Genomic DNA, 65,920 nt, shown 5'->3' on the forward strand with positions numbered 1-65,920 from the left:
TCCCAGCTTTGTTGCCCTTCTCCAGACACACTCGAGGACTTCAATGTCTTTCCTGCAGTGAGGGGCCTAGAACTGAATGCAGCACTTGAGGTACAGCCTCAGCAGTGCTGGAGGGAAGGGAACAACCACCTCCCTGGTCCTGCTGATAGCACTATTTCTGGTACAAGCCAGGATGTTGCTGGCCTTCTTGGCCATAAGGTTATTTTGCTTAGATATTTCTACTGCCTTTGATTAAAAAAGGTCTTTGAAATTCTTGTTGCCTTCCCATGAATCAGCCTACCATTCCAACAACCATATAATCAAAACTTTATGTAGTTAGCACTTTTATCTGCAGTCACACATCCTGCAGACCCACAGCTACTGTGTTCTTGTGATAAAACACATCTTCTGTGAGAATATCATATCTACTGTGAGAATTTGCCAACACGAGTTCATTGCTCTACCTAGCCATTCTACCTACATCACCCCCAGCTACCCAGATGTTTCTCATCTACTTGTTTCTACGGGTTGCCACATGATGATGTGTCTGAAATACAGTTCCTGCCTTCTAGCCTTCTGGCACAGGACACTATGTTTTTTCTATATTAATAAGAACAGGACAATCTTTTTCATGCCCACACTAGAACCCTACTTGTGCTGTTCAACACAAGGACAACAGGGAAAGCACCATGGAACAAGTTTATTCCTGAAGCATACATAGCAATAGCTTCAGAGATCTCTAGTGAACTCAGGGCAGAGGCATGCCAAGAATCCTCGTAGCCATACGACAGTCAAGTTATAATATCTGTGCCCATTGGCCGTGCTTTTTTCAAGTATTTGGACAGACTTACTAGTAATCTTGTAGTCCAAAATTATTTCTTCAGAGTGAAAAGTTGCCTCCTTGCTCTCAAGAGTCTCAAGAATTATAAGCTTTCATGAAGAGCAATGCGTATTAGGAAATATTTATTCACACAAGACGTAACTCAACAACATATTAATCATGGGAATCAGAGTCGGCAGGTATTGGTTTTCTTCACATGAAATCTGAGGGTCACTTTATTCAGAATCATATCCTTGGACCAGGGCCCAGAAACAACATTTTTTAGAAATTTTCTGGAAGACAGCATGACACTAAATTCCAAAATTCTAAAGGAGTTCTAGAAGTAAATAATTTTAATCACCTGTTCCTCAGACCAGGGTGAAGTTATCATTTCTGTGCTTAAAAAAGTATTTAAAAAATACTATGTTACAAGCACAAGAGATGCTGAATTAAATGAAATTAACAGTCTTTGTGGCTCAATAAGCAGAGGACAGAACAGAACAACGTAAAAAATAAATAAGAAAGGAAGCACTTTGTCTTTTCAAATAGCGTAACCTTCTGGGCTATGCTTCAAAACACATCTTCCAGATCACTTTAATCTTTGGTTCACTGAATGCTCTCATTACTCATTTTCATGTCCAGTCTGTGTCTGAATCAAACACAATTATGGTTTTGTTAATACTAAATAAAGATAATTACGGGTTGTCAAAATCACTCCCAGTGAAAAATACGTTTCCATAGAAACATTTTTTAAATTAAAAATCTTCAGTTATTTGAAAACATCGTTTTTTAAACAAAACTGAATGCTTCCTTTTATTTTGGGAAGTAATATTTAATCCTGTCTGGGAAGCCGTGTGATTTCTACTTTTTCCTTTCTCATTTAATCCCTTTGAGGCAAAAAACGTTAAAAAATTTTGATGGAGATTTTGAAAAAAAAAAATAAAATAAAATAAGTTATCTCTATTTGATAAATGGAATGGAAATTTTTCAATTCCTATCTCTTAATGCCTTCCTTTATCATTAGATTTCTTTACCATTATTTGAGATCACTTGCTGTGAAAAATTCTTAGAGACGATGTAGAGTCTTAGTACATCGTGATGTTTTTAATGGGAATAGATTATTATTTAGGAATATTTGAGAAGGCAGGGAGCCTTCACAGAAGAAATATTAATCAGAACTTAGATTTCAGTAGAGTTCTAAGATGAAAGTCACACTTCAACCAATTTTTAACAGGAACACAAGAGTGGAAGGGATCACCTGCATTAATTCTGCAATGAGACACCAGATGAAAGATCCACTGACTTCCCTTTTCCTCACAGTGTCATGAGTTCCTCCCCCACAAACTTAAAGAACTTCATGACCTGTAGAACGAAACTGAAGGGTACCACTGTAGTGTGCCTCTGAAGGGAATCTGAAGGGACTGACAGTATCACCAATGTCTTATTACTTCTGTTAGAAACTACTGTAAAAACTACTATCTGCCAATGCGAGCTCAAGATTCATGTCATCATGTCTTGAATAAGTGATGGCTACAGAAAGAAACAGGTGAAGCTGTATCTGCTCTTGTACAGGGGACAGGGGAATGCAACGCTCCTCGTACAGTCTCCAAGTCACCTTGGGCTCATCAGGGAAAAAACCACCCTTCCTCCCCCAAGTAACAACAAGCTCAGAAAGAGATCATTAATATGCAGTGTGATCAAATAAGCTGATCTTATTCAAAAGACATCAACTGTCCGAGGATTTGTATCACCAACCTACTTTGCAGTCTCCTTAAATTTTCTACTGTTTGGATCGGCAGTTCCTTTCATTAGTTTACCATGCACCATCCTAAGACAATGTTGGCTTCTTCTTCTGCACTTTGCTACGTGAAGACCATTACAGTAATTCACCCTTTTTTTTATTCCTTTTTTTTTCCTTTGTTCCTAAACTTTGATCTTCTACACATCTTACCTTTCAACTTTAAAACTTTTTTCCTGTTTGAAGTTTATTCTTCAACATTACTTGCAGAAAGTTTTCTTGTCCTTTTTGATACTCAGCTGGTTAGGTTAAACAGCAAAATCTTTTAATCTGCCAATAGGGGTTAGCTGGTGCTTACTGCAATGGAAAACACCTGAAGCCAGGTAAAGCACTTCTCAGCTATCTTCCACCTAAAGAATTGGTTGGACTAGATGACCTTAGTGGTCTTTCCAACCCTAATGATTCTATGATTTTCTACCTTCCAACTTAGATATCCTCTATTTATAGCAGAGGCTTTTATTAATAGTTTCTGAGTGTCCAGTCATCTGAACCTCTATACTTTCATTTTCTTTCTCTGATCCCTTGAGGATATGAGGAGTAGCTCTCTCCATGCTAGTATCCCCCTCTGCATATCCTCCCTTTCCAACAGCTCCTTAACCCACCATACACTATCTATTAATTGCCATCATCCCACCTACAGTACAAACTTTCTCTACAATGTTGTAGGAAGCACTTTTTCCAAAATCTAAGTAGATAAGGCCACTGCATTACCAGGTATAGGAAAAAAAAATTAAAAGAAAAACATAATAGGCTAATTTGACAAAAATTACCTTTGATAAAACTCTGCAGTAATTTATCCAATTTTCCATTTGTCTTTATTTTTAATTATCTTTTCCTTCAAACTCCAGTTCTATCTGATAACAGGGCTTTAGGTACAGAGTGGAGACTCAGATTCCAAGCAGAGTGCTGTTTTGATGCCTTCTGTGTCTTATCTCTGCTTCCCTGACTGCACTGGGAGCAGGAGGCAAGAGGAGACCCTCATCCTGCCATGAGGGAAAGAATGAGAAAGTGTATTTGGGAGAGAAGGAAGAGTGGAAGATTGTGTCCTGTGTTGATGTGGAAGAAGGAGAAAACGAGCCAGAAGAAGGGCACGCTGTGGAAATAAACCTTATCTTGGAGCAGGGTGAAGGAAGGAATACACAAAGGGGTGGAGATGCAGGAATTTTGTATGAATGGAATATATGGAAAAAAAAGGGGAGACATTGGGGATCTTAAAAGCCTGGGAGCTCTAATCCTGACTTGTCACAGACCCAGCAAGGTAGGATCCTGACGTACTCTGCCCAAAGTCCATGCTGAGCCTGCACCAGCATCCTTTCTGTGGGATGGAGCCTTTCTCTAGGATCAATCAGAGATTTGATGGCAGGGTAGTGAAAGAGGAAAAGCACCCCAAAACCATGGCCTTCAAAATCTCACTTACCTTTTCACTTTTATCTCCAGAGAAAAGTTCCCATTTTACCACAACTTTAAAAAACTCATCCAGCCCTTTATTACCTGTTCTATTTTCCCCAAACACTCCTTTGCACCATCACAGCTGAAATGTGTCCACAATGAGAACAAAACAAACATCCCCAATCCTCAGCCAAGCAGTGGCAAAATTCAGGTTTGCTCACAGTTAGGAAGCCCTGAAATGGTCCTGGAGAGAAATAAGAGAACAATAAATTGTGGAGGATGGGGAAGAGTTACTTTTAAAAGACTGTTAACAGTGTTTGATATTCTCTAATCATAGCATTCTGCAGCACCAAAAATGTGAAAGTTTGTTAAAATTCTCACTGCCGGACTTATTTCAGGTGTATTTCCTACACCAGTTCCATCAATAGTCTAAAATGAAGATTATTTGGATTTTGTCATGCTAAGCTTTACTTCTTCTGCTTTGCTTAGAAATACTGCATGCAGTGCAGTTACAATGACTGATTTATAATTGTATGTCAGAGATAGGGTACAATATACCAAAAAAATAAAATAAAATAAAATAAAATAAAATAAAATAAAATAAAATAAAATAAAATAAAATAAAATAAAATAAAAGGGTTAACATGCTAATCTTCTTGCATTCAAATAGAAACACCCCAGTGCCCCAGTGGAGCCAGTCACTGAGATAATGAAATTATAGCTCAACAGGAAGATCCTGAGAAAGCAGTGTAATGGTTCTAATAAACAAGGATTGCTGATGTTGGGGAGGAAGCCCTTCTAGAGGCTTAATTAATCAAAACAGCTAGGGAACACCTATGTAACTGCTATAAATATTCAAAGTAATTGTTCTTTATGGAAGTACTTTACTGAGGCAGGATATAACTTCCTAATTTAGGCATAGCATAGAGCCATCAGACTGTATACAGTGTCCATATATTCTTAACACCATAGGTATGTTTTAAACTGTTTAATAAAGCTATTACTTTATTGGTTGGCTAGAAAATGTTGTTAGGAAAGTAGATTCCATCATCTAAAATGAGATGTTATTTGTATCATTTCCCTCTAAGTGAATTTACAATAACAAAAGATATCTGGAGGTTGCATGCCAAGGCACTTGTAATAGCTTGGGCAGCATCTTGGACTGCATCCTCTCTTTCAAGTTTAATAATAAGTGATTGTTATATCCTATAGGAGGAAGGAGTCATTCAGATGACTACCTGATTCAGGGCAGTATTTGTTCTACATCCCCATGCATCTACATCACTTTCCAAGAGAAATGTATCATTCTAACAACACTTTTTATGACATCTAGGCATCAGTGGAACCAGCTGTTGAAGCTGATGGAAGTACACACTCTTCCTGATGAATTCTGGAACAATCCAAAGGAGAAGATGATGACAATTACCTTTGAGACACCTGCCTCTAAAATGGCACATGCTCATTTTAAACTGCCTGTAATCTCACCTTGAGTGCCTGCCAGGCTTCATTTGGATCGTTCATGTTTAATATATTATTTAGATCTCATGGTTTTAGGCCTGAAAGAAAGCAATTCAGATTGAAATGATCAATAGAGTGTGGAATTATACTGACAGGCAATGGAATTTTAGATATTTCAAAAATATCATTCTCTATATGTGTCTCTATGGCAATAAAAACGCTTAGAGAACATTAAGAAATTACAATTAAATTCTCAGAAATAAAAATTCTTGAGATGTCATACTCTGGCTTTGCTCCTTTCCTCGTTTTTTAGGCGCACTGGAATACCTCACACCTCTGATTTTTGCCCCTAACAAACCGGGAGAAACAGCCAAGGAAGAGGAGTCACGAGACGTAAGGAAGCATCGTCTCACCTCTAGATACACCTCTAGAAGGTGGCTTGCTTAATCTAGTAAAACAAGAAGTTAATTAAAAGCACATCTGGGATGATACAACAGGATAGGAAAATCTAGTTACAGTTAAAGAATAATGTTGGCAAGAGAACAAAATAGTATAAATCCACTGTGAACAACTTGAGGCTACAGACTGGAAGAAATGTCCTAACTCAAAATAGCCTTTTCATGCCAGACATAACAGCAAAAACCTGCCTGAATGTTAACTCTCACTGCAGCAGTCTTAACTGTAACACTGTAAAACAATGGCCCGCTTCTCTTTTTAGATTGTGAGGAATATGTCCTTTACATTTTGATTCCGGAAGAGTTTTGACGATGATCATTTCACATTTTCCTGCTGACAAATTGGTCTGGAAAATTTCAGCCAAGCTGCTGAAAGTTTCTCATAGTAGAAGATAATATCAGGAGCCTCTGACATCCAGAAATATATCCGTTAATGGTGTTCACTATACATGGAATTGCCATTCATCTTAAGCTGCAGGCAGTTATTCAAGGAAACTACAATTTGCAGACACTGACAAGCTCTTATGCATGAGTTCCAGCTTCATTTCTTTTGCTTGCTTAGGACAACTTACCAAAAGCAGACCCTGTTATATCGGTTGCATTAGTACAATCTTGAGGTGACAAAGGCGCATAGTGAGATTTCTTTAGAGAAGCAAGGAAACCTGCTGGTCAAGATGGTCTAGTTGCTTCTCTTAGACCAGCAAAACTATGACTTTTTTTTATAAAAATGCAGCCAAATGACATTTATCATTTAAACAGCCCTGCATTCTTTTTAGAATAGTGCTCACACTACAACCTATGCACTAACCTTAGTTGTACCTCCCATCTGCACTTTACACTGTATATTTAAGTTCTACAGAGAGCAAAGAAAAATGTTCACTTACAAACGTCTTCTAATTTAACAGTTTTCTTAACGTACAGTAGCAACGTTCTACAGCTTTTTTATTTTAGACAATGAGTCTTTTCAATCCAGCCAGCCTTCAGTGACAGTGTGTATTTTTAGGAAGCTGCACAGCCATCTGGAAAGGCTATTTTTTTTTTTTTTTTTTGTTATGTTTATCCTTTGCACTTTTCAGATTTCTGTCAATGTCCATGGTAACAGCTGCTATAATACTACCCATCCTTGTGTGGTTTGAGAGCTGCACAATCCAATGCAGGCTGCAGTCTAGACTTCAAGCAATCTCCAATTTGTAAGATCAACAGTTATTTATTTTTTTTCATCTTTGGAAGCTATTATACAGGTATCTGTGGCCTTTGTGCTTTATTTCAAGGTTGGTTGACCAGAAGACGTTATGCAGTGGCTTTTCATGCAAATGTCAGCATATGTGCTTTTATATATATATATACACACATATATATATACACATATATATGTATGCATATATATATATAATATATATGTATTCATGTATATAGGTGTAGATATATATATCTATACACACACACAAATTCTGAAAATCTTGAGTTTTTTTGTTCTTTTTTTTGTCTTTCTACTTCTACCATTCACCTCATAAATGAAGTCATTTTGTTTGGAGAGCTGAAACTCTGAAGTGTGTTATAATTCATGTACAGCTGTATTTAGCATTTCATAAACTGTGATAGGAATAGCATGAATTACCCCACAGTAATTTAAAAAAAAAAAAAAATAGTGATGTCACCTTTAGGTACAGGCATGTTAACTACATTTTACATTTATTCATTTATTTATTTTTCTAAAGCAGCTGCATATGAAGGAAACATTACAGTGAAGTCTCTTAATCCAAGGTGAAATTTGGGAATGCCCTGACTATTAAAAGTGCAAGAGGTCACCAAATGGTTACAGAATTTTGAAACAAGGTTCCTAAGTATTTCACATCATTACTGGAAAAAAAACATGCCAATAATTTGCTAGCTTGGGATTCAGGAGCCTAATGGCATGTGGTCTACATTCAGAGCTGATCTGACTTGCCTACCTTTTAGGGACCTTTGTCCCTAGGAGCATCAATAGCTCAGAGCAGGGCATCCAAGTATTCACAGCTGAGCAAGCAACCACCTGAGAACCAACAACAAATAACAAGGTGGGATGTGTGCCTGCAATTGTGTCTCCTGAGGGCTTATGTGCTTAGACCTAGATTTATCTCATGCATCCTTTAAGGTATGCAAGGTAGATGCTCAGTCTAACCTGGAAGCTGATGTTCCCTTTGTCATCATTGGAGAATATGCAGAGAGTGATTCATCCCACCTGAAGGCCTGAACAAGCATTTAGAGAAATTTCACCGGCAAAAATCTGTACACCTGGAGAGTTACACTGAGATTTTAACAACTGTATATTTGGAAATCAAGTGTTTAATTTCAACCTGATAAAATCTAACTTTTGCAAGTACATCTGTGAACTGAGACTCCAAATCGCAGAGCTCTGTCCGCCCAGCAAGGATACCAAAGTTTCCTTCTACAACAAAGTTCAAGTGGAGAAGCAGATTTCTGTGCGTTACTTAGATGTTACAGCAATATGCTGAACAAGTAACTAGGAGAGATACTTTACATCAAAGGAAAAAGAGATTCTTCTTTGTAACTTGCCTTCCAGCTAGCCGCCTCTTCAATTCACCTGTGAGGATGTTACTCCTCTCCACATGTTAAACTGAAAAGCCAAACTGCGCCCACTAAATCTCTATCACGTTACTCTATTCCTGTATCACAATACTGTGACAGTGGCTCTTAAAAATATTAGCATGGGTGTATTAGGCTAAAATTTCCTTAAAACATTTCACTTTCTGCAAATTTCGACCAGCTTTAAGGAAAAAAAAAAAAAAAAAAAAGGAGAATTAAGACCTAAGAATTGGTACCCAGTACAGCATGTTGAACTATAGGCCCAGCATCGTCAGCGTATCAAGGAAAATAGCTCTAGGGAGCTCTAAACATCACGCAGCAGAGAGAAATTTTGTATAGTGTGTATATATTTGACTGCCTGTCTTTCTATATTGTTACTGCTAAGCTCTTTGCTGTTTAACCTGTGTGGTACAGTACCTGTCAGTCTCTGTTGTACCTGAAAGTTTCTGCAAACAAACAGCATTATGATAAATCTCTTGAGTGTCCCCGAGGCATTTTTTCTGCTGCAGGAAACCTGAGGTCACTGTGCAGTCAGTCCTGCAAATATCCCCCGACTATCAACCAAGAGGGCACAAGTCTGGATGCTGTGACACTGGAATGCTTTAATAAAAACTCACAGTACAGAGCTTTGGGAATCAGCATCTTTAGCAAGTTTGTGAAGTCTTTTCATTTCTTCTAAGTATCAGGAAAAGAACTGTGTGTGTCAAGCTGTCAATGTGCAGAAGAAATTGTCCCTGAGCATACGCTGTTGGGAAACAGAGAAGTAGCAGTTAGAGTCCTGTTTCTTTATTGTGATCCATCGGCAGCCCTCATGAAAGTACTTGCCCCCTCCAAGGCTGAAGCTAAAGGAAAATGAATGATCCATATGGATTAAACAGACAAATAAAATTAAACACTGTTTTTTTTTTCACTGATTGAGACTAGAGGTCTCAATCTAAGGCATGGTAGCACCTAAAAATAAGATGCTGAGAGGGAAAAGACAATTATTTTCCACGTGCCATCAGCAAGCAATTTTTAGCCACGTTTTGGAAAGCAGGTCCTCAATCTATCTAGCTGTTGTTCAGGAGGACAAATGTTTTCATAACATGAATACCCTCCTCCTCCCCTTCCTCTGTTTCAGTGCCAAGCAGCCATCAGATGGTATAGAGTATCTCTTTGGCCAGTTGAAATCAGCTGTCCTGGTAATGCCTCCCTCCACACTTCTTTGCCCACCTTTTTTGGAATGGCTTTGAGGGAGGGAGTTTGCAAATGACAACTCTGCTGTTGTGTCTGATGCTCAGCCACAGCCAAAATATCAGACATTGAGATTAAAAAAAACAAACACCAGCTATAGAGCACAGCACTGCATGGATTGCTGAGAGCTAACTGTGTCCCAGACAGACCCAGTGCAACACCTTAATGGCTCTGCTGTGAACTCCCTGCTTCCCCTCCATTCCACCCAAATCAAGATGGATGCTGGAAATCAGAACACTGCCTTGCAGATTAGTTTTCAAATTAATCTGGCATCACAGAGTTACCTTTTGTATTTCACAATTTGGTTACAATAGGTAACGCTATGTCCTATAGCATGTCACGTAAGAGAACATGTTCTATTTACAGAACTTAATGATGAGACATAAAAACACCATGATCCCAGGTTTTATTTCTGAGACATGCGATAGAGAAAACCTTAATCCATATAAACTATTTAGACAGATGTGCTGAAAAAATGTTGTCAGACTTGCAGAAAACACGTAAAAGGTTCAACAGACCTAAAGAAAGTCTTGCTATTAGTTACATCAGATCACGTAGAAACAGGAAGAGAAGACATTACTGTTTGTAATGTCAGCAGGACATCAACAGAATCTGTATAAAAACATTTCCACTATTCTGGATGATTTGAAGCAGCCAGAAGACAAAGGTGATGACCAATAAAGGCTCACTCAGTCCATGTTCTCCAGCTTGCTTCATGTGAAATGTGTGATCCGTTTTGAAACTTTGAAATCTTCCTGAGTCAATCTGGAAAGATTTGCAACCCATTTCTCTGTGTGTCCTTACCCCCTCAGTTAGTCCTCTCCAGGCAACAACCTGAGAAGCAATATAAGCCTATAGAAAATTCCAGTATAAAGCCAACATTTTTATTACCTCTGCTGACAAAAACTCGAGTAGAAGAATCCCTTAGATAGGACCTCCCATTTTCCCATTTCCCAACAATCATTTCCCATAACTGCTCACCACACTGGATGCATTTACATCAAACAAGGTGGCCTGCTATCACATGCTGTAGAAAATCTAGAAATCCCTGAAATCTATTCAAAAAATTCCCATACAGTCCTTACAAACAGTATATATTCACAGTCCCTCAGGAAACTCAAACAGGCAATTGAAAATCTGGGTGCTTGCAACAACCCCCAGCCATCCTTGCTGCTACAAGATGGCACAACCAAAAGAAGCTCTGTACTACACTGCAACTCTCTGTGATACAGATCTATGAACAGTACAAACATCTCCAATTCTCCCTCTCTATGCCACTGCATTACTCAAAGGTGTATGTACGTGCCTATTGCCATGGGCAGTTCTCGTGGACCAAAGTCTGCCCTCTCAGTCAAGCGCAACGCAGCCCCTCACGCCAGCCAGCCTCTTTGGTTCCAGAAATGCCTTGCGCCTTGCATCCATTCAGCAAGAACAAACTCATTTACAAAGCACTCTTCCTGGTGTTGTTCACAACATCTCATGCCTAACAACAAGATTTATCTTGCTCTTTAGGATAAAAATATATATATATATATTCATGCACACAAATGAAGCATATGTGTGTGCCTTTATAACCACAGATGTGAGCATACCTCATGCGTGAGTCGTTTTGTTGTTTCATATAGGAAATAAGAGCCTTCAACTGAAAATGGTGTCATGCAGATTTCTGATACTTATTATCCCAAGTGAGATGATGAAGTTACTTTTCCACATGAAAGTGGGTGCAGTGAAAATTGTGTGCGACTTGCCAGCACATTTGTGTTTTGAAGGGTTATTGATGTGAATAGCAGGTGAAGTGTAAAGAAAAGGCTCCAGCTGTTTCTTGTTTTGAATTCTTCCTTGGTGTAAGCACTGAGAGTAAATACTGGAATAGGAAAAGTTAAACTCCTAAGTGTCCCACTTACACTCGAAGAGAACAGAATTAAAACTCCTTTTTTTGTTGGTGTGCTATGCGGTTCTGCAACATTGATTTTATTCACACATAGTGCACAGCTGTTTATTGAGTCTGACCCTTGAGGGGATGCCAAAGAAACACTGGAAATGAAACCACTCAGAAAAAGACAGTTTTCCTTTCCTATTTACTTGATAGATGTTTCATATTAAAAAAAGATCAAAAAAAAAAAAAAAAAGTATTTCTTATATAACAATGACTTGTAAATCACTGTTTAAAATATAGCATAATTATATCAATATTTCTGATGTTTTCCTCATCTTTTTCTCCTGAAGAGTTGCTTTCACTAAAAATGAACATCGTGGAGAAGCTACCTTTGTTATTTGTTCAGGAGACTGTAAAGTAAAACTAAGAAACACTGTCCTTTATTAGAATGATGCTGTAACCACACCAGTTCACTTTTTTCACTGCCTTAAACATTACTATAACCAAACTTAAATATGCCATTGCTATTCTGCTTAATAGTTTTGTCAGAATAAGAAATATATAATACATAATGGACTCAAATAGAGACTGAAATGCAGTGAGCATATTCAAATCCCTGCAGATTCAATTTCGCAGGCAGGGAAGATGACTGGGATGTTGTTCAGTACTTTTTGCTACAGACTTCTGCAGATCCCCTCCTTAAACTCTTCTTCAGTCAAATACTCCCATAACTGGGATATAAAAACAAAGAAGTGAGCCAGCACTTAGCAACTGAAACTTTTACTTTAATAATAGTGAAGAAAATAAATGTACTTAACAAATGATGCCTTTATACCCTTTCCACTTGCCACCAGACACCAATGCCAGGGGCTGCCAGGTAAAAGTGATTTCCATAGCCACCAATTCTGTCATGCAGTTCATTAAAACAAAAGAAACTCTATCAATTTTAAGTGATAGACCTCTATACTTCAAGACTCTCTGGATAAATCAGTTTTAAGGATTCCTTTTCCATTATTTTATATTACCACCGACTCAGCTCTAGTATATGTGTTAAAATATTAAATTTCAAGTCTTTGAATAAGGAGAGAGGAGGAGTCTAGTGAATAGAGAAATGTTTTTCTCCTAAAGGTTAGCGGGATAAAATCATAAACTACTGCAAGGAAGCTACAGCAAATACAGTGTTTGAACCTCCAGGAGGTTTAAAGAGCCAGGTCAAGGGGACTTGCTAGAACACAGAAACTGAGTTACAGCTGTCAAGAGCTGTCATGATAGTTCAAACTCAAAGTTACTTGAAGAAAGAGCCAGTGGAAGGTCTGAATGATGAAACGACTAAGAAAAGCAATTTGCAGATCTCTGAATTAAGAAACCTGAAAAAGATGGAATATTATTATTTTCCAACTGGACAGTCAGATGACCATTACACCAGTGCTAAAAGAAATGCAGATTTTAATTAAAGGAATAATTGCCTATGCAGTTCAGAGTTAGTGAGAAATGTTTCTCAATGTGTTAACTTTCAGATTACTGCTCCAAGACAAACGGGTACAGGTTTTCTCTTCTTTTTTTTAAGTCATCTAAGCTGGAGGTCAAATGTTTGGATAAAAGTAAGTCTATGCAAATTCGCCTTTTGTTGTATGTAGACTATCTTTTCCTATTCTATTATTTCTGAGTTTTATTTTAAATTTATAATGCTCTTAATCTTCTTCTCTGTGATATCTACAGGAACAAGGACAATGGTGGAAACCTTCAGCCTGAATAGTTCAGCAGCTTAGGCCAGCACACGCATTCATCAAATGCAAATAATGTCCATGACAGTCTGTGTTATTCTGATTTATTTCAACAAATCTCAAAAGCTATATTTAAAAAAAAATAATCTCAGTAAGTGGTTTAATATTTTGCTGCAATTAATGCTCTTCTTTGGCTTAAGCATACTGTCCAATCATTAAATAAGCTTACCAATCTCATTGCCCTTTACAGAATCTATTGAAAGTCTTTTTCCTCTCAAATACACAGAAGAAAATAGGGCAAATTTAAAAACAAAGGAAAGAATAAGCCACTCACAATCACAAAATGGCAGGGGTTGGAAGGGACCTCAGAAGATCATCATGTCCAACTCCCCTGCCAAAGCAGGTACCCTACAACAGGCCACACTGGTAGGTATACAGATGGGTCTTGAGTATCTCCATAGAAGGAGACTCCACAACTCCTCTGTGCAGCCTGTTTCAGTGCTCCATCACCCTTACTGTAAAGTTCTTTCACACATCTGTACAGAACTTCCTACTCCCAAGTTTTAGTCCCTTTGCTGTGCACCAGTAAGTAGAGCCTGGCCTCCCTCATTATTTCCTCCTGCCTCCCTTTAAGTACTTATAAGTGTTAATAAGATTCCCCTCTCCCCCCCAGTCTTCTTTTCCCCAGGCTGAACAGACCCAGGTCACTCAGCCTTTCCTCATACAGGAGATGCTCCAGGCCGATTATCATCTTTGCGGCTCTCCGCTGGATTCCTTCTAGGCGATCTCTGTCCTTTTTGAACTGGACCCAGCACTGGACCCAGTGTGGCCTCACCAGGGCAGAGGGTGCAGACCACCTCCCTTGACATGCTGGCCACATTCTTTTTAATGCATTCCAGGATCCCATTAACTTTCTTGGCCACAAGGGCACACTGCTGCCTCATGGCCAACCTCTTGTCCACCAGAACCCCTTTTCCACAGAGCTCATCTCCAACAGGTCATTCCCTAACCTGCACTGATATATGCAGTTATTCTTCCCCAGGTGCAAGACACTACACCTTCCCTTGTTAAACATTATCAGGTTCCTCCCTACCCAAATATCCAGTCTGCCCAGGTCTTGCTGAATGGCAGCACAGCCTTCAGGCGTCAATCACTTCTCCTCGTTTTGTATCATCAGTCAACTTTCTGAGGGTGGACTCTATCCCTTCATTCAAGTCACTGATGAATGTTAAACAAGACTTGACCCAGCACCAATCCCTGGGGGACACCACTAGTTACAGGTCTCCAGCTAGATTCTGCGCCACTGATGACTACCCTCTGAGCTCTGCCAGTTTTCAATCCACCTCACCATTCACTCATCTATCCCACACTTTCTAAGATTCATAACCAGAACGTTGTGGTAGATGGTGTCAAATACCTTGCTGAAGTCAATATACACAAACATCCACTGCTCTCCTCCATCTACCCAGCCAGTATGACACCATAGAGGGCTACCAGGCTGGTCAAGTATGACTTCCTCTTGGTGAACCCATGTTGACTACTCCTGGTAACATCCTTGCCTTCCATCTGCTTGGATGGAACAACTTGTACCATCACCTTTCCAGGGACAGAAGTGAGGCTGGCTGGCCTGTAGTCTCTCTTGCCCTTCTTGAAGACTGCAGTGACATTCACTATCCTCCTCTTATAAGGCACTCATTTAAACATATGTTGAAAGGGACTCAGAAGGATCACCAGGTCCAACTCCAACATTTTTGGACCACTCAAAATTCAAACCTTATGCTTGAACTCCAGCAGTTTGGGGCCATGCCCACTGCTCTGGGGAGTCTGTTCCAGTGCTCAACCATTCTTTCTGTAAAGAAATTTATCTTCATATCCAAAACTGAATTTCCCAACAGAAAAACTTAACCCTATAGAATTATGGACTGCACAACCACAGGAGATCTCTGAAAGCTAATACAGATAACAGGATGAACCCTACAGGTGTGAGCACAACTACATTCTCCTTATTCTCACCATGCTGAATAACATCTCATTGAGCAAGTGGCCCACTCTGCACACAGTGCCCTGGTTACAATCTGCCAAACCATTCAGAGAAGCTGACTGAGATTCACTTCTTTTCATGGTGTGACAGGTGTGTACAGAAATTCAAAACATAGATAGTATTTTGCTTTCACCACTGCTGAAACATATCACCCACTGCCTCACTGTGCTCACATCTGCTGTTTGGTCTCTATAAATGTTCAGCAACTGTCAACGTATACCAGTGGGTGCAATGTTTTCCACATGGAGGAATTCAATTGCTCACTTCTTCATATGCACTCCCATGTCAGGTGCCATTCTGTCACACTGCTGTTCTATTGCCATTTGACACCTAGAAACAAAATTTAACAGAATACTGCTGGGAATGTTCAACCTCTACTGCCATACCACAAACATCCTCCTCTAATGCAGTGGGCCAACATAATAAAATCGGAAGCATTACTTTCACAGCAGCCCTCTTACTTTAACATCGGAAGAAATTAGACGTGCCGAGTTTCTGAGAGGATGGGAAAATGAAAAGCAGAAGACATTTTCTCTAAGATCAACAAAAGGCAGTAAGAACCTCCCAATAATAGCAATTATTTCTTTTCTTCCAGAACATCTCCTCACACTCCACAGATTTCTCTCCCTGCTTTAAGCAAATATTTGGCTTGTCCCCTGGCCCAAGTCAGATGACACTTGTCGAGCCTTGAATCCACTTACTCTCTTTTTTTCAAATGAGCAGTATTCAAAATTATCTTCTGTTGGGGTAACATCAAGAAGCATTAGGGTTGGTATTCTTTCTTTTGACCAAATACACTCATGATGAAAAGACAGGAATCAACTATCCACACTGCAGACCAAAACAAAAGAAAACTGCTGTAACCCCTATGAGGTCCTTCTGCTCAACATCATCTCTCCTCACCTGCTTGCAGCTTTCCTGTTCTTTCATGTTTCACTCTCCCACGCTCTCATTCACCCCATATCCATGCAGACTTCTTTTCATTGATCCAAATCAATTCATCCTCGGTTTTTCTGCTAACCTTCTGCGGAAACTAAACAACCTGTTCTGCAGTTTCAGTCTTTCATTATCTTCATTCACTTACATTCAGTATCCACATTTACTTATCCCTTTCCAAGTAACTAGTTCACAGCTGAAAAATAGTATTACTACTGATCAGAAAGTGCAGAGCAGTTTTAAACTCCTGCCCCATTACTTAAACTCTTCAGCCAGGTTAGTTACAGGGCAATAGTTATAGTTAAGGTACAGAACAATTAGTCACAGGGCTAAGTTCTCATCTGTTTCTTTATCCTCTTCCTCGCATAAAAATGGAAACAAAGATGGTGGAGTTCCCACTTCATTATTCCTCTCCACATTAATGAATGGCTAGCTTGGAAAAACAATTTCCTCCACAAATTTCAAGACTCTTTTTGGTACTTGCATTTAAAGAACTTCCATTTACAGAAAGGCATGTAATTATGTCTTTGCTATTAACAATGCCACAAAGAGATAAACGTTATTTAAACCTGCTGCAAATTCTGAAGACCAAAGAGTTTTCATAACCAGGTCATTTTAAATGAAAAAAATTCAAGATTAGTCCATGCCAATCACTTAAAGATTCCATGCCACTTAAAGAAAAACCAGGTAGATGATAAATTTAACTTCAGCAAATTCCATCACTTCACAAAACAATTCAGCATTACTTTGCTAAATCTTGTACTATATGCTATTTTCCCCCCCACAGAATTAAGATTTAGCTTCCTCAGATCAGCTTGAGAAACTTTTCAATGCAAGAATTATCTATGAAAAGAACCAAAAAATAATTTGGATTATTTTCTTTTTGTAGAAATGGCTTCTTAAGCAGATAACTTCTTTTGTCTTCGCGATCTTCAGTTCAAAGTTAATGCAAAGTCTCCACCTGGTGGCGAATTGTATTTTGGTGAAAGAGAAACATTTTGTACCTGCTCAATCTACTCCATCAATCAGCCCCCTACTCAGTCAAGCTACTCTTTCAATTTGTTTATTACCATTAAATCAGGCAAAAGAAACCACACAATTACATCCTTGCTCTACCAGGTTTTCCACGATATTCATAAATCCCTTCCAGATCTGTAATTTTGCACTGTTGTCCTGACACTATTTTGTCAAGTTCTGTTACTCCTTTTTGATATGTACAATCCTCAAGGAGCTCAAACACCTGGAGAAAGAAGGCCATACAAACTGAAAAAAAATTATATATATATCCTGCAGAAAATGAGAATTTCACAGCTCATTTGAAATGCAAACCCACCTGAAATAAAGAAGAAAAAAAAAAAAAAAACCACAATAACTAGGGGGAGAACAGCTTGTGAGGTCCTAAAACTAACCTACCAGTATCACTGGATGTGGAAAAAAAATCACAATTTTAAAGAAATCAGTTTGTGGATTCCTGTTTGTCATGCATGAACAGTCACTTCATAGCATTGCACAGGATGACAATGCACCATTTGTACTCCAGGACTGAACAAAAGAAAAAAAAAAATCCAATTAAGAATCTAAAACAACCTCACAATCACTGTTAAAATATATTATAAACCATAGTTTTCTCTTGCTGAAGGCATTACAACTATTCTGTAAACTTAATGCAAACTTCAGAATATTTCCAGGAGCAACACGATCTTCTCTGTCTTTAAATCTTCTTTGCTATATTCTATTCTTGTGCATGGTCCAGCTCTTCATCATTAACTTTGAGCATCCCTGGTCACCTAAGCCCACCACTAGCAGAACTACTCCTTGATTTTAGCAGGGACAGAAATAACAACACACCATAATCACAATGACAGGTTTGGATTTGATGATGTGAAATTAAACAAATGCCTACACTCCCTTTGCCAGATACTGTGGACTCATATCGCATAACTGTGAACTTACAGCTTATTGGTCCTTTATTAATTTTGAGAGTTTTGTACCCTGAGTACTTCCACATACAAAAAGAAACCAAGTAGAACAGAGTAATGCAAATTTACACAAAATCCCATACCTACTTCAGAAGAAACCATCTCCTTTTGAGGAAGTAGACAGTACGGCCTGTCAACTCAGGCTGCTATAGATGTCTTCTGATGTGGGGCTCCTATAGCCTTTTCTTTTGGAACTGTTCCACTTTATGTGAAACACCTTTATAGCCACTGTGGTAGAGAATAACACACAACAAATACATCTGGATTTTCACACTGCAATTTCAAGTAAACCTCCAAGCTCCCTCGTATATCCATCCAATCCACCAACCAAATAGTGCAGAAAGAGGAGCACTTATAAAATATTCTCATGTAAGAATGAGTAAGACTTTCCTAGATGCACTGCATAACAGAATAAATTATTTCAGAAGCAAAAAATACCTCTGAGGTCATCTCCTTCAGCCTCACAGGAAACAACCTAAGCTTGTTTCCTTCAGGCACTTTATCTAATCTAGTTTTAAATAAGACATATAATGAGGCTTCTACAGCTTCCCCTGGGAACTTATTCTACAGCCTAATAGAACTAATTATCAGGAAGTTTAAATTATTTTTTAACTTCCTCCTATTACTTCTTGTTATATATATTTCATACAGTAAAACTTTTTTTTGAAATACAATAAATAGACTTCTTTTTAAAAAGAAAATCACTATCATTGTTAACAAGCTCACAGATTCAAAGTTTCCTTTCACAAAGGAAGTTATTTCTGTTGAAAACTTACAGGGCAAGATCTGAGCAAACAATTTTCTACTTTTATAGATAAAACAGAAGTAACAGCACTGTAACGTAACCCATACCAGAATCTGTGTTACTGGTATCGAGCAGCTATGTCAGGTGAGCACCCATTCCCTTAAGATGAAAACTCCCTTGTTGAAAGAGATTTGGAGTATAGCTGATAAGTGAAAAGGGGCAAAAACTTGCCATAAAATTCTAATTGCCTGGATGGAATAAACAATTATTGATGAAACAAGCTCCCTGTTTATTATGAATTTATTTAGGAATGGAAAATCCATGACCTCACTGGGACAACTGTGCCAGAGCTCAGTCAGTCTCACTGTGAATCTCAGGAGTCCCTCCACTGCAACTGTGTGTCTAGTTTGCTAACTCAGTGTTCCTCAAGCCTCCTCTTTGAACATGGAAAACATCAATTTTGAGAGAAAACAAAAGGAAAAAAAAATGGCAATGGGCTTAATTTTAAAAAATATATCAAAATAATTTGAAAGAAAAATAATAGCGTAAATTCAAGGCACATGGACTTCTTTCAGTAGGCATTAAGCAGAACTGCAGGTTTTTTTCCATAAAAACCCCTATTTAGCAGCTTTTTCATTCCCTCCTCTTGAGACTGTTTCACCATGGATATATAAATGAACAGGTCACAGCACCAAGGCTTTAGAACACTGTCCAGTCCTATGCCCATATCTTTTACCCAAAGAATCCTGAGTGCCTTGCTACATACAGAATGTTCTCTCTTCTTAATAAAGAAAAAAAACACCATGCAGGAGCTTTTACTATGTTGTGGTTTACTAAGAATTTATTCTCAGAACTCCTAGTACCTGAGCAAGTGCTGCAAACAGTGCACTGCACATCACTGGAAAAATGAACATTACCTTCTTATGTGGTGGATGTTTTATGAGTGACTGCTCACTACAAGTGATTTATAGACATGTAGCAATTCTGCAATGACAGAAGTGCTTGCTTATTCACCACATCAAAAACCAAGCTCTAGAAAAGCATCAAGTTTACAATACATCCTTACGGTTTTCCCATTCAGTTTGCAGCTCAAATTCCACACTGTTCAGACTCTTCCCTGGACACTTCACAGAAAACCTTGGCACTCCCCAAGGTATCCATTTGTGGGACAGTAAACCCAAAGATCAGCTTCTGAGTCCTTTGTTGGATGTAGCACCATACAGCTTTGGCTGTGACTGCATAACAAGCATCAAGTAGGGAACGCTGAGCTTCAGCCAATTCTAGATGGCCAGTAGTCAGTGCATACTCCACAGTCCATGCCATAACAAGAGGCAGATGCTTCAGGATACACTCTAAAGGACTCATGAGCCAAAAGGAGATACATCTCAAGGACCCAAACTGAAACACAGAGTACAGGCACCTGAGACTACTCCAGCCATCTTACACCACAGGCAGGTGGTTTTACCACCCCATAGCTCCTCGTGAAGTCAGAAGCCCAATTTGTCTCATAGTGAAGTTCTATCTCAAAACACAAACGCAGGTTTCTTCCCCTTCCCCTTTCCCCTCCCCCAATTTTTTCAGGTCCGTAGTTTATTCTCAGAACTATCAGTCATATGAGTTCCCTCACTGGAAGCAGCCTACTCTGTGGAAAAGGATCCAAGATTAATTAGGGAAAATCAAGAGTGTAAAATACAGGAAACATTTTCAGATTATGAAAGTCCCATGTCTGCTCTCACAGTTGTTTCATCAAGGAGTGTTTCATATACACATACCTAAGAATTCATTTGAGCATAGGCTTTCCCCTGCCCAAGGAATAACTCAGCTCCTAGACTTGACTCCTGCGGCTAGAGACATGTAATGTGGCTCTTTAATATTTTTGTTCAGAAAAACAGCTTCAAGGGGGTAAGTAGGAGACTTGCAACCTGAAAGTGGGAAACTAGAGATGAAGGTCTGAACCCTTGGAGGCAAAATGGGGAATACTGGCTTAATGCAAAGGTAAGTGAAATTCCACATTGTGTGGTATGTCAGATTAGAGGAGATCAGTGGTTTCATGGCTTGAAAGAAAATGAACATAATTAAAAAGCTTGATCATATATTATGCATTAAGTTCAAGCTCCTGTGAATCAGGGTGATTATACACTAAAGAATTAATCAGAATCAAAGTCTGTCAAAGTGTTTTCACTCTTAACACCATGGTATTCCTTTAAAGTAGAAAAAAAATATACTGAACTCATTTAAAAACTACTTTTACTCCATTTCCTTTTATTTGCAGCATAATCATTTCACAGAAATGGGTCTAGTCATATTTGAGGGTCACACAGTTGGATTCCTGATGTTTACTGCTCACTAAAAAATTACGCTGCAGCGACAGTTTTAATTCCTTCATTATGCAGAGCTAGACGTGGTAGTCCTAGAAACATTCTTATTAAAACTGCAGGTATAATCAAGACGGCTCTCCCTAAAGTCACTTCAGAGCCAGATAAATATTGTCATGATTTTTTCCATAGTATTTATTATAAAAAAATCAAATCTCTTCCTCAAGAGAAAGAAATGAGATTTTTCAAACATGTCCAAATAATAAGAAATAGAAATGTACTGGAAATGCATACTTGTAAGTGCCATTGTCATATCCAGTCTAAACATAATATCTATATGTCTACAAAAATCAGGAATCTGGGATACACTCTTGTATCAGACCTCCTCTAAAATATCATCTACTTCTTTTTCCCCCCATATCAATTTTTCTCTGAACAAATGCAGCAAGATGAGGGAAATTTAAAGAATTCAAGAAAGGAATAAGCATCCTGAAAACACCTACACAGAACGATGTGTGTGTGCTCAGAACCAGCAGGTGTCAGTGCAGCCTAAACATGGTTCATCAGAAACCAGAAACTGAAACATTCTCATCACAATTGGTCTTTAAGAGGTGCTGTCACAGTATAAACATCTCCTAAATTAATCCACAAGATTCAAAGATTTGCAAACGAGCGTTTCCTGCTATCCCAACATGCTGAATTACTGTCATTACTGGGTCTGTCAATGAGGATGTCACTGGGCAAAACAAGGCTTCAAAATCTAAGTTTGCTTAGTGAACAATCACGGCAGTGCCTTTGGCAGTTTGAACACTCCTCCTAGTTCCACATCTTTGTCCAAACACAAGGAAGCAACTGCTGACCTCACGCTATGTGAGGCTCAGTGACCAGTCCAGGATCACTTTCCCTCAGAGAAAGAATCGCATCTTGCTTTTCCCCTTCTATCCACCCATGAGCATTCAAAGGACATCAGGCCCACTTTTCTATCCAAGAGCTGAAACTGGCCAGTAGAATCAGAATTTGTGAATGCCCCGATAACAGGAGGAAGCATCTGAGAAAACTAACACCTTGCAACAACTGTAATTGCCTCCTTAGGAGATGAGTCTACAAAAGGAAAAACTCCATACAGTAACATTTAAAGATAGACTAGATAACAGTATTCTTAAACACCTTAAAACAATGTTGAGCCCAAAATTAAAAGCTAGAAAGCACAAATATAATAGTTCATAATCCTTTGCAGCTATTATAGATAATTAAAAGCAATGTCGGAGGCTCTTTTGCATCCATCAGTTTGCTTTCATAGAAAAGTACACCATTCATTAGTTTAAGAGTTCTTCATGCTTCATATTCACATTTCATTTCTTGAAAACGAACTTGTAAAATATTCACAAAGTCAGCATTAAAGCCTAAATTCACGCCTGAAAGCCAAAAACTTCTGTGGTTCCTGGGCCATTCCAACACACAGAAACTAGCCTGTCTTGTCAGTACTCCTGAATAACCACCCCATGTCTCCAATAAAACTCCAATAAAAAAAAAAAAAACAAACTCATAACGTGTACCTCTCTTTCACATAAGGCCCAGCTTCCTTTGTAAAGAGTGCCAATGAGAGTATAACTTAGCAGCACAGAACAGAACAGATGAAGAGTGACTTTTATCTACGAAGTTTTACAAGTGAGCAGGCAGAAAAGCTGCACCATTTGTACAGCAGTCAAAAATAAACATTGAATGAGGATAGCTGTAATAATCCACTTGACTGCTGCTGGCCTAGAGGGCAAGGAACATTCCATGGTACCATCTCACAAAGAAGGCACACATTTTCTCCAATGCATTCACCAATCACTGAGGTCAAAAAGTTTCAAAATATACAGAATTACTTCAGCAAGGCACGCTGCGCACAGAAGATTAGCATTTTTTTATTCTTATCAAGAAGGCAGAACACTGAATACATCAACATACATGCAGACATTTCAATTCCACATAACTGGTTATCACTCATAAAAAAAAAGGAATCAATGTCACTTAAACAATTTACAGAAAAAATAACGTAGAACACCACTAAATGATAAGCAGTAGTTTCCAGCTGTGTTTTACCAGACCAAGTAATATTTTTTTTTTGTTCAGAATTACACTTGCTAAAAAGCAAAAGGAAAAAAGTCATCTATGCCCCTGTACCTTTCTTCTAAGTACAAATTTATCTCAAGTACTTCACCAGTATAGTCTCTCCCTTAAAAAAAAAAAAAAGTGCGGTATGTCTGAAGTTGAGGGTAGGGGAAGTGCTCATTAAAGAAACAAGACTGAGAGCAAAATCCATAGTTAGCACCCCAGTAACAACTGTAATATAACTCTATGATGCCCTTCTTGAAAGTTAGTAACATTAACGGCCAAAGTCCTCTCATTTTTCAGGTACTGTATAATCCTGAAAATACCTTCTATTATTTAGTTTTTAGCTTAAGTAGCTTGGTTATTAGTGCTTCAGAAGAGAAACTACTATCTCAAAGTAGACTCAGTATGCATTAAAAATAAAAGTCTCACAAATAAACCTAGTGTGCAATCTTCATAAATCAGAAAGATTTATTTTATATCACTGTTATCACCGGGCTCCATGTTGTAACAAGAGATAAGCACTGATGTACAAACACATCCAAATTAAACCAATATATTTTACATTATTAAAAAACACATTTAAAAATATTTAGGCTGTATGTGAACACTACACGAACAGAACTGCCATTTAAGCATCCAGATCTTTCAAAACACAAAGACAAGCAAGATGTGCTATTACAATTGAGTGATAACCAGAAACAAGAAGCACGGTTCATTAACCTTCAGAACAACCGCACAGGCATTTAAACTAAGTATCACTTGGCACTACAGTGAGGTTAGTCTCAACAAAGTAAATAGAAAGTTGCATAAGTTCCTTATGCAGTAAGGAAGTTATTCTTCTAAACCTGCAGTTCAATTATTACTGAAGTTCTCTTTCAATTTCACACAATTGTTATTATAGATTGGGGTTTATCAGAATCACAACCAGTGCTTCTGGGAGTGTTCTAGGAGAAATTAATTTTACTTTTAATGTCATCACACTGCTGAAAACTTCCTTCACAGTGTAGTCTATATGTTTGGTTGTTTTTTTTTTTTTTTTTTTTTTGGTCTTATTTTGAACTCAGATCTTTTATTGCTGGCATATAAGCACCCTATCAGAACCCATTTTTGAAGCTTTATCACTAACTGTCCCATGCTTCAGATTCTTTTTTTTATTTCACTTTTTTTTTTTCCCTGATGAAAGTAAAGAAAAAAAAGTGTTTGATTTAATTATAATCTAGTTCACAACTTCTACTACAACTAGAATTTGTATTAGGTTGCAAACGCAGTTTGGCTGATTCATTTCTATCAAGTGGAGTAAGGCTGCACTCACTTGTAGAGTAGACTGCATGGCCAGCAGCAACTAAGGAATGCGCCAAATTACTCTCCCCATACAGAACATCAACTTCTAATCTCATTCCAGAGCCATAGTGGTTAAAATGAAATATGAGACCCGGTTTACCAAGAAGCTCTTGAAACAGAAGCTTGGCTTCACTACTCCAGTATTCCCCTGCAGCAGGAACCATACCATGTAAAGAGCAAGAGTATGCCAAGCGTGGTAAGTAAGACAGAGCTTCTGGAATAACTTTAAGTTTATGGATAGCTGAATAGGGGATGCTTTTCAAAAAGCCATAATCAATAAATGTAAGAACAACAGACTGACTTGTCACTTCACTAATCTCTGCCCTGTTCCACTGTGCTTCCACTCCAAATTGGATCAAGCAGCTGGTACCAGGAGCTACAGATTCTTCAGGCAAAGCAGGCAAGTTCTCAGGAATATCAGAGAGCAGCAAAGTCAACTTCTTCATGCAATCAAATGTGTCTTCAAATTGGACACAGAAGTTTGAAGGATCAGTAACCATAGTTGCAAACCCAGGGTACCTTCCGTCACTTTGCAGAGGTATCCACGTGACTGAATTTAATCTGACAGATTTAGCAAATTCCTTACAGTCCACATTCCCGGATTTTTCCGATCCAATAGTCTGACAAAGGCTTGAAGGCTGATCCAAGTACTCAATGAGCAGAAATTCCCCTATTAAAATTTCTACTTCCCAGATATGAGAGGATTCCAAGTATCTCAGAAACAAGATCCTTATTTCACGACTTAGGAGTGCATTTACTACAGGGACAAATGGAATATTCAGTTTTTTAAACCAAACCCATTCACAAAACACAGCTTGTTTAGGAATCCTTTTCATCTCATTACTGAGACTCTTTGCATTATTTAAGGACACCACCTCACAGTTGCCATAATCAATGAAATAAACCAGCATTAACTTCTCCCTGATAAACATCTTTATCACTTTTGAGCGATACCACTTCAAGTTCCTTTCAGATTTTGTCATGCACTCCAACCCTTCTTCAATGTTTTCCACTGTAAGCAAACCACTTACCTGTGCTTCTTTGACCAGCATTACGTTTAAGTCATTTAATATTTGCAAATTTCTAACTAACTGCACATTAAATTCTCCATCCACTGAAACATTCATTACTTCTGCTCTTTCTACTTGTTCAGAACTTAAGTCTTGAGGAGGGATATCTATATGTGTTTCAGAAGTATTTTTCATGTTAACAGCACAATTTTCCCCCTGATCCCCTAAGCCATTCATGGACTTCCCACCTTGAGCACTCTCATTTGTAACCTGAATTTGTTTTGGCATACTTTCCCAATCATGCTCTGGTTTGTTTTGCAATCCCGCCTTGCCTTTTCTCTGCTGAAGATCATAAGACAAAGACTTCCCATCACAAATTATTTCCACTTCCCACTGCTCTCCATGTCGTTCTGTGAACTTGCAGGTGACTGGCTTACCATTTATTTTGCTTAGAAAACAGGAAGTACCTTCATCAGTCCAGCTTTCATCAGAAGTTTTTACTTTGCTAAGGAAACAATGAGTGCTGAGCCTCGGAAAAGTTAAGAGTTTTCTTTGAATTCCACAGATTTTGGAAGGGCTTACAACTGCTGTATTACCATAGTCAATGAACTCAACCTCATACGAGTTTCCTGATTTCAGAGCTTTGATAACTGCCCTGTAATAAAAACTGTCAGCGGCATGCTCTGCTAAAATGAGATCCCCTACCCTGAGCTCATCTAAGCCACTTTCACGATGGGTATTCACCACACTTTCATTTAATTCTTCTTCCAGTTGAATTATTAAGTTTTCATCTTCTACAAACTGAATGTAGAAACTTGATGGATTATTTATGTGAGAAATATACACTTCCACTTCAGAATTCGTCTGAATATCACGTGGAGGAAGACTAGTTAATTCAGAAACGTTCTCATTACTCTTTTGCTGCTGACCTGTATTGGTTGGTTGCTTGGTACAAGATTCAGAGGGAGCATTTATAGCTATTCCATTCAAATCTGAAGGATAACATTGTGATAGAGAAGCAGGCTTTCCATCCAGATGTTTCTCTCCGCATTCCAGGACAGTGCAGACAGTTTTGCAAAAAAGTGGCTCTTCACCATCCTCAGAACTCAATGGGCTGGAGGACTCACTATGCAGGTCATGTGTGCTACCATCAGCTTGTTCTTCATCTCCAAAATGCTGTTCTGCATCTGTCCGGCAATAGTCACGTACCTGACGTACCAGTTTAGTTTCCAATTCAATTCTTCCATGATTTTTAGCATTTCCTTCTTTAACTTCTTTGTCAACTTCCACGTGATGCGCCACTTCGTGATTTCCAGCATATCGTTCTGTATAATCCGTAACAACTGCCAATTCCTCCAATATTTTTTCTTCAATTTTCTGACCCACTTGGAGCTGTTCATCATACAGCTCTACAACAATCTGGCCATTTGATTCTCTGGATACAATCACAGCCCTCAGCAGTTTACCAAGGAAAGTCTCCTCAAACCATCTAATAACACCTGCTGGAACATTTTTCTCCCTGAAATCTGACAGACGGCATTTAATAGCTTGCATGGGTGTGAATATAAGGTCTGTGGCAGAGTCTGGAAGAGGCATCACCTGGTCCCTCTCTGTCATCTGCTTATTTCCAAAATCCACAAAGTCAGCATATAAATAAGACGTTGATTTCATAGGAGAGACCAAAGCTCTATAAAAGAGACCATCTTCAAAATATCTAGCTATACATAATCGCATATTGCTAGTATAACATTTTGTGTGATCTGCCAGTTTGCTCGTTTCACTAACCTTCTTCATCAACGCTTCTATAGTTTCAGTGTTTCGATTAAGCTGGCAGTAGAATTTTGAAAAGCTATGTATATGAGTTATGTAAATTTCTTCCTCACTTCCAATTTTTATATTAAAAGTTGAATAGAAAAAACTGTACAGAGAACCCAAAGGTACAAGCTTTTGCAACTCAATACAGTCAGAGTGGTTGAGTCCACATTCCCTGAGAAACTCCTCTGCACCAACAAATGGAGTCTGTAAGTCAACTATATTGCATAAACTGCTTGAACTAAGAACAAGAGCATAAACAGTGCAAGTCAATGGTCCAACAGAAGCAGAAATGAAGTCTTTAAAATGTCTACACACTTCTTCAGGCCAATTAAATGCATCAGTCTGTAAGGGTACATTTCTAAGCGCACACTGAAATGCCTGACTTTCCAGAGTTAAGAAATCTGGAAGAATAGCCTGAAGATCATTAAGTACAACTCTTTCCCGATAGCCATAATCTACAAAAATCACATCAACCTCATCTGGGGATATCTGCTGTACAACAGCTGCTCTGTACCACTTCCCATCTTTGGGACATTTAACAACACAGGCAACCTGTCCAGTTTTGTAAGGATGGGTATGTTCTTTATAGTAAGTCTGGATTTGCTTCATTAAACTATCTAGCTCTGGCAGTTTATTTTGCAACTGGCATGAAAAATCTGCTGGGGAAACACTGTAAGAACACACCACTTCAAAAACAGCTCCCGGTTTAAACACAAACTCTTTATAATGTATTTTTTCCTCAGGCTCCTGTTTATGACCTTCAGAGAGAACATCTTTTCCGAACGAGGACCGTGTAACAGACTTTCTCAGCACAGAAGGCATGCTTACTGTTTTTTCCTTCTGAACTACTTGTGTACTTTGTGATGTGCTGTTTTTATAAGTTTTAGAGGCACACAGTGCATTTACATGTTTTTGTCTAGATCTGCTTTGATTCCGGGCTCGGAATTTTTTGGACACATTCAGAGTAGAATCTGATCTCCTTTCCCAGTATTCTGCATATCCAGCCTGAACCATAAGTGCAGCAACACTGCATTTCTGAGAAGCAATATTATACAATGCATTAACAGTGTATTTGTTGCCATGCTTACCAATGACCTGAAACATCAGTACTCTGTTAGATACAACCTCTTTGAAGAAATCATTCTCCTTTTTAACCCACATATCATCAACAGGAAAAGCACAAGCAAGTTCACAACACATGGCTAAAGCTGGCAAACTGGAAAACTCCGGAAGCAACGTTTTCACATCATAAGAGGGCACTAGGTCTGTATTCCCAAAATCCAAAAAATAAACAGTAACATTTACATCAAGCACTTCAGTGACAATACCTCGATAATAATGTCCATCTTTGCTATACCGAGCACAGCACAGTAATCCAGGTACTGGGTTTTTAAGGACTCTTTCCTCAGCTCCACACTGGTTATACACATCTGCAATATTTTCTGTCAAGGCTTGAAACTCATTCTGATACGCACACATTTGAATCCAGAAGTTGGATGGGTTTATGACGTACACCACAAAAGCAGCATGATGAGAATTCATCTGCATTTCTACACGTTTGCAATGACTTGATAAAGACTCACCCCATTCAGGTAAGCAGTTTTTTGTCTGTCTATTTCCAGCAAAACTCTCACATGACTTGTGAGAACTGCGTGTAAAGCACACAGCATGTGCTCTGCAGCTTACACCAATATTGGTGATTTTGGTTTCCAAAGGTGAGACACATAAGGCAGCTCCTTCATTCAACTTTTCTGGATGCTCAGTATTAATTCCAAAATTTTCACCTGGCAATGTAATGTAATACAAGTGATCACTGGCATCAAATGAGTTAACATAAATACATACAGAATTTTGTCCTGCCAAGGCTTGTATAAACCTTTTCAGCTGAAGTTTTATTACTGCCTTATCATCATTACCAAAACAAGACAGCGCACACGGAAATGAAATCATTGGTAGTGACATGAATTCTGCTAGAAGCTTCTTAACACAACTAGATGGTACAGCTTCAATGTTACCAAAATCCATAAACCAGACTTCCACAGACAAGTCTGGTAAAAGCTGCCTTATCACTCCTCTATGCCACTGTCCATTTTTCCTTTTGGCAGCACAAAATTGTCCTAAACTATCAGAAAATGTATTATTTTTTGTGCTGATATCTTCATAATACAAGCACATAGCTTCTGTCAAATTTTCCAGCTCTTTTTGCCATTTCTGTATCTGACAGTAAAATTTACTTGGGCTTTCTGCGGTAGTTATTTTTACACTCACCCTACTGTCAGCTGGTAGATTCGGAAAAAGAACATCTGAAAATAACCAGGAAGAGTCTGATGGTTTCTCAAGATTACTAAAACTAAGTAACTCCTGGACTGAAAGTTTCTGTTGCAGAAATTGTGGCAGTGTCCTGAACTGCGGGGGAAACACTTTTAACATTTCTACAATAAGACGAAAGGAATCTCTATCCGCAAGTTTCCCTAAGTTCAGTTCAAGAACATCACTGATGATCTTCGGTACTTCAAGAATAAACAACTCGTATGATGTGACAGCTTCTACATGACCTGTGACCTCTAATCCCACCAGCGATGAAAAATAATTTATGGCTTTGGGACTCCATTTTTCTCTAAGAGGAACTATGTTTGCAAAAATCCCACAAACTATCATTGGTGGCAGCTGGAAAAATTTATCACAAGCAGAAGCAACATGCACTTCCTCAACCATTACCACTTGTCCAGTGTCTATGAGGAAGGTCTCAAAAAAATGCCCTTTTTTTTCCAAAACTTTTCCTCTAAACCAATTTCCTTCTTTGTCTTCCACAAAGCAAGATCCACCAATGTCAACATTATCTTTTGCTTTGAATACACGTTGTATTTCTTGTTGTAGTATGTGGTAATCAGGTTCACACCCTCCCTTGCGTTCACCCTTGAATGCTATAAGCAAGGATTCTCGTCTGCACTCTGTATGAATTATCTTCAGATTCATATCTACTGTGTCTGATGAGGGAGTCAGAAGTTCCATTCTGTCTGCAAAGAAAAGGAGCAAGATCAGCCTGATAAATTTCCATATTTTACTTTATCAACTAATTCCTTACAGAAAGCTTTTAGAATGTTTTAATAGCATCTTTTTACTGATCCAGCTAAAATGCATACTAAGCATTTCCTCTTTTACTTAACACATTTTTTTCTGTGAAAAGATATCCAGAAATACTTGAAGAAAAAAAAAAAAAAAAAAACTCTGGTGTTGCTCTTGTGACTATAGTCTAGTTTCCAAAACAATACATAAGAGAGGGAGGAGGAGGTGCAAGACCATGAAAATGTTACCATGTTAATATATATGTATATATATCCAGCCTCTACTCATCTCACAAAGGTTACTTACATAGTAAATTCAAATACTACGTTCTCCGTGGGAGACTCAGTCCAGAGTTTTGCCCTACTGGATCTGCAGTTACAAGAATTTATCTACAGAAGCGTTTCCAGTCCATTCCTTCCTTCTAAATACTGGGATGACAAAGACTCTTCTCATCCTCTTGTTTTAGGGCAAATCATTTCTTCAAATCAATGACACTTCATCTTGCTGTGTTACACCATTACATACAGCTGCACTGTTTGCAAAGCTCTTTAACAGAACAGCAGCTCTCATCAAAAGCAGACATAAAGGAGTGAGTGGCCACATAACCTGTGGTCGGAAGAAATCTGATCCCTATCATTCTAGTTCTACTCCACCAAAAAGCTTACCAGAACACCTTGTGCTGAAGAAGGAAGAGATGATGTTACAGACACACAGCTTTTCCAGAACAGTTTAAAAACAAAAACACAACGGAAACAAAATCTCTCAATAGAAGCAGTACCAAACCCAGCTCAGGCAAACAGTTTCTTAAGGAATTCCCTCAATTCCTCACCATTTCCTGTAATAAGACAGAAAACTAAACCTTCAAAATATACTTTTGTCTACCTGACAAAAACATCTGAGAATCAAAACTGAGAAGACGCATCATTGATGCTTTGGCGCCTTGTTTCTCTCAGCGAAATACATAACAGATGGAAACAACTTTCCATCAGCGCTTTTTTGGGGCAGTTATCATAACCCCAAATAACAACATCACACTGCAGCACACCTATTTCTACAGCATACAAAGTGAGCCCTTCCTTCACACTCACCTACCCGACATGGAGTGTTCTTTCAGAGCACACTTCTCAGAAGGCTCAGACTCTGTATCTCTCTAGAAGATAACAAGACATCATTACGTAATGAAACTTCTGTTTTCTAAAAGCTCCCAGCTCTCCTCAACACAGCCCAGAAGGGTAAATCAGGGTGTGAGGAACCCACAAAGATTTACACAGTGCCACCACACCCGACAACGAGATCACCGAGCACACCAACAGCAGAACCCCGGAATAGAGGCAGAGCCCCGCGCGCCCGCCCCGCAGCCGGCACGAGGCTCCAGCACCACCGCAGGCACTCAGCGGAGCGAGGGCTGAGCCCGCACCGCGCCGCTCCCCCCGCGCGGCCGCTACAGGACGAGACCCCACAGCGAAAACCGCCACTCACGAGCACGAAAGCGACGTGTAAAAGCCATTACGTCCACAGAACGGCAATTCGATGCCACCCGGATGCCGGACGCCAGCAGGAACACAAGAACACCGCGCTCCGGCAGCCTACAAAATGGCAGCGGGAGCACGGCCGAACACACCGAGAGCAGCCCGCCACGCGAAACGAAGGCTCTGCTAGCGTGCAGGGCGGGCCTTAGGGTTGATTGACGGCGGCGCTCAGCCAATCAGCACGGCGATGGGCGAGAGGCGTCGCGTCCCTCGTGCTGAGGGCGGGAGGGGTGGAGAGGTGTGGGTTTAAATTTCCCGTTCTGGGCGTAATAAAGGTGCTCACGATAAAGACACGTGGTGTGAGAAGCAGCGCTCCTGAAAAGAACAGGGAAGTATAGAAGCAAGCTGCCCGGATGGTGGAGTCGTCATCCTTGGATGTGTTCAAGAACCGTGGTTCTGAGGGATGCGGGTAGTAGGTCAGACTGGTGGCAGTTGGACTAAGTGATCTTGGTAGTCTTCTCCAACCTCTTGGATTCTATGATTCTATGAATAAAGTAATGTAGAAATGCCCTATGCAGTCTCTCTATGCCACCATTTTCCCATTTGGTGCTTTTTTTCAGCTATAAAACCAACGTGTTAAGCCAGCCTTGGCTTTCTTCCTAGCAGCATACGTTAAGTTTTCACACCTGTACGTGCCTTCAGGCAGCTTCTCGTGGAGGCTTTCCTGCAGGAGGCATCATTCCCTGCCTGAACCCCTCTAACAGGAGGCAGAGTCTTAAGAAAGGCTCTCCAAACCTGCAAATAAATGTCTGCAGCACAAGGAGAGAGTGATTTAGCAGCTAAGCATCTGTACTGTGCTTTTTTCTTTTTCTTTTTTTTTTTTCCCCCACATAAATGTGCTAATCTGCAAATACTTACTGCTTATTTGCAGGTACCGTGTTTTGTGTAGATGTACTGGTGGGGAAGTTAGGGCACTCTTCTAAAAAGACTACACAAAATTGAAGGTTTCTTGAAAATACAGCTTCCAAGTGTTCGTCTGCTTTAAAGAGGTGCATGTGCTATTTCTAAAGGTAGAATGCTACTATATTTAGCACAAAATAACCTTGCAATACTGAAATTTTCCCTTCTCTAGGATGTTTTGAAGCTGTTTAACTAGGTTAATTTACGTATGTTGCTTGATGTTACATTATCAGATTTCACATCCATTGCATTAATTGGGCAGAGTTAGGTAAGAGTGAAGGTCATTAGTATTACGTTTATAGAGAGCAAAATTAAGACTAAATCTTGTAAAGAATTTACGTTATTGCGAGATTAAATCCTCAAAATGATATGTAGAATCCAAAGTAGGCATCCAAGCCTTTTCAGTGTGAAGGGAGAGTGCTGCCTCCAAGTGACAATTCAGAAGCCCTGTGTGCTGCATCAGCAGCAATCTTGTGCTCATTAATCTGGAGATTATGAATATGTTACAAAAGAATGTGGGGTGGGACTGTGCTTTTCTCTGTAACTTAAGCTGAAGTCATCCCTGTTCAGACTACAATCCAAAATTCACTCCTGAAGGCACAGCGCTATTTTTCTTATATTGACATCTTGCCATACTCAAATTACAGTGCTGATGGCAACTGTAATATAATGATCTTATGGCTAGAACAGTCAGAAATTGACTCTTTCAGCAAGAGTGACTTTTAAAGTTGTGTTCCACTTCCCTATAAGAGTGCCTTGGCCATGGGCAGTGTGATGGAATGCAGTTTGTCCCTCCTGTTTGAAGTTGTGCCACTGTTGGTGGTAGAAAAGGAAAAGAAAGACATGAGTAGATAGTCCCGCAGGGCAGAATGGATGAAGCAGCTTTCTCTCCTCTTTCCAGAAGGAAAGAACAGCTATTTTGCTGTTTATGCCTTTTGTATTAGATCTTCTTCGCAGTTTTTCTTTTCTGCAGCCAGTGAGGGAATTGTGGAATTGTGGCATTATGCAGGCACATATGTGGAATTTTTTTTGGTAGCTCTTTGGTTTGCTCAAAAATTGTATGATTTTTTTTTCCCCAGACTTAGTATCTACATTGGCAAATACATATAAAGCATATTCCCTGTTACCTGGTTACCTTGAGTTAACCATTAAATATTTTTGCTGATTTATTCTGAAAGTAGGTTAACAACTTTCTAGTAAGCTTACTTTTATCTTACTGACAGAAATAAAAATAATATAAACTAAAATGGAAAAAAAAAAAAGGTATTATTTCAATCTGTGAGCACTTTATCACTTAACAAATCCTGAATAGAAAATACCTCAAAGATGAAACTCCCAAATTGAGCCTCATGTTGTCTTTTCTCTATATCAAACTAATTAACAAGGAGGCTCTTCATATAGTCTGAGATACATGTATGCACGTCCACTATAGAATGTTGCCTGAATGTTTTCATGAGAAAAATCATGCTGAAAGGCCCAAGTATTCAGCCTTCTCTTCAGGAAATTTTTGCTGTGATTTTCCGTAATAACAGTTAATGAAAAACTGAAACTTTTCAGTGGAAAAGCCTTCTGTACTCATGGGATGAGGTGGCTGCATGTACTCATTTTTATATTGTAAGAGATGGTGGTCTGACCGTTTTACTATGTTCAGTATACTTTCATGTTGGATTTCTTGTGAAGAACTGGATATTAATTTTCCTTATAGATTGAAGTGTAATGTAAAGAAAATAAAACTGTTCTTCAACTACAGTTTAGCGCAGTATCATAAATGAAGTTCTGCTGCCAGCTGTCTGCCAGGAGGTAGAACACAGCAATGTGTGGGGTGAGCAAAAGCTGGACATATTCTGCTGTTTCTAACTGTCTCTCCCTGGGATTGTCTGCTTCTTTTCTGTCAGAGTTTTAAAATAACCGTGAGCCCCACTGAACTCCTTGGCTGGGGAAAAAATGGCTGACCATCAACCTCCATGGATGGCAAGAGTTACTGGCTAGAAGAGAAGGGGAGTATCTCCCCAGCTAAAGGGCAAAGAAAGTTTTAAGACTTCATCCTGCACTTAATGTTCCCTTCCTGATGATGGTTCTGTGAACAGTATGCTGATTGGACTGAATCCCCTTCTGAAGCACCTGGCATTCACTAAGAACAATGTAAAAATTGTAACTGCTTTGATTAGTTCCTCATACGAGGAGAGCCAGAGGATTAGACACTACCCATCCTACTTTTAATCTCTGACACTTCTGGGATCTGTCTTTTACCGTTGTTTTGATTGTTTCTGGATATTAATATTATAAAACTTACTAAAATAGGTAACATTCTTTTTCATTTTAGTCTGTCATAACAAAGCCCTTATAAGGTAAGCCCTTTGAAATTGTCTGTTATAAGGTTCATTTATTAGGTCGCTACATAGTGAAGTTTTTGGGCATAGTAACTCATGTTCCATGCCTCAGTTCCAGTCCTCTCTGAATTCAGTCTCGTGCAAACTTGAAAATGCAGCAGTGTTTTCTTATGGTCATTGATGTTTATTTATTGCATGTAATGAATTGCTGTTCAAAAAGGCAGTACTACATTCCTGTTAATAGCACATGTGATGGTCTTTTACTTAAAAATATTTAAGTAAATATTCTTAAAAGGGACGATGTATGAAACACGTGGGTATGAATGAGTGGCAACAGCAGAAACAGAAGACATTAAAAAGTTCTGAAAATGGAGAGTGAAAACACATTTTACTGAAGACAAATCTCACAATAAGCGGAGCATCCTTTTTCCAGCTTGGCTAAACTCAGGATTATTGTTTTAAAAGATGAAGTTTACTTTAGAGATTGGGGACATAAAAAGAATCACATAATTCTGTTGCCTTATCCTGAAAAGATCACAGTCTTCAGTATTGTTCATGTTGCAGGATCAGTATATCACTGTTGTGATTTTTTTTTTTTTCTGAAGTCAGTTCAGGAGTTTTGCTGTCTTTTGTAGTAGACTTGGAAAAAAAAAACAAAACAAAACAGGACTCTAAATAATCATCTCAAAATAAACGTTTGTGCACTTTTTTTTTCCTATTTTGTCTTTGAAAGTGTGTTCTCAATGCGTCCTGTTATGTTAACTTGAATGATAGCCACTAGGTGGCAGGAACAACCACATGTTTAGCCGGATGCTCCAAAATACACGTGTGTTACTTCAACAGAAGGAAGGAGTGCAAGAGCGATTACTCCCATCTGACCAATAATGAAATATAAGGGTGCAAGCGCTGCAGAGTTTCACTAGAAGGGTCATCACATTCATTGCACCATTTGAAACCATCTACATTTTTTTTTTTTTTCAGGCAAACTGGGCTAAGTCTGTAATACTTTTAGTGTATTATGCCTATTTTCTCAATATGCTGTCAAACTTTCATTTCAAATATTTTAGTAAACCACATGCCAATCTTCTGCTACCGTATTTTTAAAAATTAATTTAATATAGTTGCTAATAAGAAGTTAGTTATTAACTCAGCAGTTTACATATCGGAAAGTGGAACATGGAAACAGCTTTTGTGAAATACTTTCAGCAATAGGAGTAGTTATTGCTTCTTTTTAAAACACACCTTGCATGTTAAAGTGGTAGTTATGCTCACAACAAGGAGAAGAGAAATGGATGACCTCAGAACATACAAATCTTTTCCAGTGGAAATAGCAAATTGAGATTTGTTAAATAATGGGACAAAGCAAAAGGTAGAATTTCTGTCAGCAGGGGCCACACAAAGCATATGAGTTTTATCGTAGTAACTACAACACTCCAATACAGGTATGTACATACAGTCTCAGTATCAGTGGTGAGACTGAGTTTCCCTCTTGTGCAGTTTTTGTGGTGCTATGTGATAAGGTTTTGCCACTATATCATCTGAAATGTCAATTAGGCCACCGATATTAAAGCTGTATAGTATCATGTAGCTGTATACTATCATACAGAGATGCATAAGTATCATATAATGGTTTGGCATGGAACTGTTTTTTAAAGATCAAAATTCCTTGCCGGGGTAGAGACATCTTTCACTCAATTACATTTCTCAAAGCCCCGTCCAACCTAGCTTTGAACACTTCTTGGAATGGGGCTCACACAGTTTCTCTGGACAGTCTGTTGTAGCGTCTTTCCACTCTCTGATGATATTTTTCCTTGTATCTGATATAAATCTAGTTTTTCAGTTTAAAGCTGTAACTCTTTGTCTTCTTACTTCCATGCCTTCGTAAAAAGTCCCTCTCCATATTTCTTATACACCCCTTTTAAGTACTGAAAGGCTACAATGAGGTCTCTATGGAACCTTCTCTTTTCCAGGGTGAACAAGCCCAGCTCCCTCAGCCTGCCTTCAAAGGACAGGTATTCCAGCCACCTGATCATCTTTTTTGGCCTCCAGATGTACTATAACAGCTCCATTTCTTCTTTATGCCATGGCCCCCGGAAGCTGGATGCAGTACTGCAGGTGAGGTCTCACAAGGGCAGAGCATAGGGAAAGAATCACGTGCACAACAATTTTACATTGGTTAACCAAATGTGCTGTGCTGGTAGGGAGAGTCTCATGTTCCTTCTACATTAGCAGTACCCATGGCACAGCTGGAGTAGATCTGAGAAGTGAAACATTGGTACTGATGACCCAGTATGCACATCAAGCAGATCTTAAGGGCAGAACTATTATGTAAGATGAGTTCTAGAGTAGTCACTTGGACTGGATGTCCAGTAGCATTTGAAAAGATTTTTTTGAGTCACATTCCACGGGATTCTTGCATGTGTGCACCGAAATAGGTCTGCAGGGTTGATCAAATCAGGGTAACTGAGGATGTTTATGAGATTCACTTCAGTTCTAAATTAAATTTAATGAAGAAGCACCTAGGAAGAAGCTATACTTAGGCATTCAGTGGCAGAATTCCTAGTGGAATTCATGGCAGTTGGAGAGAAGGACTAATGAAGAGGTTGATAATCACTACAGAAAAAGCAGTAATCAGCTTCAGAATAGAATTTTAACAATTTCAGTTCTTTAGATTCAAAAGGTTCTATTTCTAGCAGAAAATATTGAATTTCTAAAAATTTTACATATATAGCAATAGTTTGAGATTTTTTTTTAAGTACATTTGAGACTTTTTAAATACTGAGATTAGTTTTCTCTGAGGGAAAAATAAAGTCCCATATGCAATGACAATTCTGTGTCTTGAAATGTTGAATGTTTCTGATGCATAGTAGAACAATACATAGTGATAGTGGGTAAACTGATTAATTTGTGAGTGAAATCACAGGAAAGAAGATGTAGCAAAGGACTTTCTAAGTCATCTATTTGTTTCTGAAAAGATCAAGTGAATGATTTAAAAGGTTTTTAAAATTATTCATGATTATTCTTCATTTCAATTAACTAATTCTGGCCCTAGCCCTACAAGCTGGATGTGAAGAAGGATGTTTAGCTTTCTGCAGAATGTAATGGCCACCATGGGTGTCTGAACAGGTATGCATTCTGTAGATCTGGTGATATTTTTGTGGTCTTAATTCATGCTCATGTAAAATCCTAGCAAACTTGTGTGTGAATTTTACATGTTCAAATAAAAATCAAACTTTCCACAGTATTAACCAAATAGTTGTTTTGGCTCAGACTTTGTCTATGCAGGTATTCACTGGGATGCATAATATTTAAGGAAGGTACTCCTACTTGGAATCTTTAGGTACAATTTTTATTAAAGCTTTTTTTTTTTTTTTTTTTTTTTTTTTTTTAAAGAAAAAAAAAGGATTAGTACAGAAAACAGCTTTGATTGCTTAACTCTCTTCATCTCATAGTTCAGGTATTTAAATTCTACAGGGTTTTTTTATTCAGGAATATTGAACTTTCTAATTCCCTCTGTAGCAGTGTTCAGCATCTTTTTGAAGGTGAGGTCCATGGCTTAAGCTAGTCTCATGTTTGTTCTTTTTTCTTAAAAGCCTTGCAATGTTAGACTTCACTGTTAATCATTATATCTTTCTTGTTAAAGATTTTACATCTTGTCTGTGTTTACAAACAGAATAAATTCCCTAAAAGTATTTTCTGGCATTTGCCATCGGTCATTTGCATGAAATTTAAAGTCACAGTGCAAACAATGGCAGTGATCATTACAACATGTGCTTGCTTGTCACACTTTCAGTACAACTTGTTCTCTAATTCCAATACTCTTGGGTGTTTGTATGTATGTATATGTCCTTTAATGCCAGTTCTGTTTATAGTGAATGGCCAAATCTTACCTTCATATAGGTGCAACAAGTGTGCTCCTTACTGAGATGTTTGCATACATAATTTCACTCACTGAGATTAATTTAGAGACAGATTTTAAGTTAAAACATAGTAAAACATTTTGTTCCTTAATTGCTCCCTGGTAAATCTTAGAGATTTACATAGTAGAAAGCAAAAAGTGTTATTGCATGATGGTCTTTTAGGCAATGCTGGAAAAAGATGATATACTACAGCAGTTTTAATTGCTGCAAGGTGCTGATCCATCCTTGGAATTAAAGTACAGGGTTTTGTCATCACATGTATTGAAGGAGCAAAGACAGGATGAAAATCACACCAGCACTTAAGGAAAATTTAGTCCTTATTAAAGTCAGTGGCAGAACTCCCATTGACTTCACTGGGGCCAGAATTTCACTCCATATATTTAAGGAACAACAAAAAAATGTATTAGGTGTGTTATTAATACTGTGTAGAAAGTTCTACATATATATATATATATGTATATATTAATATACAGTATCTGTTTGGCTATTTGTTGTTTGTGCTACAGATTCATTTTGAATCTTAGGTCCCTTAAAGCAAAAATAACTTTCATAATTAGCACTGTAAGGATCTGACTGCACCATCAACCTTGCACAAATGGATGCATGTGCCTGTCAGGAACTCACTGACAGTAAAGCTAATGAAAGACAGAATATACTCAGTAGCATGATTTTGTCTTTTTGAAAATCACTCACTCTTGACCCAGAGCTTGGCCACATTCAGGAAATTATGTAAGTAGCACCTCTCAACCCAGATTCTGTGCTAAGCTCTTTTCCCAGCATTCAGACTACTCTTAAGTTTTCCCATCTCTGTCATGTAAAATGGTATTTCTGGGCAGGTGGAGATTTCTGCTTCATATACTTTACTTTTACATGCAGTCTAAGCCACATAAAACACATTCAGGCCATATTCATGATAGATTTTTAGTATCAGCTCAGCTACCTCAGTGCAAAACCTATTCCTGTTAAGCTCTACACAAACGTGCTTTGAGGTTTACCAGTGTAGTGTACTTTGGTTTCAAAACAGCAATATCTAAACCAGTGGCTAAAAAGACTGAATAAACATGGTTCCAAATTTTATCCTATGGATTTTCATATAAATTCTTATTACTGTATTTTTTTTCTGTATTTCTTAATAAGGTAATGGGGAAATCATAAGGCCCTACTACTGCTAGATAAAGATGTTGTTAACCAAGTGTTTCACTTGTATGTTAAGAATAGATTCTAAGTACTGAGACAGCCAGTCATCTTCATGTTGATGAAGATGTTGAGCACCACTTATGCACACCCACCTGTATGTGCACAAAATTAATTTAATTCCTGCATACTTCTGAACATCTGTATCACCAAAGTGCTTGTACACACATTGTATGTAATCCATTATCTCACCATGAATTATTTACTGCAGTGAGACCACTACTCTGTTCTATCAATTCTGCACAAGAATGAATGAAGAATGCTTCACTACCATGCTATGTTTGAAATATTAAGAAGTTATTTCACGATCAATTTTAAATAATATTTTCTGAACAATTTGCATGCATTATTTTCAATGGAAAGAGAAAAAATGACCCTAATGGAAGTTAGTGACAGATTCGTCATTAAATTCAGAAGAGTTTAAATTTTATGAGACTGATTTGAACAAAAGGGAGGCAGTTTTTATGTGTAGAGTAGTCCTTTTTTATGAGTCAACAGACACTTCAAAAATTATTGGGCATGATTCTACAGTCAGCTTGAGACCATATTAAAATAGAAGATCTAGATGGAATCTGCCTGTTGTTGAGAGTAAGGAAGTTTTAATAGCGTGACTGAATTACGCTGATTGGGACAGAGAATAATCTAATGTCCTGTTTGGCACATTTGGAGCACAGAAGTAGCTTCTCTGCAGGACCTTGCCCTTGGCCTCATTGAACATGATGAGATTATAGGAGACCCACTTCTTAGGTTTGTCAAGGTCCATCTGGATGGCATCCTTCCTTCTAGCATGTTGTCCTCACTGCCCAGATTGGTATCTGCCATCTGCAAACTTGCAGAGGGTGCACTCGTTCCCACTGTCCATGTCATCAAAAGAGATGTTAAATATTTAACATATTTAATGTTTAATATACTAAATAGTGCCAGTCCCAAAATCAACCCTTGAGGAACACCACACATCACTGATTTCCACCTGGACATTGAGCTGTTGACCACAACTTTGAAGGGCCACCATCAAGCCAGTTTATACCCACTAAGTGTTCCATCCATCAAATCTACATCTCTCCAATTTAGAGAAAAGGATGTTGTGTGAGACAATGTAATGCTTTTCCTTCTAAGGACCAGACTTCATTCCCACTCAGAGTGGTACACAGTGACTTTTCTAGATGTTTCACTGGAAAACACCATCTTGACTATATCTAACAACACCATTGACTAATGTAAAAATGTAAAAGACAAAGGAAACTGAATTTTGGGTTGCATTGAACACAACCAGCTGATCAAAAGAGGTGATTATTCCTCTTCATTGAGCTTTAGTATGGTCTCACCTTGAATACTACATGGACTTCTGTGTTCAACTACATAAAAAAGGAAAATAAAATACTTGAAAGAATCCAGAGGAGGGGAATAGAGCTGTGACAGAGCTGAGGAAAGGCCAGTGTTACTTGTGTTGTTGGTCTGGAAAACAAAAGGCCGAGAGTCAACCTCACAGCTCTCTGCAGCTCCTGAGGAGGTGAAGCAGAGGGAGGTGCTCTGCTCCTGGCAAATGATGGTAGAATGGGACCAGCACAAAGCTGCACCAGGGGAGGGTCAGACTGGGCACTGGGAAACATTACTTTACTATGAGGATGGTCAAACATCCGAATGGGCTTCTTAAAGAGGTGGTTAGTGAGACATGGCTGTCAGTGTTCAATAAATGTTTGGACAATGTCCACATTAATACTTAAACTTTTGCTTAGCTCTAACAATGTCAGAGAGTTGGACTAGATGATCTTAGGTCTTCGGTTTTCCTTCTGTTCAAAGAAAATTGATTTGAAGCTTAGCTGACAGGTTGTTACAGCACTTGTTTGTGTTACATAGGATAATGCAGAGGAATGGAAAAGGTAGGATGAGCTTGAGGTCACATTCATGCAAATGGTCATAGTGGTTCATGGAAATGGTTCGTTTTCTTTCATGTGTTCTATGTCAGGGTGATCTTTCAGCTGAACAGGTCAGTGTGGTCTTGAGCATTATCTGTTTATCTGAACCCCAAAGTGTTTGCTTTGAATAATTCTTATCATTTTTCTTACTCAAAGAATTACACAATGTGCAATACCTCTAAAACATCTTATCAGGAATCTTTTGAAGCATTAAAATATATTTTTGCCTATTAAGACTTACTAAGTAACTGGCAAATATGAAATTATTTGAGATCTGTATTCCACTGAAATATATATCCATAAAAATAAAAATTAGAATGTAAAAATGAATTGAATAGAAACAAGTGTGTAAACATAGTAGCTTTAAATTAGATAGCATGGGTAAACAATAAGAAAGATACAATTGCACAGACTTCATGGTGGATTGTGCAATCACGCTGGAGACCTTAGGTATGTACTTCAGTTGGTAGCCTGCTCTGACACCCACAGTCTCCAAATATTGTATTAGGTGCTCACTTAAACCATTTTCCACTTCAGTCACATCCCCAGTTGCAGTGTCAGCGAACATGAGAGAAAAGCTGCTGTAACTTCCCACAAAACAGCTAGATTGAAAGTCAGGCTGTAGGTTTGTTGGGTTCTAGAATTCATGAAAGGGTAAAAATAAACAATTGAATCAAATATGTATATATGTGTGGATATATTTGAGAGCAGTCAAAATAGCAATAGAATTGAAAATCGAATAAAAATATGAAAAATAATTATTTTCTTGAAAATTCAGAAGCTTGGTAAGATCTTTAAGAGATTAGGGAATGTTTCTACTAACTAAACGAACAAGTAATTTTTGCTCTGATTTTAAGTTTCCCAAGAAAACCAAACAACACATTTCTGTTGCATTAGCTATGAAGTTATGAGACTCATTCAGAACTCTGACCTGGTCTACCTTTGACCTTGGCTTTGACAGAATAAGACCAGGAAATTTCAGAACCAAAAATGTACTTAATGCTCTGATATAGATTTTGAAGTTACATAAAACTTCATGGCTTAATGGGTTTTTAGGTAGTATAGGCTTTCTAGCTTTCTCTTAGGCAAATCCTGCTTAATGTGCATATTAAATGCCAAACTGTCTTCCTGATATCGTGTCCCCATTTTTTCTCAGTTCCTTTCAAGCAGACTAACATTTTTTTCTCTTTACTGCTGTCACATCAAACTTATTTACCACATTATTTGCCTTAAAGTAAGACTATTCTATAGATGCCTTTTTAAAGCACAAGTGTGAGACAGCCCGGTCTTGATAAATTTACTTTCATTTATGGTTTTTAATATTAATTGAAAACTTCTATATTTGGAGTTGAGAATGAAAGCTTGACCCCCAATTTAAGCGTTAAATGAGGAGTAGGGCTCAGACTCAGTGCTATGACACCGATAGTTCTCTAAGATCTTTTCTACTCACATGGCATCTTCTTCTGTGAACTAAGTAAAAAGTTTGTCTTCAAGGCTTGTTTTTAACCTGGACAGAAAAATTTCATATAGAATTAGCTGCTAGTAGTACTTTGTACCATGTAAAGTGATGATTGTCATTTTCTATCAAAGTAAAAGCAAGCTCATGATAAAAAATCAAATTCTGCATTTTTGTTCTCAGCTGCATCTAAAGTTGGAGAGCTGATAATTGGCAACACTCAAGAATGCCTGCTCTAGGAAAGACTCAGTGTGTAAGAAGTTTGCAGCTGCTTTTGAAATGTATATTTATCCAATTGTTTAATTTTTTCCTCTTAGGAGATGGTGAAACATTAATGTGTGCTAATTAAGTCTGTTTGCCCAGATGGATTGAGGCCAAATTTCAAGTGTGATATAACACCTGATAAAACAGTCACTTGAGAAAAGGATCCTTGCAAACAAGCTTGAAAGGTAAGGATGATTTGATAATGAGGTCTACTGAAAACAAGCTTATGCTAGATATGCTAGTGTATGTGATGGTTCTCACATGAACCTTTCCTTGGAATCGATAATCTTAAGCCATGTGTATTTCAGGGTATGAATCACTGAAGATAAACTGTGTAACAGTATGGCAGAATAAATGAAAGTAGTTGAAGCTGTGGAACAGAACCAGAAAAACTGGGAGACTGTACCTTGAATTTGGTAAACATAAATAGTTACTGTGAGTAATAGTTACTAATTCACATTTTGACTTCTTACATTTTATCCCCATCAATTACTAAAGATATGAATAATAATGTACATAATTGCTACTGTAAATCACAAGCAGTTATGCAAAAGAGAGCAGGGAGCAGAATGTAAATTGACTGCCCATTTCAGTAAATGAATATTTTTTTAAGGAAGAAACTATCCACTTAAATTAAGAAATACTAATAAATGATGCAATATATGAAGAAGGGTGTTCTGTTTTGTCTTTATAGACATTATCAGCAGCATTCCTTATCATAATCCTATGAAGTGAATGCTCCTCAGCATTTCCAAAGATGCTAAGAAATTCCTATAGACTGGATCATAGTATCTTACTTTTTTTGCTTAGTTCTAGTCCTGGATTTATTTCAAAATAGTCTTCAACAGTACTTGTATTACCATACAAGAATATGTCCAGTTATTGGACAGAATATGTCCAGTGATACAGTTAATTATATTAATTGCTTTGCTTGGCCATAGTAACCACTTATTTGCATTTTTCTGGGTTAGAGATACAGATACTATCTTTAATCATTCATTTTAGTTGATATTTTGTTCTCTGCTTACCAAAAGAGTAAGCTGGCCAAAATCTCACACTGGTAAACAATTTCTGTTCATTACAAAAAATAAAATAAAATAAAATAAAATAAAATAAAATAAAATAAAATAAAATAAAATAAAATAAAATAAAAATTCTGTTTTGTCACAATTGGACAGCTAAAAACCTGCTGCCCTGAAAAATTTGAACATTCATATCATAATGCTGTCCTCACATTGTGGGTACTCCTTATTCTACAATTAATCTTGAGATTAGAAGTACTGTAAGCACAAAAATCTATCCATCTAACAAGTTTCAGAGTGCATATTTTTGTGAATTGCACTGCACCTTGACTTTGTAGCACAGGCATACATTCATTGCCCATACATTACTCTTGGATATACTATAGGAGAAACTTAGATGGTAACTGGAAGTAGAGGGCTTCCATCAGTTCAAATGAATATCTGGGTAAAGACAGGCAGCAGTCTGCGTGAACTGATGATAACATTCTGTTCCTTGCCTTCAGTTTCTAGTTGTTCAGTATCATAATTAATCTACTTGCATGACTAACATATGACTGGAAAGAGGACTTCACCCACCCCCAATAAATGGAGATTAAAGGCTAGTAGCTATTGAGGGCACATTCAGCTTGCTACTTCTGTGAGGCCTTACATAAGTAGAGACAGCAGAAGCAGACCAGTTAGAGTCACATAAGGCTGCTACAGACTTGTCTTTAGACTAAACTCTCTCCATCTCAGCATGGCAGTGACTATAAATGTCTTCTACAGAACTTCTACTGTCAATGAAGTTTAAAAGAGTAACCCATTTCTCTGGTTTTGGATTAAGAAGAAAGCAAGCACTTTTATGGAGATTTGAGCAAAACAACAGAGGTATCATTTTTTTTCCAATCTTGAAATTAGGGAAAAATTATGAGCCAATTAGTTTTAAATATAGATAGAAGAGTGTTAGTGGTATTATATAACTGACATTATTTGTATAGCATACTGAGTCCTGGGAAATCACAGTGCAGAAAGTCATACAGGATTGAAAATGCAACAGGAACAAGTACGTGGGAACAAATACAAGTGGGAACAAATAAGTGAAAAAGGAAAACTGACAGCAGTGGCTAGGACTGAGAAGTTAGAAGGAGAAGAATGATATTTAAAAAAAAAATGAGATGAGAAAAAAGTACTTGAGAGACTTAAAGACATTTTTAGAAGTTTTAAAACAAAAGAAACATTGGCGACAAAGTCATGCTGTTAATAACAATGCAGAACAGGCAGAAATCTTCTTGAAATGTTTTTATTTTCATTTTGGGAAACCATGTTAGATGATTGTGTAATAAGATCATGCCCAAATATTTTCCACACCAATAGCAACTAATGTCGATATTAAATATCAGCTATTACACTGCATAGTTTAAAAAGCACACAGGGATGAGCTTGCATCCAAAAGTTGTTTTTTTTTTTTTTTTTTTAAAGCTGCTTGCGGAGGTATCTATTTTTAATGTTGATTGTAATTAGTCTTCAGACACTTCTTAAGAAGTTGAAGAAAGCTAGCATTGTGTCAGGAAGGAGCTATTGTTTACTTAGCATGCAGCACGATTTCAAAATAGAGTTCATAGCAACTTGATACCCAGCTGGGGAGATGCATCCTGAGAGTCTTCATGTAAGGTTGACTAGGCTGTAAAGCTTCAGACAGTGGTTAGTCCACTGTGTAGTCTACCATTGGCAGTTTGTTTCTAGTGACTTTCCTTGTGGCTCAATACCCAGCCCAGAACTATTCAATGCTGTCAAAGAGACTTTACACAAAGTTTTGATTTTCACACAAGATTTTGATTTAGAACATGATGCATGTACTGAAATCACAAAACAAGCACAATACAATATCCATCTGAATTACAGTACAACTGCTATTCTCATTAGCAGTCTCTATGCTCAGCTGTCACTGGTGAGGTCTAAGCCACCTATTCATTTCCACGTACTCTAGTCTGACAAATACAGGAAGGAATTCACACTCTTCTGATGAACTTCAGTAGAAACATTCACACCATCGGTTTACCCATTCAGCTGCTGATAGCTCTTCTCTCTAAAACAAAGGCCACCCTCTGGGCCCTCTCTCTGTGGAGGTAAAGTCGGGCTCTTAGACAGCTGTGATTAGCCCCATCCTGCACTATTCTCAAAGCTTCATGAGTACATTCGCCATGCTCATTTTCACTGAGCTTTCCCATTATAGGGGTTTATTCGCTAAATCAATTTCACCCCCTTGGTCTTCGTGAAAAATTTGAGAGGACAGAACAGAACGCACTCTTAGCAAGTACACGAGTGAGAACCAATAGAGGGGAGTGGGAGGACTGACACTGCAGGGCAGGGCTGCAAATGAGGACTTGGACAAGCTAGAGAACTGGGACCGCAGGAAATTCAGCAAAGGCAATTACAGAGCCCGGTATCTGAAGTAGGAGACGACTGTATAATAGAACAGATTGGAGAATAACTTGACAGAAAAACAGCCTTCCAGAAGAGGAACTGTTAGACAAGCTAAGCATGAATCAGCACTGTGCAGCTCTAACTATAATCATTTGTCTTGTAAGTGACTGTTTCAAGAGAGAACCCATCTGAAGTGCTGTGCCTTTCATAGGGAGTTCAATCAAATGATAGGACAGATTTCATAGAATCACAGAACTGTTTGAGTTGGAAGGAACCTTTAAAGGTCATCTAGTCCAATTCCTTTCCAACAAACAGGGATAGCAATAGCTAGATCAGGTTGCTCAGAGCCCCATGCAGCCTGACCTTGAATGTCTCCAGGGACGGGGCATCCACTGTAGCTCTGGGCAACCTGTTCCAGTGCCTCACCACCTTTGCTGTAAAAAACATTTTGCTCATATCCTGTCTAAATCTCTCCTCTTTTAGTTTGAAACCCTTGTCTATCACAACAGACCCTGCTAAAGAATTTGCCCCCTTCCTTCTTATAGCCATCCTTTGAATACCAAAAGACCACAGTGAGGTCACTTCAGAATCTTCTCCAGGTAGAACAGCCCCAGTGCTCAGCCTGCCCTCATAGTAGGGGTGTTCCATCCCTTATGCCATTTTTTGTGGCCTTTCTCTGGACATTCTCCAAGAGGTTCATGTCTCTCCAGTACTGAGGAGTCAGTATATGGACATGTACTTGAGGTGAGGTCAAATCAGAGAAAAGGGGCTGGACCACCTCCCTCAACCTGAAGCCATGCTTCTTTTGATGCAGCTCAGAGTGTGATTGGCTATCTGGGCTACAAGGACACATTGCTGGCTCATGAAATCCTTTTCAGCAGGGCTGTGCTCTGTCGTTTTGTCCCCCAGCTTGTATTGACAGTAGGTGTTGCCATGACTCAGGTTCAAGACTTTGCACTTGAATTTGTTGAACCTCATGAGGTTCCCCTGGGCCCACTTCTTGAGCCTGTCTAGGTCTCTCTGGATGGCATCCTATCCCTTGGGTATGTTGACCACACCACACAGCTTGGTGTCATCTGCAAATTTATACTTGATCACACTGTCAATGTCATTGAGAAGGATATTAAGAGCACTGGTCCCAGTACTGACCCCTGAGGGACACCATTCATCATTGATGTCGATCTCGACATGAAACCATTGGCCACTACTCCTTGGGCACAAACTTGTAACCAGTTCCTCATGCATCAAATACAAATCTTTCCAATTTGGAAAGAAAGATATTGTGAGGAAGCATGTCAAAATCCTTCTTGAAGTCCATATAGATGACATCATTGTCTTTTTCTTGTCCATTATTGCAGTTACAACATCACATGCTATTACACCATCAAAGATTTCCTATGGAGGTTGCAGGATCACTGTCCCTGGAGATTATTCAAGTCAGCTGTGCATGGCCCCAAGCAATCTGATCTAACTTTATAGTCAACTCTGCTTTGAGATGCGTTTGGACCAGACAGCCTTCTGAGACCTTTACCCAACCTAGATCACGCTATGATTCTGTGATCTAACCAATAAAGAGGATCAACCATTCTGTGTTCAACTTCCTGCCATAGACTTTCTTGCATACATTTTGGCTGCTGGAGTTCTATTACAGCCAGAAATCAATATGGAAGAAGTTAAGGGGATCTATCTACTAATAACTGTCAAAAAATCACTTTTGGCAAGAGAACCTATGAAAAACAAACAATAAAACATCAATTAAAAACATAACTATACAAACACTGTAGAAACTTCCAAAAATATGGAATAAATGTAAAGTTCATGGCACAAATTTACAAAATGTTTGGCCTAAGTTCATATCAAGTTAAAATAAATCTTATATTTGCATGCTCTAAATATGAAAGATGCAGCTTTCAAAAACACTCTTTAGCTGTCTCGATGATTTAAAATGCCTGTAATGCCTCTGTGTTCTGAAATAATTTGGAATATGTTTCCTTTTCAGAATAAAAGGACAAGTTTAGTCTTGAAAATACTTTCTCACCTTAAGTTGCAGTGTGGTGTTACCAACAGCACAGTCATTCAGGTTAATTCTTTTTAATTAAAATATTCAGTGCAACATTTACAGTATATCTTTACTAAAATCCCAATTGCTTCAGGAATCGTTTATTTTTAACTGATGGTAGAAATTATAAATAACTGCTTGTTGCTGGAATTGATTCTAGAAAAAGAACACCACAACACTTCTCTGTGGTGTTTCCCTGTAGCAATCCATTGCCTGATCACAGAATCGTAGAATCATTGAAGTTGGAAAAGACCTTCAAGATAACCTAGTCCAACCTTCCACCTACCAGCAATATTTCCCCACTAAACTGTGACTGTGTCCCTCAGTATGAATCTAAACATCTCTTGAACACCTCCAGGGACAAGCATACTCCAGAGATCCTTTGGGGTGGTGTGGAACACAAGATTATGTTACTCGTATTTATGCATTTCCTTCCCACCTGGGGATAAAATAAATGAACCATGCACTGAAGCTGTCTGTGCATAATGATAGAGTACTGGTAGTGGGGCAGATGCATAACTGAAATTAAGTTAGGCCATATCATAGTCTTACACAGCAGCCCTTATTTGCTTTGGAAGGGGGGAAGAAGGGGATGGACTAGATGATCTCTGGAGGTCCCTTCCAGCCCCTACAATTTTGTGATTCAGTGATTCTGTGAGTCATGAAAGAGAACCTGTTCTTTAAAAGCAGAAGGATTTCATTACCAGTTACCTATAGTATATTACGGTCCTGGGGTTAATTAGTTGGTATCACAGCAACATCTCTGAAAACAGGAAAATGGACATAATAATCATGAGATATGTATACTTTTCTACTGTTAGCTGGTAACTCTGAGGCCATTATCTGGCAGTGAAACAAAAGTCAGTTGTTTTCTTTACATTCTTAGTCAGGAGTGTGTATATTAAAAGAGCTGCCTATGAGTGTATACCTGCTGTTTCACTCTCTTGACTAAATTTATTGTTCTTTTTCTGCTTGCTTGTTTGTTTTTCTCTTCATAGTCTAATCAACCAGTGGTGAATAAAGTGAGAGAAGTATTTATGATCTCTAGTTAATTGTAGAAAAATGATGAGATGCTACAGATTCATTTCTACTGAAGAGACTGCAAAACTGTCTCCTTGTATTTCCTGTCTACTTTATGGACTCGAGCTCAGATAGGATGGACTGTGTAGATGCAAGTACTGTAGTTGGTTCTTAGCCAAAAACAACTTTTGACAAGCACTCTTATGAATTTTACCAACTGCAAAATCTGTGCAGTGTTTGTACAGGGAGCAGTAGTCTTATCAACAGTGCTGACTCTACCACTGTTTATCAGTATTGTGCATGTAGGTTAAAACTGGTGTCAGTAAGTGAATGAACTCAAGCCTGAAACCAGTGTCTGCTTGTACCTCCTGTTTATCCCAGTCCTTATCAGAGAAGTTATAAAGAAGCTGTTTTATCTGAACCCATTTGGATTATAAAGAAGCAACAAAAAATACCAAGCTTTTATAACTAGGATCCCAGATATCTGAACTTTGCTCATAACATATCTCTGTTGGCTACAACCTTTGGACAGTATAATAAATATGTTTGCTGCGTGGCAATGAGCTCATAGACTTAGTAGCAGAAAAACAAAGAAATATGTTGAAGTTAGTCATGTAAAACTACTCTTAAATACAGAAGGAATTGTTGCTTTACAGCTTGTGTATGCTCTAATTGATATGAATAACAAAATTACCTTCATAGAGAAGAACAGTCTTTGTCTTTAGGTACTGTTAATTAATCAGTTTTATAGCACTGCTTCAATTTTACTCAGACATTACAAGCATTTTAACTAGGAAAACAATGCATTAATACCAGTGACAAAAGTGGAGTTGGTTTAAATCTAATTCAGAATAGGAAAAAAAATCATGCTATTAACAAATAACTATATTATTTTCTTTAGCAAAGCAATCCAGGTGTGAATTTCAGAAATATTCATACATTATTAATTCCCAGTGTTCAACTAACCTAGTTATTTTCGACATGTATACTGTATAGGGGAATAATACATAGCACCATGCACAGAAGTGTGTTGGGTATGAAGTTTGTCCATTTGCTCTCGAAGGGCAAGGTAAAAACTAAGACTTTTAGGCATATGAAATGCAGTGCAGTTGGGATTTTAAGGTAACTGAGTTCATCAGAGAGTTTCATATAAATCTTATTTTGGCACCTGAGATTTTGTGAGTGCTTATTATTTTAGTGAAAACTTACTTCAGTGCTGAAAATCTTGTATGTTCCTTGAAGTATCAGCACCTTGGTTTCTCAGTGCCTGTCTCTGCTGTAAGACTGTTTATGATTTACAAACAAGGCATGTCTATGTCAGCTCCTTTGGGAGGTCAGTTCAATCAGTGCTCTCTCAGCACCTCTAACACACATGGACAGCATTTATTTCATCACAAAGTACAGCAGTCACAGGCAGTTTCATCCAAAAGTACAGCTGGAGTAAACATCAGACTTGTATAGCAGTCTGGAGAGTTAAACCAATTGTCCAGGAAATGGTAGTCAGGGTTTCCAGACCACTCTGTCCGGGCACGTTCTAACTGACTTTGCTCCTAACCCTTAGCTGAGAGACAAAAATGCAGTGGCAACCTCTCTTACTAGATAATTTAGTAAGTTAATGTGAAGAACCTACTATTTTTGCTTTTAATCAAATATTTTACCTGTGGGCATAGCCCTGTGTTTCATGCTCATACGTACGAAAAAGTCCTGAGCAAAGGCTAAGCTCTGCTTCTTACAAAGGTAACTGGAAGGCATTATTTTTTCAGTTTCTTTGGAGATTATAACAAGAGTGATAACATACTGATTTCTTGAATTAAACTCAGCTTTAAATGATCCTTAATCTTAGATGTTCTTTAACAAAAGAGCACTGTCTGCCTTGTGCTTTCCAAAATGCACAAAGTAAAATCAAAGAAATGAAAAAAAATCAATAATCAAATGTCTGAGCAGAGTCAAGGAAGCAAAGAAACTACTAAACTGTCGTGGTGACAGCTAACAGCGTTTCGGGGTTAAGAAATGATCCAGGACACACCTTCAAGCTATTACTAAGAGATAAGAAGAGCTACAAGGCGTGCCTTTAAGCTGTCATTCTAGCTGTCTGTATTATGAGGAAGAGACAGGCAATGAGAATAGGGCAGTGATGCAGGTAGGTACTCATAATACCGAACTTAAGGTGCCTTATCTAGCTACTGGGTCTCCAACTGACGATCAGTGGAGAAAGTTCATCAAAAGCACTGAATCCCTTCAGATGATCTAAAGATATAACTGCATTAATTTTTCAGTTTCAATCCAGCATGTGTTTGTAAGGTACAATTCCCCTCACTCTGCTTAGATTCTCATTGTGAAGCTGTCTTGGTGTGCACAAACTGGATTCATTTAAAACAGATTGAAATCAGAGCTACACCTTAAACTCTTTAATCCCAGTTTGTATTCAGTTTGTGGGACCAGGTTAAGACTAATCTGTCAAGACAAAAAAAAAGAAAAAAGGAAATATTTAGTTGAAATGTAAAATACATGAACCAGGCATATTTCTGTAATCAAAGTACCCTGTAGCTTAGAAAAATAGAGCTAAAATAATCTCAAACGCACAGATCTTTGAACTGTGAATTGTCTGGAAAGTTTACAGTGTGCAGCTTTGAGCAGCAGTAAATGTGAAGATAGATCATAAGGACCAAATGCTGTTACATTTTGGAAGTCTTTAACCAGTTGGAAAACCAAAATTTTATTAAAATTAAAAGTTAGTATTTGCTAACTTTCTAGTTGAGAAAGCTCAACTTTCAATTCAGATATAATCTCAATTTACTCTGGTTCAGTGTATTCTGAAATAATTGAAGAACTTATGTCAGCTAAGCTGATGAATTTGTCAGTGTTTGTAAGCTGTACTATAAGGAAATGGAACTTAACCTGATGTTAAGTTTCATTTGTTGCAAGCTAAGAGTGAGCACATGGAGAACTACCTCAGTAACTTGGCTGCTTGACTAAACTTTTGTTCTGTTCCAAGTGAATAACCATTCAACCATGAGAAAAAAAATATAGCTGCTTACCTTGCATATTATTATTTCTTCTCTTCGAAGTAATAGGGATTGATATGTTTCATAATTCACTACAGAGCAGTGGGAATAGTTCATGGCTTAAGTTATACTGGGCTGCAAAACCCAATGTTTTGAACTGTGAAATCTAGTAATTTATGTAATTTATCTTTAACAAACAGTATTTCCTTGCACTTTGAAGATGAATATTATGACATTTACTTGCATTCAGAGAAAGAAATGGTTAATGGTGAGGACAGAAAAACAATCATTGTAGAAACAGTGGCCACCAAATAAATGTTTAACTAAAATAAATTTGCCCTAGATTTCTTTGGCAGAATAGCCAGGGCACTGAAATGTACACAGAGGTCTTCCCAGCACTTTTTAGTCTCTTTTTTTTTTTTTTTTTTTTTTAATAATGACTTAAAATTAAAGAAAAAGAGCTCAATTCTCTAAACATTTTGTTTCCTATTAGAATTTGTCCATGATAAATTATTCTTAGATGTGCGGAGAGTTTACTTCTAAAATTTTTGTCTTTTTTAAAGACTTAAGAACTCACAAAGTATGTGGTGAATTTTGGTCTTGAAGATCCAAATTCAGTTTTTCTTTAATAGTACATCTTTATCTATGAATACTTGGAGCTTCCATGTACTATTGGAAGGAGTAGAAGTGCAAACACACGAATGGGAAGGTCCACGGTAACATGGAACAAGACTGCTTTTAGCAAGAGAGATCTGGAAGAGCTATGAGCCCGACAGATCCTGAATGTAGCTTTGGAACAAAACCTTTATAGTTCAGTAACCTTTACCTGTGTCTGCCTATTCTATGAGTCATTTGAGAGTCTTAGTTCTATGGTTCTGTGCACCAGTCCAATTCAGAGATCTATGCGTATGCTGACAACATAAAGCCAGACCAAATCTTTTTTTTTTTTTCCTTTAGCTTAACCTTTTCCCTTAGCAATTTTTTTTTTTTTAATTTATCATTATTATTCTTTTAATGGATGAATTCTGAAGATGAGAAAGATCTTACTCAGTCTGAGGGTGACAGAGCACCGGAACAGGCTGCCCAGAGAGCTTGTGGAGTCTCCTTCTCTGGAGATACTCAGAGCCCGTCCAGATGCTTTCCTGTGCAACCCACTGTAGGAAACTTGCTTTAGCAGGGGATTGGACGAGGCAATATCCAGAGATCCTTTCCAGCCAGTATGATTCTGTGATTCTATAATGAAGGCTTGGAGAACAGGAAGATTTTTGAAGAGCTTCTATGTGCCTCTGTGAAAATAAAAACTGAAAAGGATGAAATCCTGGTGCTCTTGTAGTAAATGGCAAAACTCCTATTGACTTCAATGAGGATAGGATTTCTTCCAAAATGCACAGAGTTTTCTCAGTCCAAATGTAAGCACACTAACTTATTAATAAATGCACAATAATACAGCAAGCCAAAGGCAGTATAAATACTTAAACAGAGCTTGTTTCAGTTTAAATACCAATAACAGACTTACTTTTGGAGTCTGTGGAGGACCCAGATGCCACAGCTAGGATTTTTCACTTTCAGACATCTGGGTTCACAGATCACTATTCAAAAGGAAATAATTAATAAAGAAGAAGTGACAGTGATGCTATATATTTAATAACCCAGGACTTTTACATATAACCTAAAGTGATTATGAGCTATTCTTTAATGTGTAAGTAAGTGAGAGATAAATTCTTTTTTTACAGTCCTTATTCCACCTTTTTCCAAGACAAAGCAAAAAATAGCAACCATGATGCAGATGAAAGTATCAGGAATTTTTGAAATTGTAATTTAAAAACATGAGGGAACATTTAGAATTTAATGAATTTCCTCTCCATTTTATAGCTCTCTCTATAAATCAGGAGGCATTTGCATGTATGTTTAAGTTAGATATGAGTGTCAACTGTTTTCTATGTAGAAATGAATATGTTTTGAGGTTTGATTTAGCATTGAGACATCTTTTCAGTAGGCACCGTAGCTAGCTGTGTGCAGTAGCCTGTTCATTTTGTCTGTAATGTAACTGCTGCATTACTGCATGTGAAGGAGAACTGATAGTTAACTCAATGAAAATGAGAAAATTCTCTTATGTAACAGTTGACTTTGAGTCCTACTCTTAACAATCTCTTTCCAGAGGAGTCTAGAAATCGTTCTTCATGCCTGTAAGGGACACAGAAAAGAGACTTCCTGTCTCAAAATAGTCAAAGAGGAGAAGAGAGAGAAAGGTCTTTTATGTAAGCAGTATCTTTTTCTGCTTTTTTTTTCTTTTCTTTTTTTTTTTTTTCTGTCCTATCTGTGGAGGACCGGTGACCCTAACCGGAGGTTGCAGCAACAACCTTATACCAGAGGCCTGATAAGCCTGTGAAGTAATCACCTTTTGTATAATCATTTCCAATGATTGTTTCAGCATGCCTCATGCTGAAAGCTTTTGCAAGTTAAGGGGTGAAGTACTCAGTAAAATTATTTATTTAAATCCATTAATATATTAATTTTAGTACAACGAAATTATTTTTCCCAGTTTGTACAACGCTAAAGATGTATCATATATGTAAGATTGCCTCTGCAGATGAATGCCACTTGAAATTCACATCTACTCATGACACTACACTTGGAGTAGTGCTCTTTTCTGCAGTATAGATATCAAATATAAGCAAGTGCTGGCATCCTCTCATTCACAGTTTATGTTAAGAGGTGGAAGCTTTTCACATGAAATGAATATTTATTTCCAGCAAATTCTTTATTATTGATACAAGTGCAATTTCCCTTACACTGCTTTCTTTAAGGCATGGGTAAAGGATCCTGTTTCAGATTATAAAGGGCAGGTTTTACACATGTTTGTATATTATTCAATCCCCTAAGTAGTAAAATGTTTCATATTGGTTTAAAAAGAACTGAATTGTGATATAAAGATAAAAAGCATATATAAAAATAACTGAGATACCTATGGAACAGCACTTTAATCTCATCTTCCTTTCTTATAAGGAAGCAGAGTGATAAAACATGAGAGCATTTAACACCTACATGGTGAAATTCAGCTCAACTTACGTAACCATAATCACATAATCACAGGAGTCAATTTTAAGTGACTTGTCAAAGTTAGGCCAGGATAGATGCACAAAGTTGGATTCAATAATTTGTAGGTAATTAAGGCATTTATAATCTTGTTTAACTTCATGAAGACTTAAGACTCCTAGAGGACACACTGTAAAAATTCTTAGACCCTAAAATGAGAAAATAAGCACCTTCAGAGATTTTATAAAATCTTTTTGTTCTTTGGAATTTAGGAACATTCATCTAATAGGTATATAGTTTTTAGCATTAAAATTTGAATCAGCTGTCTAAGCTATCTTTATATTCAGTGTGAGGTATCTTGTTTAGCCCAACTCACTTCCTCAGGTTTGGATTCATCTGTAGGAGGAGATGAATACATCTCCTGGAGATGTGATTTTCTCCCATTAGGTATTGGAGGAACCTAGGTTGTAACTAAAATACAGGTGTTTGTATTAGAGATGTTTGGTCAGCTGAATCTACATAGCCAGTTTAAGATTATGGATACTCAAAGTTACTAATCCCACTTTAAGTCCATACCTGCAGGTGACTGTCTTTAAAATGTCGCCTGAGGAGTAAATAAAGAGAAGAAATTCTTCACTTGCACATTTTGTTTCTATTTGTTCTATTCTGTGTGCTCATCTCAAAGGAGTTAATTGAAAATGGAGATCTTTGTTTTCTCCTGTATAAACTTCTAATAATTCAACATTTTTTATGGGCATAAGGTGCATAATGGGACTCCTGTGCTAGTAGTAACTGGTTATCTGTGGTTGAACTCTGACTATATTTGGTACTTTAGGGAGATATATTTTCACTCTGACCAGAAATCTGTGAGGACACATGACATTGAGGAAACAAAATGTTAAAAGGCAAAGAATTACTTGTAATTCAAAAAAAAATAGAAAAGAAAATTTGATGTAATATAACTTACAAGTCTTACCCTAATAGAAGAGGCTTGCTAAGAAAATCTTCCATGGGATTTACTGAAGTGAATGAGTAAGAATTCTTTGTCTCCTTGCCAAGTTATTTCACTGTGTACCCAGTGCAGCCCTCCGAGTCACACTTAGTTCTGAAAAAAAGTCTGTATTCTTGAGGGAATTTTGTCTTGTTTGCTTGTTTGTTTTTGTTTACCTATCTTTGTTTTTCAATATGCAACTATTTGCTCATTCCTCAGCTCTGGAAACAAATCTGTATGCTTCGTTCAGCTGGGCTCCCAACCATAGAATCATCATGGAAGCAGCGGTCACATTTGTTGGCTTTGCCATGTCCACAGCTTATGCTTTTGTCTCATGACAGCGTTGCAATTCAGAAGAACAACAGTGTCCAGAGACTTGCAGTACATGTGTACAGTGACAGAAATGTGTACAAAATGAACCATAATAAGACATTTAGTTAACCATTCTTTTTGAGATCACAAAGCATCCTTAACTGCTTTAATGAAAAGCACTGGTCCTGCCGTAAAATGCAGGAGGTGATTGAGACCGTAATACCTGTAATAGAGACTGTTGTGATATCACTTGAATTTTTTCCATCAAGTCTGGCTCTATTTTATCTAGTAAAATAGATTCTGTCAATCACCATGTTCAGGCAAACTCCCTCATGTCAAAGTATTACTTGGTTTATTCTTTTTTGATACCTTCTTTATCTGTTAGGTTAACAGGTTTATGTTAAGTTTCTTTGCTTTGATCTTCTTTTTATCCCAGGTACTTTGCTCTTTGACCCCCTTCCTGAGTTGCCAATGAGTTTAACTTGGCATATATCTATATATTAAGGACTGCAGAGCAACTCTGAACTTGGTAACAGGGATTCTGCTTGCAAGCAGAGCTTTCTGCAGTCTTACTGACCAACATTTCATCTAGTTTCTTTAGGGGAGTTTTGCTGCTTTCTGTCAGTTTTATTTTCATGACTGTACAAACTCGTTGGCCAGCTTCACCCTGCAGGCACAACTTTGAATGAGAACAATTCATCTCATAACGAAGCTAAAATTGCTTTTCTCTTTACCTACCATTAAGAAGTAAAATCGGTACTACAGTTATAAAAAGTTGCTGCAAATTTATTATTTTAAGCACTTCACTGATGCAGAAATGATTGATGGAGTACATTTTCTTAATGTCTGTAATTGCAGAAATATATTGTACTAAAATAAATGTATCCTTCAAGACCAAGTATTTATGATGGTACTGATTACTTTCATGGTATTCCATGGTAGCAGCTACTGTTCTATCCCAGAAACTGTTGTTCTGAGCCTGCGCCTCTCCAGGGTTTTATAGGAATTCCCAGTCATGCTGAAGTCTGCTATGTAGTAGTAAACCAAGAATTACCTTTAAACAATTTCAGATACTTGAATAAATTTCAATAATGTGGCCAAGAACTCTGAGAACTAATTTACAGAGAAGTTTTTCCAATGTAAGAGTGAACGTAAATACGAGTGGGCACAAAGCATCTCATTATTGCCTTTAAAAATCCACAGGAAAATAAAATATAAAAAGAATAAGTGTATCATTGAGTTTATGATTTGGCAACAAGTTAGTAGTCTAACAATGCCAAACGATTTTAAAAATTTAGGCTCCCAAGTTTGTATTTAGTATCTGAAACAAGTAGCTTGATTTTATAGCATCTAACTAATGAACTTGTTAAACATTATGGAGACTTTGTTAAACATAATGGAGACTACTAGATTTTGGAAAAAAAAAATTACCCTGATGTTCATTTTAATTGGTTTAATATGCAGTCATAATTAGCGTAGTTAGCAAGTCCATCTTAATTACCATCGTATTCAAAATTTGGCTCAGACCTTTCTTTTTCATTATTAACTTTTATTACTTTATATACAACTACAATAAATATGTAACTAGGAACCTCTCTCATTTAACTGTGCCCGTGACATCACAAGTTTTGCACTTGAATTTATGCTTGTGGTAAGAAACACAAGGTATATATGGTCTACCTCCATCACTTGGAAATCATTCCTTGCCTGCTATAAGTAGGTAGCTGTAAACCAGTGAAAATAAATTCTGAAATTATTTGGAAGAATTGTCATGCCTAATGACAGCATAAATGCAGTTTCCTGGATTCCCCTCACAAATATGAAAACAGTTGGTATGTTCTGTTAAGAAGGAAAGTTGGTTTACAGAGTAACTGCTTTATGAAGGTCTTTGCATGGCCACCACATTGCCAAAGTTATAACAGTAAATTAAAATTCTAGAAGAGCTTGATGTGTTCTACTCTCAGTCAGCAGTTTATTGAAATGCCTCCTATTCTTAGTAATTCTTTTCTTGTCACAGAATGGCAAATGTTCTATGATTAAATAGATCTAAAGTTTGCATATTTTTAATAAATAGCCCCAAACATTTTGGGAGAAAGGCCTATATTATGCAAAGTGAGACCTGACAGGAGGGTGTGGTGTAGATGTGTCTGTCCTTAGTGCTAAATTAAGTTGGAATGATCCACACATGGCTTCTTGTGGTGTTACAGTGGAACACCATGGAACTATCCATGGAAAAGACAGCCCTTAAAGCCTACCCACCACTCCAGACCTTATTTCGTGGTTTAGAGAAATTATTTTAAACTTATTTCCTCTACATTAGTTAATACTAAATGTTTTTTAATAAAATTTGTGTTTTATGTAGACAGAGTTCTTGGAATCAGGCTGAGTAGCTTCTGTATAAGATAGGTCAGAAGAATAACTTTCACACTGAACTAGAGTCATTGTAAACCAGTGACTTCAACCAGTCATGCAGGTAATACTTAATGTTTGATTGTTTATTTCATTATATCTATTTTTCAAATACAGTGTTTTGTTTTGTTTTGTTTTATTTTTTTTTAAATCTGAAGTGCAGCAAGGTCAACTTCTTAATTAGGCCAACATTTGAGTCGAAAGACTCACAGGGAAAGACTATCCAAAGGTGGAGGGCATGAGTCAGCAATGTGCCCACGCCTCTAAGAAGGCTATCAGTATCCTTGGCTGCCTTAGATCAAGGGAGTGCTCTACTCAGCACTGATGTGGCCACACCTGGGTACTGCGTGCAGTATGAGAGAGACATGGACCATGTCCAATAAAGTGCCATGAAGATGATTAAGGGCCTGGTGCTCCTTTCCTATGAGGAAAGGCTAAGACAGCTGGGATTTGGCCTACAGAAGAGATCTCATCAGTGTATATCAGTGCCTCAAAGGAGGGCGAAAAGAAAACAGAGCCAGGGTCTCTCTATTCAGCATTGCCAAACACCAGGACGGGAGGCAGTGACACGAACTGGAGCACAGTAGTTTTCCTTTGATCATCAGGAAGCACTTCTGTGGTGTGCACATGACAGAGCACTGTCACAGGTGGCCCAGAGAGGTTGTATGGAGTCTCCTTTCCTGCAGATCTTCAAAAATCGCACAGAGACAGTCTTGGGCTGCTTGAGCAGAGGAGTGGGTTGGTCCTAATGGCCTCCAGAGGTCCCTTCCTGCTTCAACCATTCTATCATTCAGTAAAGGACACACCTAATTGTACAGCAGTTGTTCTGGCAGAACTCATAGTTTATTACTATGATTGCATACAATTTTGAATACACTGATGAATTTATGTATGTCATTAATTACAGAAATTATGGAATAATATCCCTTACACCTAATTTACATTGCTGAGCTGTTCTTGTTGCCTTTAAAAAATCTTGCTTTTGTCTTCCTCTCTGTGTATGCATTCTCTGACATACTCACATTTAATAAGAAAACATTAGAAAGTGCAATACTGCACCTGAGTATTTCAGTGTCGTAACATTTAAATAGTCTGTATTTTTCTGTAAAGTTGTCAGCCTTTGACACTAGACACAGTTCTTTTCTTACAAAAACATTCCTGAAATTTTAAGGTGTTTCTTTAGTGGAGTGTTTTGTCTTTGTGCTTTTAAAAAACCCATTAGTGTTTGAGGAAAAATACCATCTGATGTTGCAATGAGGGGCTTCACCTTTCAGGATAATGTTTAACCTGAGGTGTAAATGTCCACATTCAGAAAGGTCTTTCTGTAAGAGCTCTGCAGATTTAGGCTACTGATCTTGTCCAAGAAGTAACCACTGTATATTTTCATCATTCTCTTAATTCATTTCTGCTTAGTCAATTTCTGCATAGCTGCCCAAACTTCTGGAGCATGAAACTGGAAAGAGCTACTGAAGTCTGTAGGACCAGATTTCTGCCTGCTACCACAAGGAACTGTGTTTTGTTAGCCTAGTCATAAATGTATTAAACTAGGCTCTAAATGTGTTTGCTTTCGACCCATAGGATATTACTGTTCCTCTGCAAATGCTTGTATTCTGATACATAATTTCCAGTCTTTAGCCTGGATGTGCCTTTGACAGCTTTATTTTTGGGCCTATGAAAACACCAACCAGCTTAACTCTTCCAATGGATTTACGCCCATCATTCAAATTTATTTGGGATACACCAGTGTATGTCCCAAACTTTGTTACTGGTCGATGTCAATTCAGCTTTAAAACTTAAGTTGAGCAGCATCTACTAGTTCCTTTCTTTCTAGCTTTTCTTTGTTTTCTTTCTTTTACAGCAGTCATACTTTCCCTCTGCACATCCAACAGTTCTCCTGTAACCCATATAAGATCTAACAGTTTTGCTGATCTATTTTTTTTTTTTTTTTAAATTCATCTTTAATGCTCTGCTTATTTTACTAGTATTTTCTGACATGATTATTAATTGAGTTAGGCTTGCAGTTCTCCCTTCCAATTTTTTTCCCCTTGTTTAATATGTAAGTTTCAAAGTGGTATTTCAGTAAAGAAGTTACATTCTTCCTCCACATACTTGAGATCATTCTCTTTGGTTGATTTTTTCCCCAAGAGCAGTTCTTTTTTCATAGATGCTTGTCACTAGCTGAATATTTCTCATTTTCCTAGACCTATTAATTAGCAATCTACCTACTTTCCTTCCCTTGACAAATCTTTATCTTTCTCCTTTGGAAAAAAAATAAATCTGAAATTCCTCTATGGAAATAAGTTCCTTTTCTTGAATGTTTTAATCTAGACCTGTTTTAGTATGAAGCCAGCAGAATAATTAGTCTCCAAGCAAACCTAACAATAAATATAGTTTTTTAGGATTCCTGAAACTGACATCTCATAGCCTTTCTTTTGGCAAATATCACATTCTGGTGTTCTCTGGATACAATATGATGACAAAATGCAATGGTCTTTGATGGTTTATGAAGTATTACTTAGTAAGACTCTTGCCAGGCATTTAGACCTGATCTCTTCTGGTTTTGAGAAGAATCTCAAAGCTTTTATTTCCTGCTTTTCTTCTGTCCTTGGGATATGGCATACCTTGTAATCATGCAGTTCTTCATTTGTTATCTTCATGTCTCCTTGGACTCTACTCACTGAGGCTATACCTACACTACTAAGCCATAGAAAACCATGGCAATTAGACCTTACTTTTTCTTACAGCTAATAAGCACAGTCCATGACCCATTTTTACCCCAGCCACTTTCACAAGCATCACTTCAGTCAATAACCATTGCCAATATGTGTATTACATGTGAATACTTGGTTTGGTGATGTGAGAGTGTTTAATTTAATGAAAAAAAACCAAACAAACTGTACCATGCCCCTTTGCCTTAAAGCCAGAAAGTGCTCCTTTGTCCATTTCATTTTTTTTGTATGAACAAATAAAGTTTTCTCATCACCCCTTTCTTCTGGAGCTATTTCCTTCCTGTTTTTATAAGGGGTATCTTTTGTTCTCTCTTCATGGCGCTTGTTATCTGCAGTTCTGGGCATTTTGTTCAGGCACATAAATACTTGAGCAGGCCAATCACTTTCTTAACTTGTCAGTTCCATCCCAATCTCCTGTACACCTTTCCTTTCCTTAGATATATATTTTCCCCTATATTCTTTTTTTTTCTTTTTTTTTTTTTTTTCAGTTAAATTATGCCTTCATTCTGGGATCTTCCAAAGACTATGCATTCTAGCTATTTGGACTTACTCTCTTCTAATCATCATTGTCTTCTTTCTCTGGACACTAATTTTAAAGAAATAGGGAAAAAATCCTAACCAAAATAGCTAATTTGCTGTCTATTTGACTGCTATTTGTTGCTTCAGTCTAAATCTACCTGTTTCAAACTCTACCATCCATCACCAAGGAACACAAACCCACAAACTGTATCCTTCCTTACTCTGCATGCTACACTTTCACCTGGGTACATCAGAAGTCATTTCACTTAAGACACTGGGAAACGAATGTGTTAATGCTAAAAGTCCAGTGAGGGCAAATGTTATGTGAGAACATAATCGAATCATTGAAGTTCATTTTCTAACTCCAGTACAGTCATGCCTCATCAACTCATATTCAGAAGATGGATAATATAAAGTAGGCACACAGAAACAGCTACAAGCTTTCCCCGTCCATGCAAGGTTATTCACTTGAAATGCTATGATCTATCAAAAGGATTCTTAGCTTCTATCCTTTAATATGAGAATTTGGATCATTTCAAAACTATGCTTTAGGTGTCTGCACATAATCTGAATGTCTGAGTTCCCATTACAGTCAGTAGAGAGCTACATGTTTAATCAGATCTTAATTACAGGCACATGGTATGGTTTTCAGTTTTCCTATGCTACTGAAGTAATGACATCAATGCTGCAGTATCTACAAGAAGTTCTTGCCTGCTTATAGAAGCAGGTGAAGACCAAACAAGCTAATGTAGATGATGAGTTAAGATGTCTAATTCATAAATTACATCTTTCTATATCCTCATACTATTTTATTTGCAAGCTTCAGTCTCACTTGTTAGTATTAAGATCAGCAGATATAAGAAATATTCTTGTTTGCTGCTGTAAAACACTACTGTGATATGATCCTAGTACAGCTAGAATACGGTGTACAGGATGTATGTTAAAGCAGGAGATACATGAATGAACAGACTTAAAGCAGAAATCCCCAAAGTTATGTGTGGATTGCGTTTAATTCTTATTTTTATTTATTTATTCATTTTAGGTTTTAAGCAAGATTAAATAGATGTAGGCATCCAGTAGGTTGAAAATCTCTTGTAAGATCCTATCTCCAAGCTCCATGCAAGTATTCTTGATGGGCTAAAATTAAAATTCGATGGCTTTAGCAACCGATTCCACACACGTGCATGCCTCAAATGTTTTCTTGCACGAGAAGAGGACACAGTGCTTTTCCTCTTTCTTTGTATTTCTAATTGTTTTGTGTGCCTTTATCTTATCTCTTTTTATCTCTTATTCAAAGCAAACAATGACAGTCTCCTCAGACTCTCTCATGTTGGAATATTTTCCAAGGCTCTGACCTGCCTATCTGATTCTTCTCAGTTTCCACTATGTGCTCTTTAAACTGGAACCACAGAAACTGAATAATAACTTTGTTTTCTTCTATCATTTTTGTTCTTGTTGAGAATATACCATTGCTTGTGTTACTCTAATATTGTTATAACATTTGGGCACCATTCTCCACTCTCCACTTCCGTTACATTACAGATTTACTTTTTTATTCACCTCTGTACATTGGCTACAATCCCGAAGTGCTTACAGCTTCATGGATATTATTTCCCACACCCAAATCTTTACCATTTCAGACAAACATATCTCATTTGAACTCACCGTCTGAACTCTGCAGTCCTGACTTCTACACTGAATCTCAAAATGGTTCTAGAATAGAAAACAGTCTAAATATCTGCAGGGTGTAAATGCCATTGCACAAATGTTGCATCATGAGCTTGGGAAGTGGGCAGCGTGGCAATGCAAAAAGCCATGCAGTCAACTACTCTGAGATTTAATGCAGCAGAAGTGGCTTTTTTGAGGAGCAGAAGTAGTGTGTGATGAGAATTTGCCAGGTTGTACTTGTGGAGGAATTCTGGATAGCATCGTGGATTACAAAGGCTTAGTGAACAGGAAGATAAAGAGATTTCTGTGATCTAACGTCAAAGCAAGGCTTAGCAAATTGCTAACTATGAGGAAATAAAAAGGTAACTGCTATAGTGTGGGGAATAAATGATGTGCTGAAACAGATAAAAATAATAGGAATTTAAAATGGAAGAGTAACACTGGTAAATTAATTTAAACTTAATTGTAGAAATGAAAAATGGAGAAACCAGATAGGAGGAGAAGCATGGTGAAAAGTCAAGGGATAGAAGGACAAATTTGTTAAACAAAGGCTGGTCTCATGTGAGTGATCA

The 65,920-nt window shown here is 37.8% G+C and overlaps 1 protein-coding gene across 8 annotated transcripts; it reads right to left on the minus strand.

Moving 5' to 3' along the window:
- Positions 1-23,220: 23,220 nt before the first annotated feature.
- Positions 23,221-53,929, minus strand: TDRD15 (tudor domain containing 15). 8 transcript variants are annotated; one of them, XM_052687884.1, is made up of 4 exons: positions 53,718-53,929; positions 50,371-50,422; positions 31,759-31,816; positions 23,221-30,613 (listed from the first exon to the last, which is right to left on the minus strand). In XM_052687884.1, the coding sequence occupies exon 4, from the start codon at positions 30,610-30,612 to the stop codon at positions 24,640-24,642; it is 5,973 nt and encodes a 1,990-aa protein (XP_052543844.1). In that variant the 5' UTR covers position 30,613; positions 31,759-31,816; positions 50,371-50,422; positions 53,718-53,929; the 3' UTR covers positions 23,221-24,639. The 8 variants fall into 8 exon arrangements, with proteins under 8 accessions (XP_052543844.1, XP_052543796.1, XP_052543835.1 ...); XM_052687836.1 differs by having other exon boundaries at positions 23,221-30,617; XM_052687875.1 differs by having other exon boundaries at positions 23,221-30,617; positions 31,755-31,816.
- Positions 53,930-65,920: the final 11,991 nt, after the last annotated feature.

The sequence above is a fragment of the Tympanuchus pallidicinctus genome, unplaced genomic scaffold (assembly GCF_026119805.1).
Source record: "Tympanuchus pallidicinctus isolate F22 unplaced genomic scaffold, pur_lepc_1.0 scaffold1, whole genome shotgun sequence".
In the NCBI taxonomy this organism is placed as follows: domain Eukaryota; kingdom Metazoa; phylum Chordata; class Aves; order Galliformes; family Phasianidae; genus Tympanuchus; species Tympanuchus pallidicinctus.

What these genes read in the sequence shown, in the direction of transcription:
- TDRD15 (XM_052687893.1), bottom strand. Translation starts at nt 53,801, where the DNA reads ATGAACTATTCCCACTGCTCTGTAGTGAATTATGAAACATATCAATCC. An exon ending in AAGAAATAATAATATGCAAG is followed by an intron (nt 31,817 to 53,717) that starts GTAAGCAGCTAT and finishes GTTATCTTCTAG; the next exon opens with AGAGATACAGAGTCTGAGCC. An exon ending in GAAAGAACACTCCATGTCGG is followed by an intron (nt 30,618 to 31,758) that starts GTAGGTGAGTGT and finishes TTTTCTTTGCAG; the next exon opens with ACAGAATGGAACTTCTGACT.